At 40.4% G+C, this 72,089-nt stretch overlaps 1 long non-coding RNA gene across 1 annotated transcript; it reads right to left on the minus strand.

Moving 5' to 3' along the window:
• On the minus strand, window positions 12,228-30,906 carry LOC108636462. Its single transcript, XR_001918402.1, has 4 exons — window positions 30,869-30,906; window positions 18,749-18,783; window positions 15,201-15,373; window positions 12,228-12,315 (listed from the first exon to the last, which is right to left on the minus strand). It is a non-coding gene; the product is annotated as an uncharacterized LOC108636462 (long non-coding RNA).

The raw sequence follows: 72,089 nt of genomic DNA on the forward strand, positions 1-72,089 counted from the left end.
GCCCAATTTCTTTGATAGGGACCATTTGAATCCATTCAGGAAATCTTTTACTCCCTTAAACCAACTCAGACTCCAGAACCCTGGGAACCAAGTTTCCTTCCAGCCTATGTAGAAAAGATGGCAACTGCCAGTGACCTCCACGCCTAGGCTGGCTTCAAAGCAAACAGCCTCTTCAGAAACCCAGATACCTTTAATTGACCATCAGGGCCTTTTACAAAGCAAAGCATTCACAGGAAGACATCACTTGCTCTTTATGCCAAAGCAGCATAATGTCCTTCTTGAGTGTTTATTAAACAGGCACTGAGAAAACCCTTGAAGCCCCCAAATCATGTCCATAACCCCAGTTCAAACCTCTTCTCACCCCAGGTCCTCTCTTGTTCCCACCATACTCTTCCCCTGATCCTTCCTGAAGTTAATAAAGGGGTTAGTACCTTATAAGAAATAAAGAATCAAAACAGACCTGAAAATCTTGCCAAATGGCCAGAGAATTAAGCTGGACCTAAGATTCCCAAAAATTGATTAGGATCACTCATGCAGTGGTCAGAGTAAATTCGCACACATTTTTTTTTCTCTTTATAGATCAAATGGAAAGATGCAAACATCACTCAGAGGATACGGGTAAGGGGCAGAATTTTTAAGGTTACTTCCTAAATCCTAACTCATCCACTGTTTGGAAACTTTGTATAATAAGCAGGATTAGCCACAAAGCATCCCTTCTCTGGAATCTGGTGAACAAAAACCTAAACATTTTTAGCCAAGAACATAAAATTTCAAAAACATGTTTCCTTAAAACTAAATGCAATTAACAACTTTAAAGATATTCACCCATTTAATAATCAAAATTGGAAAAACAAAGGCATATATCATGCTTTATTCATTTGTCACTGTGTTCATACTGTGCCATTTTCTTTTCTATTACTACCATTCTCAGATTGTGTTTTCCCAGTACTTTATCATGATTTCTATGAATAAATTATTAATTATTTGCATTGCTGCCTCAGATTTACTGAATGTCACTACAGTAATATCCTCTGGTACTATGCGAAATATGAAGCTAGTAACAAATAATCATGTAAGAAAGGGGTTTAAATTTCCTTCTTTTCTGTAGAAGTCCCTCTATTTCAGGGTCTTATTTTCACTGATCCATAGAACACAGCTCGACCATAGGGCAATGAAAGTGAAACCACTATATTGCCTATTGGTAGCTGGCTATTCTTAATTTTATTTTCAAAATGGGAATTTGAGGTTTCCATTTTACATCTTCAAGAAATACATCAAAAATAGATCTTGTGTAGGGAAAAAATTATAAGATATTTCTCAAAATAAGATCTACTTTAATTATAATAATACCAGATCTATTTGAATTATATTACAGTCCTCTGGTGGGAGATGAAAAAGGTTTTCCCTTCTATATCTATGAGTTCTCTGAGATCAAGGATCATATTTCAGTCACTGACAGCACCCAGCACAGTTCTTGGCACATAGTAAGCAAGTAATAACTGTGTGATAAATGAATAAAATTAAATAAAGGGATGAATTAACATTAAAGATAATGAGAGAACAACATAACCTTCACATATTGCATTCAAAAATGAATAGATTTCTGATAAGACATGGGTATCTGAGCCAATATAATATTTTATGAATCTCTAGTTTATTAATAATTCATTCATTAATTGCTTTATTACAAAAAGGGGCTTCACTGGTGGCTCAGCTGGTAAAAAAAAATCCACCTGCAATGAGGGAGACCTGGGTTCAATCCCTGGGTTGGGAAGATACCTTGGATAAGGGGAAGGCTACCCACTCCAGTATTCTGGCCTGGAGAATTCCATGGACTGTATAGTCCACGGGGTCTCAAAGAGTCGGACACAACTGAGTGACTTTCGCTTATTACAAAAAGATTAAATGTTTTCTGTAGCTTCCACTGCCTTCTATACAGCATGAAATAATTTATATCCATATGAAAATAATCTCTATATTTTCCTTTTGCACTCTTTTGACTGAAAGGGGGAATTCAGAAAATGCTGGCAAACTGCCTCAATATCAGAGAGTAATAATAAGGGGAAAGCTAGCCCCTACCTGCCAGATGGTTATCAGAGACTAGGAAGGATAGAGAGATCCCAATGCATCTGGTGGTGGACAAACCAGTTTCACTGTAATCTCAAAGACATTTTTGGCTGACAAATAACCTTTATATGTGTGTGTGTGTGTGTGTGTGTGTGTGTGTGTGTGTATCACACACAGTCAGACTAATGGTGAGTCAGAAGGCAAGTAAATGCACGGTATCGTAACACTATACACAGAGTGGGCTTCCCTGGTGGCTCAGATGCTGAAAAATCGCCTGCAATGCAGGAGACCCAGGTTTGATCCCTGGGTAGGGAAGATCCCCTGGAGAAGGGAATGGCTACCCATGCCAGTACTCTTGCCTGGAGAATTCCATTAACAGAGGAGCCTGGCACATTCCATGGGGTCGCAAAGAGTCAGACATGACTGAGAGACTAACACAAATACATACAAACTTTTTCCCATTTGGAATAATCTCAATGAAAAATGGAAATTTATTCTCAAATAGCATTGCATTTTTGGTCACCTGCATCCTCATAAAATTTTTATAAAGCAAAAACACATTAAAAGTACTTTAGAAAAAAATTACAAACTACTACAATTAAGATGAAAATACATTAAAATATTCCTCTACACATAATTACACAGAATATATATGTTACATAACAAAAACACATCACACTGAAGCAGTCATAATCCATCCATCATATGTCCAGTAGTTTCAAGAATATGTAATTAGTTGTCTTACAACACACAGAAAGAAAATGTTGGCAATTATTTCAAGCATAGAATTTTTTATGAGTTATTGGAGAACTACTTTACCAAGTAACATAAAACAATAAATAATAATTCAAAAATTATATTGAAGTCTTCTGAACTAGAACACATTCTAACAAGTTGGCAATAGTCTGCTTTTGCAATACGCTTTTCATCTCTCTAAAAAATAAATTGCTCCTGCATAAACAATATTTCAGTAACTGACAGAGCTGGCAGCTAGGCTCAAGACAGCAGGGATATTAGCAACCATGACTGATAGCAAAATTGGGGATTGCACAGAGAGGAGAAAGTATACATTCAAATTTAAGGAGTAGCTGTTGTATTTCACATTCCTTTAAAAAAAAGTGACATGACATATTGAGGTCACCATTGATTAAAAAGATGTATCCACAAGGAAGGCTTTCACCTATTCTGAAATCTTCAGGGAAACCCCTTGGAGATACGCTGCCTACCCCTTCCTGCTATGGGCACACAATGGGTACCTATGGCTAAATTCCTCTAACCTGGCTTCAGCTACTGGGCGGTGTGGCCAATTAGTGAAGGGATTTGAAGACACAGTCTTACTGAATGTAATGCCAGTATGAAACCTCAAACCCACCAGCATAGAGCTTAAAGAACAAGTCCTAATACCTTGATGTAAAACCCCTCATTCAATTTTAAGTTTTCTTCATCAATCTCTTCTCAACTATATTTACCAGGATAACTTTCTGAATACCATCTTTCAGTTAACTCCATAACAAAACCTATTCTGAAAATACAAGAGACACATATTACATTTCCTAGGCTGCTTTCTCAACACATTTTTCTCAGAAATGTTATTATATACCTTGTCTTGAAAAAGAAATGGTCTACTTATTAAATGGAAGTGTGAAAAACAATACATTTTCCCAGTCTCCCAAAGGAAAGCATTCCTCCCTACAAATCTGTAGAAATTTCAAATATCTACTATCTGACTTAAAAGGGCGTGTTCAAATTCAGTATGTGTAGCAGAGACTACTAGCTGTCCCTCAATACCCAGCCTTCCCTCCTTCCCCTACTAATAACCCTTGATTTTAACTGGGAATATGATACAGAGTTAGAGCTTCCCTATGGCTCAGTCAGTAAAGAAATTGCCTGCAATGCAGGAGATCCAGGAAACATGGGTTCAATCCCAGGTCAGGAAGATCCCTTGGAGAAGGAAATAGGATCCTACTCCAGTATTCTTGCCTGAAAAATCACACAGACAGAGGAGCCTGGCAGGTTACAGTCCAAAGAGTCGCAAACAGCCAAACACAACTGAGCAACTAAGCACACGCATGATACCCAGCTACATGTTCTCAGCTGCCATCACAGTTAAGCATGCCTTTGTAACTGCATTCTGCCTTTCAGGATGGAAAGTGACAAGTCAACTCCGAGAAGCTGTCATCATCTTCCTTTCAACCTCTCCCTACTTTTCACTCCTTTACAAAGAACAGTCAATTCATATAGGGTGACCATATATATTGCTGACTTCCCAACATATTATTTGCTCCTGTTCCTGGGTTTTTTGGTCACCCTGATCTGAGACCATTAGATGGAAACTGAATTAAAGGTGGCTGAGTTACAAAACAGAAAGAACATTGCTGGCCTTTGTTGGCGAAAGAGTTGGCCTTTATTGGCCAAAGAGTTGGCCTTTGTTAGAGCAGCTAAAAAGGGAAGCAATATAAAATAAACAGAAAAAAGTCAGAAATCCTTGTTAAGTTTCAGAATAAGACACAGTCGTTTCCTTCTATTGAGATGTTTAGCACAAACAATCTTAACCAAGATAGGGTTTTTTGTTTTTGTTTTTGTTTTTTTTAATGTTTGGAAACTTAAAAAGAAGGGAAAAAAGCCAGTGGTTAAAGGTGGTCCCACAGAAAAACAGCAGTTTTTCTCTGAAGAAAGCCAAGAAGTCTTCTTGGATAAGATAGCATTTAATCTGGTCTTTACATAATAAATATGAATAGGTTTTCAAAAGGCACCAAAATGATTTCAGATAAGGAGATTAGCAGGAGCAAAGATATAAAGGTAGCAATATGACTGACATTTTCAAGAAATGACTTGGTGTACTATCAGGTAGGTAGGATGTGGGAAGAGCTGAAACAAGTGTAACTGGGATGCAATTTCAGATAAATATGAATGCTATTCTGAGAGGTAGGAGTTCACTGTGTAGGAAGTGTGAAGCCAATAAAGGTTTCTCTAAACCTTCACTAGAAATGGCAAAATGAATTCAATATATATGAATTCAAATATTTTCAAAAATATACTACATTGTTCATATCATACAACTGCCCAAAGGGCGGTGGCCAAGAGGTCTTACCCCACATCCAAGGTTGGGGCAGCGGCCAAGAGAGCCAGGCTGCGACGGCACAGGAATGGCCGAGAGGAGCCACCACACATCTGAGGCCAGGAGTGGAAGCCGGGAGGAGCAAATCCACGTCTAAGGAGTGGTGGCTGCGTGGGCGCAGGAGGGCCAGGGCCTAGAGGAGCCATCCCATGTTGAAGGTCAGGAAGGGTGGCGGTGAGGAGATACCCCTCATGCAAGGTAAGGAGCAGCGGCTGTGCTTTGCTGGAGCAGCCGTGAAGAGATACTCCACGTCCAAGGTAAGAGAAACCCAAGTAAGATGGTAGGTGTTGCAAGAGGGCATCAGAGGGCAGACACACCGAAACCAGACTCACAGAAAACTAGTCAATCTAATCACACTAGGACCACATCCATGTCTAACTCCATGAAACTAAGCCATGCCCACAGAGCAATCCAAGACAGGCGGGTCATGGTGGAGAGGTCTGACAGAATGTGGTCCACTGGAGAAGGGAATGGCAAACCACTTCAGTATTCTTGCCTTGAGAACCCCATGAACAGTACAAAAAAGCAAAATGATAGGATACTGAAAGCAGAAGTCCCCAGGTCAGTAGGTGCCCAATATGCTACTGGAGATCAGTGGACAAATAACTCCAGAAAGAATGAAAGGATGGAGCCAAAGCAAAAACAATACCCAGCTGTGGATGTGACTGGTGATAGAAGCAAGGTCTGATGCTGTAAAGAGCAATACTGCATAGAAACCTGGAATGTCAGGTCAATGAATCAAGGCAAATTGTAAGTGGTCAAACAAGAGATGGCAAGAGTGAACGTCAACATTCTAGGAATCAGTGAACTAAAATGGACTGGAATGGGTGAATTTAACTCAGATGACCATTATATCTACTACTGTGGGCAGGAATCCCTCAGAAGAAATGGAGTAGCCATCATGGTCAACAAAAGAGTCCAAAATGCAGTACTTGGATGCAATCTCAAAAACGACAGAATGATCTCTGTTCGTCTCCAAGGCAAACCATTCAATATCACGGTAATCCAAGTCTATGCCCCAACCAGTAACGCTGAAGAAGCTGAAGTTGAATGGTTCTATGAAGACCTACAAGACCTTTTAGAACTAACACCCCAAAAAGATGTCCTTTTCATTCTAGGGGACTGGAATGCAAAAGTAGGAAGTCAAGAAACACCTGGAGTAACAGGCAAATTTGGCCCTGGAATGCAGAATGAAGCAGGGCAAAGACTAATAGAGTTTTGCCAAGAAAATGCACTGGTCATAGCAAACACCCTCTTCCAACAACACAAGAGAAGACTCTACACATGGATATCACCAGATGGTCAACACCAAAATCAGATTGATTATATTCTTTGCAGCCAAAGATGGAGAAGCTCTATACAGTCAACAAAAAAAAGACCAGGAGCTGACTGTGGCTCAGATCTTGAACTCCTTATTGCCAAATTCAGACTTAAACTGAAAAAAAGTAGGGAAAACCGCTAGACCATTCAGGTATGACCTAAATCAAATCCCTTATGATTATACAGTGGAAGTGAGAAATAGATTTAAGGGCCTAGATCTCATAGATAGAGTGCCTGACGAACTATGGAATGAGGTTCGTGACACTGTACAGGAGACAGGGATCAAGACCATCCCCATGGAAAAGAAATGCAAGAAAGCAAAACGGCTGTCTGGGGAGGCCTTACAAATAGCTGTGAAAAGAAGAAAGGCGAAAAGCAAAGGAGAAAATGAAAGATATAAACATCTGAATGCAGAGTTCCAAAGAATAGCAAGGAGAGATAAGAAAGCCTTCTTCAGTGATCAGTGCAAAGAAATAGAGGAAACGAACAGAATGGGAAAGACTAGAGATCTCTTCAAGAAAATGAGAGATACCAAGGGAACATTTCATGCAAAGAAGGGCTCAATAAAGGACAGAAATGGTATGGACCTAACAGAAGCAGAAGATATTAAGAAGAGGTGGCAAGAATACACAGAAGAACTGTACAAAAAAGATCTTCACAACCCAGATAATCACGATGGTGTGATCACTCATCTAGAGCCAGACATCCTGGAATGTGAAGTCAAGTGGGCCTTAGGAAGCATCACTATGAACAAAGCTAGTGGAGGTGATGGAATTCCAGTTGAGGTCTTTCAAATCCTAAATGATGATGCTGTGAAAGTGCTGCACTCAATATGCCAGCAAGTTTGGAAAACTCAGCAGTGGCCACAGGACTGGAAAAGGTCAGTTTTCATTCCAATCCCAAAGAAAGGCAATGCCAAAGAATGCTCAAACTACCGCACGATTGCACTCATCTCACACACTAGTAAAGTAATGCTCAAAATTCTCCAAACCAGGCTTCAGTAATACATGAACCGTGAAATTCCTGATGTTCAGGCTGGTTTTAGAAAAGGCAGAGGAACCAGAGGTCAAATTGCCAACATCCGCTGGATCATGGAAAAAGCAAAAGAGTTCCAGAAAAACATCTATTTCTGCTTTATTGACTATGCCAAAGCCCTTGACTGTGTGGATCACAATAAACTGTGGAAAATTCTTGAAGAGATGGGAATACCAGACCACCTGACCTGCCTGTTGAGAAATCTTTATGCAGGTCAGGAAGCAACAGTTAGAACTGGACATGGAACAACAGACTGGTTCCAAAAAGGAAAAGGAGTACGTCAAGACTATATATTGTCACCCTGTTTATTTAACTTCTATGCAGAGTACATCATGAGAAATGCTGGACTGGAAGAAACACAAGCTGGAATCAAGATTGCTGGGAGAAATATCAATAACCTCAGATATGCAGATGACACCACCCTTATGGCAGAAAGTGAAGAGGAACTAAAAAGCCTCTTGATGAAAGTGAAAGAGGAGAGTGAAAAAGTTGGCTTAAAGCTCAACATTCAGAAAACGAAGATCATGGCATCTGGTCCCATCACTTCATGGGAAATAGATGGGGAAACAGTGGAAACAGTGTCAGACTTTATTTTTTGGGGCTCTAAAATCACTGCAGAGGGTGACTGCAGCCATGAAATTAAAAGACGCTTACTTCTTGGAAGAAAAGTTATGACCAACCTAGATAGCGTATTCAAAAGCAGAGACATTACTTTGCCAACAAAGGTCCGTCTGGTCAAGGCTATAGTTTTTCCTGTGGTCATGTATGAATGTGAGAGTTGGGCTGTGAAGAAGGCTGAGCACCAAAGAATTGATGCTTTTGAGCTGTGGTGTTGGAGAAGACTCTTGAGAGTCCCTTGGACTGCAAGGAGATCCAACCAGTCCATTCTGAAGGAGATCAGCCCTGGGATTTCCTTGGAAGGAATGATGCTAAAGCTGAAACTCCAGTACTTTGGCCACCTCACATGAAGAGTTGACTCATTGGAAAAGACTTTGATGCTGGGAGGGATTGGGGTCAGGAGGAGAAAGGGACGACAGAGGATGAGATAGCTGGATGGCATCAGGGACTCGATGGACGTGAGTCTGAGTGAACCCCGGGAGTTGGTGATGGACAGGGAGGCCTGGTGTGCTGAGATTCATGGGGTCGCAAAGAGTTGGACACGACTGAGCAACTGAACTGAGCTTATTCTTTGCTTCTAAATTTCAAAAGCCAAAACCTTGGGAAATTCAAAGTTGAGGAAGAAAAATAAATAGATTTGGGGGAAAAAAACAGGAAGAGAAGTCGGTCTAGAGCCTTCCTTTACCAAACTACAAACACACCAAGATCCTAGTAGGTCTAGGAGAAGAGAAAGAAAGAATATTCTTCTTTAGAACCAAGATGTGATTGGTCCCTGAGAAACTGACCCTGCACTGTGTCTGTTCCCAGAGTGCCCAGGAAATTCTGTGAGAGCTCAGGGTAGAAGGGCCAGTTGCCCCTTTCCTAAGTAGAAGAAAACAGGAAACCCTCAGATAAGAAACAGCAAATAAAAAAAGAAAAGACCAGAAAAAGTTGGCCAAATTCTCTATGCAGCATCAGTCAGTGAGCACATCAGTTCAGCAAAACCTGCAGCTTCACATGAAGTGAGTAAGAGAAAGGAAAAGTGAAGCAGAGAGGAAGTTGAAAAACTCCACAAAGACACATCACAACCATTGGGTCCTTAAGATCTGACAGAAGCGAGGGTGGAAACACAGACTTCTAACAGATCAATACACGGAGGAGAGTGCAGCCCTGCAGGGGTAGAGGTTTACGAAGTTTCCATTACCTTTGGGAGCAGGTATGCCTTGTTATTGCCTCACTTTTATCACCTAGGAAACACTCTACCATTCCCATCAAAACAATATCAGATTGATTGTGAACACTATTTTTATCTTTGGAAATATAACATTTTAAACCCTGAGTATGTAAAAAGAATCAAAACTAAAAGTAAAATGAATAGATTTCAAATGTTTTATATTTATATTTGCTAGCCTTAAATAAAAACTAGTGGGCAATGAAATCTTTTTTTTTTTTTCCTGAGGGGCTCCTCCATCCATGGAATTCCCCAAGCAAGAATACTGGAGTGGGTTGCCATTTCCTTCTCCAGGGGATCTTTCCCACCCAGGGATCAAACCTGGGTCTCCTGCATTGCAGGCATATGCTTTAACTTCTGAGCCACCAGGGAAGCCCTGAGTATGTAAAAAGAATCAAAACTAAACGTAAAATGCATAGATTTCAAATGTTTTATTTTTATATTTGCTAGCCCTAAATAAAAATTTGTGGGCAATGAAATCTTTTTTTTTTTCCCCCCCAAGGGCTAAAGATTTTTAAGCACCTATTCTCAGTAACTGACATATAAAGTAAACATACATCAAAATTAAAATCTAGTTTCTAGTTATTTTATTTTAAATAATATACTTTTCCCTCTTAATAAGCCATGTGATTTACTTTTAGTGAATTTATGAACATCCTTTTAAATAAAAAAAGAGGTTCTGCCACAAACAGGCAAGAAGATACTTCCTCTGTATTAATTAGGGCTATTTTGTAATGCACTGAAAGTTTATTCTACTAATGTTCCGTACGAATAACATCAAAAATAGATATTTTACTTTTATTATGAGAGTTCATCATGGAATTGCACCATGAATTCTTGGGAAGAAAAAAAAAAACATGTTAAAATGTGCTTCAAAATAGAAGGATAAAAATCACAACAGCTGATTCATTTGCAAGGAAATATTCAATGTGAATGATTGTCCCCAGAAATTTAAAACAAGAAATTCATTTTCAAGTTCTTTCTCCAGTCAGAAAATTTATGAGGAAAGAAGAACTATTTATAAAAGAACTTCATACAAAATTTGTGAATACTTGGGAGGCTGAGAGATTAGAATTAGGGTTAACCATATGAAAGTCCAAGTATTTGACCATATTTGACCCACACAAATTGAAACTTCATATGACTTGCCTAATAATTACCTTCTGAAACACAAAACCAGAAAAAAAAATAATTTAAAAGCAGAATTTCATATTTCAAATTCCCTGAAAATGACATTAACCTAAAAGATTTCTTCCTGAATAATTGAGGCAGAACAAATGATTAAGAAAAGGAGATTCACATAAAGTCTTGTGCCAGAACTATCCAGATCTTCAAGATAAGCTACTTGAGGGAAGAAGCTTGAGTATTTAAGATATAAATTTAAAAGATAAGCTCTGTGTAATCACATTTTAGGGAACTCAACATTTTCCTTAGGGATAAGATGTCAGAATTCCTCCAAACCATAATGTATGATTCTCCCCCAAAATGTGGGTCTGGCCTCTTGGGATAAACTAAGAAAGGAAAAAGAATTAAGTTCATTGGATGTCATCTTAATAAAAGAAAAAGCTTTTCAGGAGAAAAAAAAAAAATGATTCTGGGAAGAAAATTAAAAAACATAGAAAATGCAAACCAAACCATCCTAACCCTTCTTTCCCAGAACCTTATAGAATCTATCTTTTCTCACTCATTTTTAAGAGCAAAGATCAGAAGGAAAGACAGCATTGGGAAAGGATATTATACAATTAATCTCCTTTAAATTCTCCTGCTTCATTATCTTTTCAAAAATCCCAGCAAAATTTGGAGGAGTCCATCAAGCACCAGGGCTCCACCTGTCTTCCCCAGCTTTGTAGTACTGGGCAGCATAAGAGAAGTAAGTGGACTTCCCTGATCTCCAAGCATGAGGGTTTACAGACTTTCATCTGATATCTATCAGATGACTGATTTGTTTGTCAGTCTTGTGACAAGGAAATATTCAAATGTTCAGGGTGCTCTGCTCTTAAGACACTGAAACAATTAGTGCAAATGCTTTAAAACCTTAAGAAATGAGTTATTCTGAAGCTATTTGGAATTAGCAAATGTTCCTTAGAACTGGGAGATACACTTCCTCTTAGATTAGTATTTGATGGGACCCTTTTAAAAATGCATTCTGTACTTTCCTGCCTTCTTAAATTATTAAATCATGCTATAGATGGTGAAGATTTACAAAGCACTGTGGATGGTAGATGAGCTTGAACTGGGATCAGATCATACTAGCTGTGTAATTATGGGAACATTACTTAGCATCTCAGAGTCTCAGGTTTCTATCTCTAGGCATCCATCTCTTTGCTGAGAAGCAAAAAATGTGGTAGTGTATCCAAAGTGAAAATCAGTGCCAATAACGTAAATTCTCAGTACATGTTAGTTACTTTCATTCCTCACTTCCCCTAACCCAAACAGTAACATGCCTACCCTTTCCACATCACAACCTGAGGCACAGCTTTCAGATCAACTGCTGTTAAAGTGCTAGAGAAACAAGGGGCTTTTTCCATCCATTCCCACTTTCCCCTCCTCCCCAGATTATCCTCTATTACTTTTGGCTTTTTAATGCATTGCTTCAGCATCTCTAGTTGGGATGTTAATCATGTGGCACCAATCTGCTACTTTTTCAAACAGATTTATGCCAGATAAATGATGTGGGTAGAAAAACAAACAAACAAAAAATCCTGTCTCAAACTGACTGAAGCAATTGGGACCTGTATTGTCTCACATGACAGTAAGTTCAGAAGTAAAGGAGACTTCAGAACTGTCTGGTTTACCAAGACCCATTTTCTCTCCCTTTTCTGCCACATCTATGATCTGCTTCTCCCCAAAGACTATCTTACCTTAGTCACAAGAAGGCTGTTAGAAGCAGTGGGGTTGCAGGCTTCTCTGGCACATCCAAAAGGAGAGATGTGGGGGACACTCTTTCCTAGGCATGAAATGAAAGAACAATATTTCAGTACCACTAAGGTAGGGTTTTTCCAGTAGTCATGTATGGATGTGAGAGTTGGACAATAAAGAAAGCTGAGCACCGAAGAATAGATGCTTTTGAACTGTGGTGTTGGAGAAGACTCTTGAGAGTCCCTTGGACTTGCAAGGAGATCCAACCAGTCCATCCTAAAGGAAATCAGTCCTGAATATTCACTGGGAAGACTGATGCTGAAGCTGTAACTCTAATACTTTGGCCACCTGATGCAAAAAACTGACTCATTGGAAAAGACCCTGATGCTGGGAAAGACTGAGGGCGGGAGGAGAAGGGGACAACAGAGGATGAGGTGTTTGGATAGAATCATCGACTCAATTGACCTGAGTTTGAGTAAACTCTGGGAGCTGGTGATGGATAGGGAGGACTGGCATGCTGCAGTCCATGGGATTGCAGAGTCACACACGACTGAGCGACTGAATTGAACTGAACTGAACTGAAGCTAGGTTACGCTAATACCCTTTATTAATGAAAGTCATCTGGGGAAATGCACAGACAGCTTAAGTTAGATTATTGAAAAGATTTCACAACTAAAATAGAATTACCATGATTGAATAAAAGTACTTAATATCTATTCTTGGAATGTGACATGGGAGTAAGGCTGGTCTCAGTTTCCTCCTGTGTCACAAGAGCTAGCTTGGAAAGGGAAGATACCTAATAACTGTTAATACCTGTTGTTTCACTAGACTGTGGTTATGTTAGACAAGCACCAAGAACCCACTGTGCTCCTGTTGTACCAATCACTCATCAGGCTGACCAATTAACCTGACTCAGCCTCAAAACCTTCTCCACACCGTGTATTAGGAAAGAATAATCCTGTTAAGACATTAAACAGGTAATATCTTCTTATGATAAATGTGTTTTTACATGTAAATCAGCTTGCCGATTGGGAAAGGAGTATGTTAAGACTGTATATTGTCACTCTACTTAACTTACATACAGAGTACATCATGCAAAATGCTGGGCTGGATGGAGCACAAGCTTGAATCAAGATTGGCAGGAGAAATATTAATAACCTCAGATATGCAGAAGACACAACCGTTATGGCAGGAAGTAAAGAGGAACTAAAGAGCCTCTTGATGAAAGTGAAAGAGGAGAGTGAAACTCTGGTCCCATCACTTCATGGCAAACAGATGTGGAAACAATGGAAACAGTGACAGACTTTATTTTCTTGGGCTCCAAAATCACTCCAGATGGTGATTTCATGGTAGCCATGATATTAAAAGATGCTTGCTCCTTGCAAGAAAAGCTATGAACAACCTAGACAGCATATTAAAAAGCAGAGACATTACTTTGCTGACAAAGGTCCATCTAGTCAAAGCTGTGATTTTTCCAGTAGTCATATATGGATGTGAGACTTGGACTATAAAGAAAGCTGAGCACCAAAGAATTGATGCTTTTGTACTGTGGTGCTGGTGAAGACTCTTGAGAGTCCCTTGGACTGCAAGGAGATCCAACCAGTCCATCCTAAAGGAAATCATCCCTGAATATTCATTGGAAAGACTGAAGCTCAAGCTGCAATTCCAATACTTTGGCCACCTGATGAGAAGAACTGACTCATTAGAAAACACCCTGATGTTGGGAAAGATTGAAGGCAGAAGGAGAAGGGGATGACAGAGGATAAGATGGTTGGATAGCATCACTGACTTGAAGGACAAGAGCTTGAGCATGCTCCAGGAGTTGGTGATGGACAGGGAGGCCTGGCATACTGCAGTCCGTGAGGCTGCAAAGAGGAACATGACTGAGTGACTGAACTGAACAGTGTGCACAACTCCTGATACCCACTGACTCAAGGATGTGAGTCCTCCATACAAAGAGCTGAACCCAGCCTAGAATTTAGAAATCACTACTCAGCTTTGTATTTCCACTTAGACTATTGATAAAGTAACCAGCCTTTGTTGAGAAAGGAAAGTACATCCCCAAAGTTTCACTCCACGCATCAAAAGCAAGGACGTCTGAGCACAAAGCTTCATTGGAAGCCACAGTGCAGGGAGCAGGGAGCAGGAAAAATGGGCAATACCTTCACAGGTGAGTAAACTGTCTTTCTGGGATTGGGGGGAGAAGAGGAAAAGAGAACAGATAAAGATCAAAGTGCTTGTTTGGCTTCCCATATCTACTCCCACATCCTAGGTTGAAAAATTCAGAATGGTAATGTCAAAAACGATCAGAAAATTCTTGCCCAAGCAGAGGGCCCCTATCTTACTTTCCAAAGAAAAATTTATTAAAAAAAATATCAAGTGCCTTAAGAAAGGCTCACAACAAAACAGAATGGCGACGGCAAAGTAGGAATTGCAGGATGACATAGTTAAGCAGAGAGAGGCATATCCCTCTCTCATCCCTATCCCATCCAAGGAGGATGAAGACGATAGAGGAAGAACCTGGCTGTGAGCTCACCAGCAGACTGGCAGTAGGGAGGGTGGGAAGGAAGAGAAGCCACTCTGCAGGACACAGTGACCCTGTAGCAGAAGACCACACGGCAGACTGCACAGACCACTAATAAAATGGGAGCCACAGCCCAGCCCCAGTGACGACAGCAGCATTGCGTTTCTCAAGCCCCACCACTACCCTCCAGGACGATCTAACCCAGTCCACCGGAGTGGGCAGCAACGGGCAATGGAGGCGGCAGACCTGACGGCTAGAAGCAGAGGTGACCAGTGAAGATTTCAATACATCACAAAAGCCACACTGCGCTCTCTGTGTTTACCTTGCCCCTGTGATCTAGAAATCACTACACGGTTGGACATGCCTGCATTTACAACTCCAGCCCATCCACTCTTTCCCAGGGTCACCAAGTTTCACCACACTGGTCTCCTTTCTTTTTCTTGACTTACTGCTAAATGAAATGCTCTTCCCTTGCCTCGTTACGTGGCTGGCTTCTTCCCTTATCCAGATCTCAGTTTGCTATCGTTATTGTTGCTGCTTGTTTTGTTTTGCTTTTGTACAGATGTTTTTCAAACCAAGCCACCATGCTTTCTGCTGAAATCTTTAAAGAATTCCCATAAACCTTTAGGGAGAAGAAATAAAATAACATCCAGTATCAATACTATTTCACATTTTCTAAAAGTACAAGCCATAAGATATAATACACAAATACTGGCAAAATTTAGGCATAATTATGATATGCACTTGATATAATCACATACTTGGAATATCCGAGAAAATTGAAAAACTACTAGAAGTGATAAGAAAATTAAGTAGTTGGCAACAGAACAAATGCATTCATACATACAAGTAGTAATCACGTTGAAAATACAGTGAGAGTTTTTAGACAAGATTACAGATTGAATACACATCACTAATTTTGCTTTGCCCTGAACCTCATCAAAACCATAGTACAGTGAATTTTTTAAGGGCATAAGCTCACTGGGATATGGAACAACAGGGAGAAAACAGCAGTAGAAATATGAAAGCTGTACCACAGGGAGAAAATAGATAACCCACTCAAGAAGGCCAAATCTCAAAACAGTGGGGACACATTGAGAATTTTCCCAATTCATACGATAGACTCCTCAAAAGGTAAATGAAAATACAGGACAGGCTGCTTTGGGTCATATCTCTGTTGGATTTCCATATCTGGTTTTTTAATAACAGTTATATTGATACACAATTTACACACCATAATAGTCATCAGGCCAAATCATACAATTCATGTTTCTTTAGCATATTCAGAGTTGTACAACCATCACCATAATCTAATTTCAGAACATTTTTGTAACTGCAGGTCTCAGTTCAAATGGTCCCATCGTACAGATGTTCTTCCCAATGCCCTTTAATAGATCTACACCCCACTTCCTGCTTCTTTCCCGCGGCACTAATAACGATCAGTAGATATTTTACATAGGTATTTGCTTACTTCTTTACTTTCTTGCTAGAGTAATCTCCGTAAAGAAAGGAGTTTGTTTCTCTTGACATTTTTGTAGTCCAGCTGATAGCACAGCCCAGGGCTTAGCACATAGTAAGTGGTCACTAAAAACAGTTGCTGAATGGATGAATTGGTAAGATACAATTACCGGGTTGGCCAGAAGATTTGTTCAGATTCTCCTACAACATCTTAATGAAAAAATTCGAATGAACTTTTGGCCAACCTAACATATGAGCTGAGCTCTGTATATCATGCAGAACTAGCTATCAAAAGCAACAGCGTGTGGCACTGAGGGGGAACACAAGCAGGAGAGTACTGAGACGATAATCCAACTGTGCAACTGACATTTGAAAGATAAGCCACTGCAATGTGACTGAGAAGACTTCTTAGGTTCTTGGACAATTAGAGAGAGTTAGTGGTATGAGATAGTGCCACTGGCAAGAATGGATGGTTTTATACATTTAATTGAAAAAATAAAACAATATGACGGGGAGTTTGGGATGTACACACTACTATGTATAAAATAGATTCCCAAGAAGGACCTACTGTATAACACGGAATTCTGCTCAATATTCTAGAGGAGAAGGGGACGACAGAAGATGAGATGTTTGGATAGCAACACCAATTCGATGGACATGAGTTTGAGTAAGCTCCAGAAGTTGGTGATGGACAGGGAAGCCTGGTGTGCTATAGCCCATGGGGTCGCAAAGAGTCAGACATGACTGAGCGACTGGACTGAACTGAACTGAACCAGAAAGAGAAACTGAAACCTAGGATACATTTATATGTATAACTGAATCACTTGACTGTATACCTAAAATTAATACAACATTGTTAATCAACTATGCTCCAATGTAAAATAAAATTTTTTTTAATTTTATTTATTTATTTATTTTTTAAATTTTAAAATCTTTAATTCTTACCTGCGTTCCCAAACATGAACCCCCCTCCCACCTCCCTCCCCACAACATCCCTCTGGGTCATCCCCGTGCACCAGCTCCAAGCATGCTGTATCCTGCATCAGACATAGACTGGCGATTCAATTCTTACATGATAGTATACATGTTAGTATTAAAAAAAATAAAGTCATCTTGAAGATAAAAAAGAACAAAAAATATAATTTATATGCAGCTCATGTTGGCAAATCTCTCAGATGGCTTATACTATTAATACATTAAAATATACAAAGTAAATATTCTTTTGATGCATCTACCATCTGATATTGTTAATGAGATGCTGAGTACAGGTAGTACAAAGGTCTGAAATTAGAACTCGTAGCCCCATTCTTCACTACTAGCTATGAGACTTTGAGCAAGTTACTGACTGCTTTGTGCTTTGACTTTTAAATTTATAATAGACATATTAATAGTTCTTACATGATTAGAGCTGTTGTATTAAGTAGAAATGATCCAAAATGTACGTATCACATACTGGGTGCCTTATAAACTTTATGCAGTAGCCACAGAAGCAGCAGTAGTAGTCGTTACAGCGGAGGTACTAGAGGTGGCATAAATAGTAGTAGGTAGCAGTGAAACGATAGAAGTGCAGCCCATCATGCTGTTTTATGCAGCCAGAGAGTCAGCTTTAGCTCAGTGTCAAGTGGTGTCAAATACAAAGCACTAAATTAATATTGAATTGACTTCTGCTCACAATGTTTCCTATCATAGTGCAAGACGATTTGACACAATTGATTTTTCTTCAAGAACTGAGTGAATCAGCAGATTTGTAGACCCTGTGGTTGGCAAACTGACTCCAAGTATATCATTCTCAACTTTGGCCCAGAAAGAGTTTCAGGATAGCTGTGTTCCTGAGGCCATAAACGTGAGTGTCAGAGATGATATGCATGAAACTGTGATTCTGTGTGTTGCAAGAACGCAAGAACATCATACTTTTAGAAGCTAAGTGGGAAATGAGTAGACAGTCCTAAAAAAAATTAGCCTTGGTATTCAGAGATTAAGGGACTCATTTCTTTAGAAGAGATAGCCGCTGGTTTCCTTTATAGACAATATTGTCAATGCTTTTTCTTCAAAGACAAATGAGAGAAGCCTCATTTTAGCTTTTTAGTTAATTTCACAATTGATTTGACCAGTGGAGTCCACAGGTCCTTCACATATATTATCTAAGGAAACTGGAAAGCAGATCTACCTTAACAAGTGGATTTATCTTAAAATCTGCATCAAAATCAGCTGCTGAATCAGGGCAAGCCTCCAGGTCCAAAAAAGCAGTGAACAAGACCAGTTATTTAATTATCCAAAGGGAATCGAGAGAGAGAGTTCTCTAAAAGAAGAGGCTTTCAGCATAAACAAGGGAAGTGAGCTGCCTTCAAATTAAAAGTGAACGTGCTATTTTTAAAAATGCCTAAAGGGTTATTTTCTGTCTGCAAAATCTAGTGACTGTTCTGCAGAATGGTAGGTAGAATAAAGTGAAACACTCGAGAGAAGCATAGGGCAGCATCATAGAGACTCTGCTCTAAAGAGACAGGTATTCAGTGGTAAAGTAATGATAACTAGCACTTACAATAATTTGCCTGATTCTTCCACTTTTAGCTCTTCCTAAAAAAAAAAAAAAAAAAAAAAAACAAAATTTCAGACACACGTAGAAGAGGAAAATCCTTCCAAATCACTCCTCTGCTTATTTATAAGTGAGATCCACAAATAAACAGCATTCTTTGCAATTGAAACATATAAATTAAGTTCCACTAAGTACAAGTATAGTTATTCTCGAAGCAACAACTAATATTAAATTCATTTTAAAAAGTGAAAAATAGGGTTATTTAGGTTTTGAGTACTCATTTACTAATCAATCAAATAGCTGCTGAGTTCCAGTAGAGGCCTAAGGTCTTAGTCGTTATATCCAATGTCGAATTATTTGTGGGAACTCAGTTCCTTTCATTTAAATGCATTCACTCATACATGAAAGTATACATTCACATCTTTGTGGCAATATGATAAAAGTGAAAACTGACCTGACAATTCTAGGAGACAAGAAGCGTAAGAACTCTTAAAAGAGTTAATAGGCTGTGCCAGGGGCACCTGGGAGCAAACGTAAAAGAAAGCAAAGGCAAAATGTCTTTAGGAAGCAATGCGGCAAGAAGGACCTGGAGACTGGATTTGGGACGTGACGCTGGGGAATGTGCCAAGAGTATCCAGGCACACTAGCACCATTAGCATCCACTTTTACTTCTAAGAGGGAGCAGGGAACTTCTCTGGGTTTGTGGTAGGGTTTAAAATTTAGGGTAAGATGGTATGGCATTGAGAAAGGAAGAATGTTCAAGAGCAAGGTTCTAAAACCCAAGAGCCAGGGTTTTCAGGGTTTCAGGGTTTTTAGTCTTTACCACTTAGTAACTGTGACATTGTGTCAGTTTCAATATGCTAATCCCTTAAATGGAATAATGATGAAGCCTACATTATAGAGCTGAAATAGTTACTAAATAATTTATGTGGAGCACTAAGTCCATGGCTCATATAAGTTTGAGTATGAGCCATTGGTAATATTATTATTATTATCCAAGCCATGTTTATTGGCACCTCTTCCTTACAGTCATCACTCTCTATCCTAGGTACTGAGGATACAGAAGATAAAAATAAATACAGAATATGATATTTAGGAAGCGTTGCTGCTGCTGCTGAGTTGCTTCAGTTGTGTCCGACTCTGTGTGACCCCATAGACGGCAGCCCACCAGGCTCCCCAGTCCCTGGGATTCTCCAGGCAAGAACATTGGAGTGGGTTGCCATTTCCTTCTCCAATGCATGAAAGTGAAAAGTGAAAGTGAAGTCACTCAGTCGTGTCTGACTCTTCACAACCCCATGGACTGCAGCCCACCAGGCTCCTCCATCCATGGGATTTTCCAGGCAAGAGTACTGGAGTGGGGTGCCATTGCCTTCTCTCCAGGAAGTGTTAGGTGCTATGACAGAAGAACACAGGTTAGACTCAAGGAGTGAGCCAGGGATAGTGGTTAGAGAAACAGATGAGATTGGAAAGGAGAACAGGTGCTAAATCATGATAGCACTTTGGACAATATTTTATTCATTGGAATACTGATAATGACGGAATAATATGATCCAATTAATGACCTAAAAACCATTGTGGCTACTAGAGAAATAGACTGTAGGGAGGAAAGAACGGACACAGGAAATCTGATTGATAAGTATTGAAATTACTCAGAAAAGAGATTGTAGTAGGCTGGAATGGGGTCAGCTAAAAGTGAATATGGTCAGAGTAATGGGATTCAGGATACCTTTTTTGTTCCAGGATATATTTTACTACTAGATTTGCAAGTTTTGTCAGTGGATTAAATGTGAAGTGTAACATGAGAAGAAGCAAGGATGACTCCAAACAAAAGAGTATGTTATGTGGCCGCATAATGAGATGAGACCGACTGAGGAAGGAAAAGGATCAGTAGTAGAAATCAAGATGTCTGTTTGAGAGATAATAATTTGTGATACTTCAGTTCAGTTCAGTCACACAGTCATCTCTGACTCTTTGCGACCCCATGAATTGCAGCATGTCAGGCCTCTCTGTCCATCACCAACATCCAGAGTTCACCCAAACTCATGTCCATCGAGTCAGTGATGCCATCCAGCCTTCTCATCCTCTGTCTTCCCCTTCTCCTCCTGCCCCCGATCCCTCCCAGCATCAGGGTCTTTTCCAATGAGTCAACACTTCACATGAGGTGGCCAAAGTACTGGAATTTCAGCTTCAGCATCAGTCCTTCCAAAGAACCCCAGGACCGATCTCCTTTAGAATGGACTGGTTGGATCTCCTTGCAGTCCAAGGGACTCTCAAGAGTCTTCTCCAAAACCACAGTTCAAAAGCATCAATTCTTTGACACTCAGCCTTCTTCACAGTCCAACTCTCACATCCATACATGACCACTGGAAAAACCATAGCCTTGACTAGACGGACTTTTGTTGGCAAAGTAACGTCTCTGCTCTTCAATATGCTATCAAGGTTGGTCATAACTTTCCTTCCAAGGAGTAAGCATCTTTTAATTTCATGGCTGCAATCACCATCTGCAGTGATTTTGGAGCCCCAAAAAATAAAGTCTGACACTGTTTCCACTGTTTCCCCATCTATTTCCCATGAAGTGATGGGACCAGATGCCATGATCTTCGTTTTCTGAATGTTGAACTTGAAGCCAACTTTTTCTCTCTCCTCTTTCACTTTCATCGAGAGGCTTTTTAGTTCCTCTTCACTGTTTGCCATAAGGGCGGTGTCATCTGCATAGCTGAGGTTATTGATATTTCTCCTGGCAATCTTGATTCCAGCTTGTGCTTCTTCCAGTCCAGCGTTTCTCATGATGTACTCTGCATATAAGTTAAATAAGCAGGGTGACAATATACAGCCTTGACATACGCCTTTTCCTATTTGGAACCAGTCTGTTGTTCCATGTCCCGTTCTAACTGTTGCTTCCTGACCTGAATATAGGTTTCTCAAGAGTCAGGTCAGGTGGGCTGGTATTCCCACCTCTTTCAGAATTTTCCACAGTTTATTGTGATCCACACAGTCAAAGGCTTTGGCATAGTCAATCAAGCAGAAATAGATGTTTTTCTGGAACTCTTTTGCTTTCTCCATGATCCAGCGGATGTTGGCAATTTGATCTCTGGTTCCTCTGCCTTTTCTAAAACGAGCTTGAACATCAGGGAGTTCACGGTTCACGTATTGCTGAAGCCTGGCTTGGAGAATTTTGAGCATTACTTTACTAGTGTGTGAGATGAGTGCAATTGTGTGGTAGTTTGAGCATTCTTTGGCATTGCCTTTCTTTGGAATTGGAATGAAAACTGACCTTTTCCAGTCCTATGGCCACTGCTGAGTTTTCCAAATTTGCTGGCATATTGAGTACAGCACTTTCATAGCATCATCTTTCAGGATTTGAAACAGCTCAACTGGAATTCCATCACCTCCACTAGCTTAGTTTGTAGTGATGCTTTCTAAGGCCCACTTGACTTCACATTCCAGGATGTCTGGCTCTAGATGAGTGATCACACCATCGTGATTATCTTGGTCATGAAGATCTTTTTTGTACAGTTCTTCTGTGTATTCTTGCCACCTCTTTTTAATACCTTCTGCTTCTGTTAGGTCCATACCATTTCTGTCCTTTATCGATACTTAGCAGAGATCTACACAGAATAAAAAATAGGTAGCCAAAAATAAGCGTTGAGGGTAGAGTTAAGGACCAGAGATAGAAATAAAGGAGTCATCAGCATTGAATGACATACAAAGCCATGGAATGACTGCCATGACCTATGGAGTATATCTGGAGAGAATGGAAGGCTGAGGATCACACCCTAGGGCGTTTCAATATTTAGATGTCGGGAAGAGAGAAGCAGTGAGAGGAGTGGCCAGTGAGGTGGCCAGTGCTCCCAAGCATGTGGTCCAACTGTGAATGTGTAGTTCTCAGAATGTGTGGTTCCCTGAAGTGGAAAGAGGTGTTTCCAAAAGAAGGTAGTAAACAACTTTATCAAAACTGCCAAGAGGGTAAGATAAAGACTGAGAATGGCCAATGGGTTTGACAAGGTAGAGGTGGGTGAGGCCTTTACAAGAGCTGCTTAAATTGAGTCTTGGTGATGAGCCCAATTGGAGCAGACAGTGGAGACCAGCTGAGTCTAGCTCTTTCACAAAGTTTTGTTCTCAAAGGAAGCAGAAAGTCACCAAAAATTTTCAGAGAAATATGAAGACAGGTGAGAACTTTTCAAATAATGGAGCTATGATGGTATATTATATGCTTATGGAAATGATCTATAAATGGAGAGAAACAGTGTTGGGCAAAAGGGATTGGCAGAAGCAAAGGGCACAGCGAGGTGAGTCTGCCCTCAGGGGAGTACAAATAGTCTATCCACTGCTCCAGGAGGGACAGCAAAGGATAAGAGTACAGCTGTGGGAATGTTGGTAGATTTCATAATTGGTAGATTAGAAGATGCTATTCTGTTTCCTTCTTTTTATCAATGAATAAGACACAAGGGCATTGGGTGGAACTAGGATTGTGAGATGAGTAGAGGAGGTTTGCAAAAAGGGGAAGATGTGAAAGAGTGGGAAAATTGATCAATAAGAAAAATGTATAAAACAGGATGGCTCAGCAGTATTGAGTGACCATTTGAGGTTTGCGGTCATAAATTTTAAGTGGTATTAGTCAGCATTTAAGTGTGCTTTTCTCTAGCCATGTTCAGAGGCTCAGCTCAGTAGCAGAGCTAGCCAAGAATCAGATTTAGCCAGGATCATAGTGCTGTACAATGCACTTCACCAATGAAGGACACAAGTATAACCAAGAGCATGTGCAAGAGAGAGATTGTAATGAAAACCTTGCAATGCAAGCCAAATAGGGAACTGAAGCAGTAGGGTGAGTGGATGGGAGGTCCTGTAAGGAGAATTATTGAAGTGGGAATTTTAGACAAAGAGGGCTACTGAACTAAGAAAGATGACACTGTGAAAGTGCTGCACTCAATATGCCAGAAAATTTGGAAAACTCAGCAGTGGCCATAGGACTGGAAAAGGTCAGTTTTCATTCCAATTCCAAAGAAAGGCAATGCCAAAGAATGCTCAAACTACCACACAGTTGCACTTATCTCACATGCTAGTAAAGCAATGCTCAAAATTCTCCAAGCCAGGCTTCAGCAGTACATGAACCATGAACTTCCAGATGTTCAAGCTCGTTTTAGAAAAGGCAGAGGAACCAGAGATCAAATTGCCAACATCTGCTGGATCATAGGAAAAGCAAGAGAGTTCCAGAAAAACACCTATTTCTGCTTGATTGACTATGCCAAAGCCTTTGACTGTGTGGTCCACAATAAACTGTGGAAAATTCTGAAAGAGATGGAAATACCAGACCACTTGACCTGCCTCTTGAGAAACCTATATGCAGGTCAGGAAGCAATAGAACTGGACATGGAACAACAGACTGGTTCCAAATAGGAAAAGGAGTATGTCAAGGCTGCATATTGTCACCCTGCTTATTTAACTGCTATGCATCATGAGAAACGCTGGGCTGGAAGAAGCACAAGCTGGAATCAAGATTGCCAGGAGAAATATCAATAACCTCAGCTATGCAGATGACACTGCCCTTATGGCAGAAAGTGAAGAGGAACTAAAAAGCCTCTTGAAGAAAGTGAAAGATGAGAGTGAAAAAGTTGGCTTAAAGCTCAACATTCAGAAAACGAAGATCATAGCATCCGGTCCCATCACTTCATGGGAAATAGATGGGGAAACAGTGTCAGACTTTATTTTTGGGGGCTCCAAAATTATGGCTGCAGATGGTGATTGCAGCCATGAAATTAAAAGACGCTTACTCCTTGGAAGGAAAGTTATGACCAACCTAGATAGCATATTCAAAAGCAGAGACATTACTTTGCTAACAAACGTTCGTCTAGTCAAGGCTATGTGAGAGTTGGACTGTGAAGAAAGCTGAGCACTGAAGAACTGATGCTTTTGAACTGTGGTGTTGGAGAAGACTCTTGAGAGTCCCTTGGACTGCAAGGAGATCCAACCAGTCCATTCTGAAGGAGATCAGCCCTGGGATTTCTTTGGAAGGAATGATGCTAAAGCTGAAGCTCCATTACTTTGGCCACCTCATGCGAAGAGCTGACTCATTGGAAAAGACCCTGATGCTTGGAGGGATTGGGGGCAGGAGGAGAAGGGGACGACAGAGGATGAGATGGCTGGATGGCATCACCGACTCGATGGACATGAGTTTGAGTGAACTCTGGGACTTGGTGATGGACAGGGAGGCCTGGTGTGCTGTGATTCATGGGGTCGCAAAGAGTGGGACATGACTGAGTGACTGCACTGAATTGAACTGAACTAAGAAATGGAAATCAGAGAGCGGAATGGCTATAATTATGACTATTTCTAATAGTAATGTGTCAGTGTTTTTCTTTTGCCTCTCCAGCATCCAATTACTCCTTCTAATAACCAAAGAAGTCTTTATAAATGAATTCATCCTATTATGAATTTAATTATGGACAACACACAGAGTCCTAACCTCCAGTACCTGAGAATATAACTTTTTTTATTAGGAAATAGAGCCTTTGTGGATAGAATCAAGTAACATGAGATCATCTGGGTAAGCCCAAAGATCAGGAAGATCCCATGGAGAAGGAAATGGCAACCCACTCCAGTATTCTTGCCTGGAAAATCCCATGGACAGAAGGAGCCAGGTGGGCTACAGTCCATGGAGTCACAAAGAGCCAGATTAGCAACTAAACAACTACAAATCTAATATAACTGGTATCTTTAATAAAAGAGGGAAGTTTGGACACAAACACATGAAGAAGAATTCCACGTAGCAACAGAGACAGAGACAAGAGTCGTGCAGCTGCAAACCAAGGAATGCCAAGAGCTGTTGGCAGAAACCAGATGTCAAGAGAAAGGCATGCTACAAATTCTCCCCTAGAGCCTTCAAGAAATCATCGTCCTACCAACACCTTGATTTTGAACTTCTTGCCTACAAAACTGTAAGAGAATAAATTTCTATTAACTCGCACACTTTGTGGCACTTTGTTACAACAGCTCAAGCAAACTGATGGAATCTACCCCTAACTCAAGGAAATCAACTAAGTCTACCTCCCTGGCCATGTGACTGCTTCAGGGATAAACACATGACTCAGCAAGACCCACAAAGGGCTCCAGGAGATATTTGCTAGGCTTCAAGGAAAGGAAAGCTCCTTCTTTTCCTGAGCTGCTGCCAAAACTCCCTTCCTGTCACATGTGGAGAAGAATGTTTTAACCTGGAAACTACTGGCTGACACCTTAAAACTCTAAGGGAGAAGTGCTCATGCTGGTGTCAGTATCAAGGAAACAAAGCAGAGATACTGAGAAAAAGGAACTCTCACCAAACCAGCCTTGGGTCTGCTCACCCTCCCACAGAAAAGCCAATCTACTGACACCAGGTTGTGAGGAAGGAAAAACCAGCACTGCTGCAGGGCACCAAGCAACGAGTCCAGGTAGCTTGTTTTTCAAAGGCCTAACTGTCTGCTGGCTTTCAGGGAAAGGTTTTTGAAGACAGGGTGTTGCAGGGTGTGTGATCAGCTCATGGACATTCTTCTGATTGATTGGTGGTAAGGTAATTGGGAGTCAACATCATCAACTTTCTGGTTCTAACTGGTCTGGGATCTATGTGGTTGTGGGCAATATACAATTAACTTCTTCCACTTGGCAAAGGTTTCAATATCTGCAACACAGCTCAAAGGACATAGCTAAGAATATTACCTTTAGACCTCCAGGGGTAACTCAAGATCCTTGATTTTGTTTAATGGCTAACTATTATTATTTAGACTTGCTTAGCTGTTTTGCTCTCCATCTGCATTTTCTCACTTCTCTGATTACATTTATTCTTTGGAACTTGAAGATGATTTAGGAGGCTAGAATTTTCCTACAAGCAAGAGGCAAGCAGAGGACATGGGAGAGTCTGTCCTAGGAAAGCTGCATAGGATTCTGTTTGGTTACAAGACTTTTTCTGCCCAGAATCAAAACAAACTTTACCTAGAAGTTTCAGTTACATGAACCAATGCCTCCCTTGTGTTATTTAACTTAGTGAGTTGATTTTTAGAGAAGCAACCATTTATTTATTTATTTATTTTGGTTTTCATTTTTTAATTTATTTAACTGTATTATTTCTATAACATTTATAGAACATAGAAGAAAAAATTCTAGGGGAGTTTTACAGAGAGTTTCAGAGAAATTCTAAGAAAATTAATAGTTTATTTTGTTAAAGAGATGGTTTTATAATTAAAATGGACAGTGAAGTGAAGTCGCTCAGTCGTGTCCGACTCTTTGCGACCCCGTGGACTGTAGCCCACTAGGCTTCTCTGTCCATGGGATTCTCCAGGCAAGAATACTGGAGTGGGTTGCCATTTCCTTCTCCAGGGATCTTCCCGACCCAGGGATGGAACCCAGGTCTCCCGCATTGCAGGCAGATGCTTTAACCTCTGAGCCTACCAAGGAAGCCCCATATGACTGTATAGCACCTTGCATTAAGGAAGTTAAAAGCAGTTGCCAGTGTATTTAACAACATGAATATTAGCAAATAAAATGGCAACAATAGTAATGAAGCTTTGGATTTCATATAGATAATTAATTTGTCTTTTCCATCTATCAAAAGTAGAAACTTACAAAGCAACTCCTAACAGGGGAGGGGGGTGGTGAATGGACTGATCGAATCATTTATTCATTTTGTGTTCATTTATTCACTCAACAAAACTGTTTTGAGTGTCTGCAATGCTTTGAGCATTGTGTTAGGTTTCATGATCATTATCAGAGTATACTCAATGTTTGGGGAAGCAACCATTTAGATCTTTACTTGGTCTCACTGGTCTTAAACATTCCATCAGACAACCTAACCCATATTGACCAAGATGGACATAACATACCCCTCAGTTCAGTTCGGTTCAGTTCAGTAGCTCAGTCGTGTCTGACTCTTTGTGACCCCATGAATTGCAGCATGCCAGGCCTCCCTGTCCATCACCAAGTCCCAGAGTTCACTCAAACTCATGTCCATCAAGTCGGTGATGCCATCCAGCCATCTCATCCTGGGTTGTCCCCTTCTCCTCCTGCCCCAAATCCCTTCCAGCATCAGAGTCTTTTCCAAAGAGTCAACTCTTTGCATGAGGTGGCCAAAGTACTAGAGTTTCAGCTTTAGCATCAGTCCTTCCAATGAACACCCAGGACTGATCTCTTTTAGGATGGACTGGTTGGATCTCCTTGCAGTCCAAGGGACTATCAAGAGTCTTCTCCAATACCACAGTTCAAAAGCATCAATTCTTCAGCACTCAGCTTTCTTCACAGTCCAACTCCCACATCCATACATGACCACTGAAAAAACCGTAGCCTTACCTAGACAGACCTTTGTTGGCAAAGTGATATCTCTGCTTTTGAATATGCTATCTAAGTTGGTCATAACTTTCCTTCCAAGGAGTAAGCATCTTTTAATTTCATGGCTGCAATCACCATCTGCAGTGATTCTGGAGCCCAAAAAATAAAGTCTGACACTCCTCTCAGCCGCCGCCCCTGACCTCGGATGTGGGGTAGCTCCTCTTGACCACCGCCCGTGACCTCGGACGTGGGAACATACCCCTCAGGTTTACTAAAAGGATAGGTTAAAAGGGCTTCTGTGGTGGCTTGGAGGATAAAGAATCTGCCTGCAATTCAGGAGACCCAGGTTTGATCCCTAAGTTGGGAAGATCCCATGGAGAAGGGAATGGCTACCCACTCCAGTATTCTTTCCTGGAAAGTTCCATGGACTGAGGAGCCTGGAAGGCTATAGTCCACGGGATTGCAAAGAGTCAGACATAATTGAGCAACTAACTCGTTTTTACTAAACTTTAGATAGGCTTCCTCCTGACTTTAGGTCCCTGAACTCTCTTTACTTAGAGCATTTACTTTATAAAACTTTCCATCATAAATTATTTCTCTGTCCCTTTGAATAAATCTTTCTAAAAGCTTCTTGCCCTATTATAACCCAAGGATGTCTTTCTCAAGGCTCTGAAAGTCCTTTGAAACATAATCATCAAGGAGACAGTATGCCTATCTCCCAGTCTTTGTGGAAGTACAGGAACTTAACTTCAATAAGCACCAATCAGCAAACACATGTGGCCTAAACACATTGACCCGCCTAAGCCCTGATGTCTCCCAGGAATTACCACTGGTTCATCTCAGCACTTAAAATATTCCTGCCTTTCTTGCCAGGAGACCAGAGTTCAATCTGTCTACCCTGTTGTGTGCATGCATGCTTAGTCACTTCAGTTGTGTCTGACTCTCTGCGACCCCATGGACCATGGCCTGCCAGGTTCCTCTGTCCATGGGACTCTCCAGGCAAGAATACTGGAGTGGTTGCCATTTCCTTCTCTATCCTATTGCGATGGTCTTAAATAAAGTCTCTCTGGCCTGTCTAGCGACATCCAGCACATTTTTTCTTTGATATCTCAGGATTTCCTCCACTCTACATCCTGCTTTAGTTACTACACAAAATAATCAAAACATTCACAATAAAATGCTTTGCTAGTGTACTCAAAGTCTGACATTTTCTTGACTAGCTTGTTTTGATGAGATGAGCAGCTTCACTCCTTCACCCACAGAAGGGGCCCAGCATTCCCAGAATGAGGATGCCAACAGCACTTTCCCACTGCACTTTGTTTGGATCTTTTCCAGTTCATTTTATGCACTAAATTTCCTTTTTCTGGCTTCCTTCATGCTTTTTTCTCTTTACCCCGAAGCTTCCTCTCTCTCCCACAGCCAGGTTTTTCTTCCAAGTCAGACCACCTGAAGGCCTTTTCCTTGTTTACGGGAGGATAATCAGCTACATCCTCTCACACTGAGTGGGCAGGCTACTTCAAACAGGAAATGTCTTTGAAATGGCTGGCAGAGGCAGCCCGATTTAATTGTTAGGAAAGCACGCCAGGGGCCAAACACTCCGGTCTATTTCATTCTGAAATATTTATCTTGAGTGGACACAAGGTTGTAGGTAAAATTCTCAACTAAAAAATCTTTTTTCCTTTTTGTTTTGGTTTTATAGTACTAACATTTAAACAGCAAATGGTGAAAATTAGAAATTAGTCTTTCAATTAAAATTTTGCTCTGGTAACACCAGTAAGTCCTACCATTCAGTAAGAATGCTACAAAGAGATAATATAATTAGCCTTTCAATTTTCTTGCTTACCCAGGTCACATCTTCCCCCACCTGACTGATTATCTGAATGTTCTGTTCCTATCTGTGTGTGCAGGCTCAGGCACTCAGTAGTGTCCCACTCTTTGCAACCCCATGGACTGTAACCCATCCAGCTCCTCTGTCCATGGGATCCTCCAGGCAAGAAAACTGGAGTGGGTTGTCACTTACTCCTCCAGGGGATCTTCCTGACTTAGGGATCAACCTGGGTCTCCTGCATTGACAGGTAGATTCTTTACCACTGAGCCACCAGGAAAGTCCCTCTTTTGTCTAGATTCCCCTTATTCCAGGCTCAGAGTTTTTGAATTTCCTTGAAAGAATCATTAGGAGAAAAAGAATATAGGACAGATCCTCCTCCTCAGATCTTAAGAGCCTCATGCTGGGTTGTGGGTAGAATCTGATGCTTTCTCTAGTCTCTCCATGGAAGAGAACTGCAGCCAACAGCTCAGCATCCAATGCCTCTCTTCTCATTGTCCCAATGCTGGGAGAGCTTAACCCCACTACTAACACTAATGAGGGAGCCATTATTGAGTCTTATGAATGACAGTGAAGCAATCAAGTTGTTGGTAACAGATTTGGCTACATTGTGGAGACTGCCAAGAGGGAGCCAGGAATAGATGAGAAAAATTAATTACTGAGTTCTATCCAGATATGGGATAAAGACTGTCATATAAGGACACCCAGGTTTCATGTTGGTACATCAGGGTAAAAAGTAATAGTTGACATTCACTGATATTTTCTACATGTCTAACACCATTCTCAGCCTTCTACATGTAGCCTTATTAACAAATTTTGAGGTATGTACAACTGATATTCATATCATACAAATTAAGAAATGGGAACATAGAAGATAAATAGTTTGTTATAAATCACACAGCCAGTAAGTGTTGGAGCCAGGATTTGGTCTGCCCATACTGTTTCAGAGTCAATGCTTCTAATTTCTATGACATTCACTGAGGGCAGTGTTTAAAACATACGATGTTTACCTGAGTTCAGAGTAGGCTGAGCTTCAGGAACTTTGGAGACAGCCTAGGAAAAAAGTTGCAAAAATCATTAACATAAAGAGTACTCAAACTCAGGGGTAAGGATCAGATAAAAAGTAGAGATTTGAGTCATTAGCATATAGGCAGGAATTGAAAACAAAGGGTAAATATAATTGATAGCCCAAGGAGAGGGCAGAAACAGAGGAGCAAAACTCCAGTATTGAGTCCCGAGGAACATCAATATTTAAGGGGAAGTTAGACGAGGAGGGACAGAGGAGCCTGGTGGGCTGCCGCCTATGGGGTCGCACAGAGTCGGACACGACTGAAGCGACTTAGCAGCAGCAGCAGACAAGGAAGAGTTTAAAAAGGAGGTAAAAGAAGTTTTCCAAGAAGTAGGAAGAAAATCAGGATAGTGTGATGTCAAGAAAACAAGAGAAAATGGTTGTCAATGATGGCAAATACTGTTGGAAGAAAGGCAGGAATTTCAAAGTGTCTAGTGTTTTGACATGAGAGAACTAAACTTGTGTAACAGTTGGTAAGGATGAAGCCAACACAGAAGGATAGATCAAGGTAAAGGAGAGAGGAGATGAGCAACGGACTGGGCCCATTGCAGTCTATTGTAAATGCTGTGTAAAGGCTGGTAAGCATTTTCCTAGACTTGCCAGAATATTGTGAATATTATTTTTTTATATAACCCAAAGTGGACAAGTGGTGGTTTCTCAAAGGCTGGTTGCAGTGAAGAATCTGAAATCATATTAATGCCCTTTTCATATCCTGTTACATTAAAATCCATTGATTTATCTTGCATCTAGTTCTATTAGATTATGTAAGAACAGGAATAAATTTAACTAAGTGGTTATACTTGGATCAACACTGTCCAATTCAATTGTGAAATAGGAGACGCTGGCAAAGAGACACAAACAAGATATCCATCAATCATAGAGCACAAATATGAGATTTAGAACAAAGTAAATGGTTTGCAATGAGGGTGACAGGTAGAGGGAGAGAGAGGACCTCAATATAAGAAGTGGGGGACTTCCCTGGTTATCAAGTCATTGAGAGTATACCTTCCAATGCAGGGAATGCATGTTCGATCCCTGGTTGGGAACTAAGATCTCACATGCCACAGGGCAACTAAACCCACATGCTGCAACTAGAGAAACCCATGTGCCACAACTAAAGAGCCCACACACAGCAACGGCTGAGGCTATGCACCACAATGAAGACCCAGTGCAGCCAAAATTAAAAAAAAAAAAAAAAAAACCCAAGCCAGGAAATAAGCTTAGGGCAGTGTATCGGTTGAATTGTGTGCCTCCAAAAGATATGTTAAAGTCCTAAACCTGGTATCTGTGAATGTGACCTTATTTGGAAACAGACTCTTTGCAGGGAGAATCAAGTTGAATACAATGGACCCCTAATCCACTGTAACCGATGTCCATATGAAAAAGGGGAAGATGCCACACAAACAGAAAGACACACAGGGAGAATGCCAAGTGACAGCAGCTGGAAAAGAGAGTGGCGAAGCTGCAATCCAAGGGATGCCAAGGCTGAACGGCTACCACAGAAGCCAAGAGAGGCAAGGAAGGGTTCTACCCTGAGTCTCAGAGGACCATGGACCTGTTAAGTCCTCAATTTCTGATTTCTAGCCTCCAGAACTGGGAGTGTTAAGCCCCTAGATTGTGCTCCTTTGTTATGGCGACTCTGGGAAGCTAATACAGATAGACTAGCACAATGTGGCCTGTCTCTAATTTCTTATTCCTCCTTCCCACAAGAGGAATCCTACATCAACATCATCATGCATTGCCATGTGACTTTAAGTACCTTTTATGGGAATAAATACACCTCCTTGCACCACTGGAGTTGAGCCTGACCTCTGCTTTGGCCAGCAGAAGTAAAACTTGCCACACTGGAGCAAAAGATGTAAGAACCGCCAGGTATTTCTATTGGCCCTATTGCTCCTTGCCTTGTGCAGTAGTATGGTAGAGCCCAGGAACGGATTGTGCCTTTAGCCTGGGGCTCTTTCTTTTCCCTTTATATCAGAGATACAGGCACTCCACGTGGCATATCAACATGGTTGAAACCTATAGAGAATTGGAGTCATTTGTCACTGCGATGGAATTTTAAAGTATCTAGAGCCTCAAAAATATCAGATAATTTAATTAATCTTCATCAGACCTAGTGTTTTTAACATCAGATTGTCATAATAATCATTAAATGATTCCATGAGAGCTAGTTAAATATTGGCATATAATGTCTTTTCGTGGTGTTCTAACACTGTACTGCTTACTGCAAGTAAATTACCTCAGTTTCTTCACTGTAAAACATTTCTCCAATACAAACCTAGCTTAGTTTCATTAAACTTATTAGTTACCCACAGATAGATATTATATTCTGATTCTATTTTTTACACAGATGGAGTCCTGACATTGTTATCTCCTTCAGCAGTGAGTGGGCATGTTTCACACAGAGGTCAAATCTAAAAGTATGAAACCAGGGGACAGCTATGTTGTTTCATAGCCATACTACTGCAGCCAGATTTCCTCACTTCTTAGAACCTAGTTTCTCAAGTTTTTAACAGGGAACTTATCACTATTTAATATTTGAGGAGAGGCACTCAGCATTTTTAACGTATAATTCAAGTTTAATCCTAATAAGCTAAGACAGTAAGTAGTTTGGAAATTGCCATAGAATGAATATTGTGTCCTCCCAATATACATAAATTGAAACTTCTTCCACAATGTGATGTTATTTGGAGGTACGTCTTCAGGAGGTGCTTAGGGCAAAGCCCTAGTGAATGGGATTGTTGTTTTGTCCCTGAGTCATGTCTAACTCTTTGGTGACCCCATGGACTGTAGGCAGCCAGGCTCCTCTGTCCACGGGATTGCCCAAACAAGAATACTGGAGTGGGTTGCCGTTTCCTTCTCCAGGGGATCTTCCTGACCCAGGGATCAAACCTGCATTAGCAGGCAGAGTCTTTACCACTGAGCCAGCAGGGAAGCCATGAATGGGATTCAGTTCAGTTTAGTCACTCAGTCATGTCCAACTCTTTGCGACCCCATGAATCGCACGCAGCACACAAGGCCTCCCTGTCTATCACCAACTCCCAGAGTTTACTCAAACTTGTGTCTATCGAGTCAGTGATGCCATTCAGCCATCTCATCCTCTGTCATCCCCTTCTCCTCCTGCCCCCAATCGCTCCCAGCATCAGAGTCTTTTCCAATGAGTCAACTCTTTGCATGAGGTGGCCAAAGTATTGGAGTTTCAGCTTTAACATCAGTCCTTCCAAAGAATACACAGGACTGATCTCCCTTAGGATGGAGTGGTTGGATCTCCTTGCAGTCCAAGGGATTCTCCAGAGTCTTCTCCAACACCACAGTTCAAAAGCATCAATTCTTTGGTGCTCAGCTTTCTTCACAGTCCAACTCTCACATCCATACATGAAGACTGGAAAAACCATAGCCTTGACTAGATGGACCTTTGTTGGCAAAGTAATGTCTCTGCTTTTCAATATGCTGTTTAGGTTGGTCATAACTTTCCTTCCAAGGAGTAAGCATCTTTTAATTTAGTGCCTTACAAAAGAGACCCTTCATCCCTCAGTGAGCTCCCTCTGCTTACCCTTTCTGCCATGTAAGATTACAGCAAAAGGATAGCCATCTGTGAGCCAGGAAGCAATCTCTCATCGGACACCGAATCTACTGGCATCTTGATCTTGGACTTCCAGCCTACAGAACTGTGTGAAATGAACTTTTGTTATTAAAGCCACTCAGTCTTTGGTATTTGTGTCTTGGAAGACCAAATGGACTGAGACATAAATAAACCTTAACTATTCATGAGAAGAAGGATCATAGGATGCTATATATGACTTCAATATTCAACAAATATTTATTGATAATGTACTATGTAACAGGCATTCTTTTTAGTGCTGGAGACATAGCTAATTAACAAAGCAAACATTACTTATGAAGCTCACATTACTAAATGATTTTATTTATTTTAATGTCTATTTTGTCCTGAGGTCTTGAATACAGATTTCAGTTGTTAATTGGTACTGCCAGTTTTTAAAAAGTACATATACACTATCTCTTCTAATGTAATTCTAAGGCTCCCATATTGCCTGATTTTTCAACAGTATAATCACCATAACTGGTATCAATACCCATTTAGAATTACATTAGCAGCAATGATTTTACAGTCCCTGAATGGATACAATCAACAAAGGAAAAATATTTACTAAACATTAGTTAGTCTGGAGACATAGAGGATACTTTATTATTCATATAATGACAGACTTTACTTACAGACAATTTGAAAGAAATGCCACTTTCTTTATTCAAATGGTACAATAGTGCTATTAAAACAAGACATTTGTCTTCGAATGTGCCTTCTTTATCACTACTAATGCACAGGGTCATTAGTTCCAACACTGAATAGATTTTCACTAACCCATTCAATTTAATTAGTACACCAGATAATATATAAGAGTATACTTTGTACTGCAGCTAATAGTAGATAATGGTTCTTAAAAAGAGAGAGTAATTGCTTACACTTTGATGGCTATACAGAAGAAAAATATATATATATATACACACATTATGTAAATAGATAATACATATTTTAATATACACACATTTAAAGTCATTGAAAAATGTCAAAACATAGCTCTCTTACAAGAAGCAAAGCCCATGATCATCCTCTAGAAATTAAGGACAGTCACAGATTAGGATAAATCATTGCCATACACAAAGAGCAAACATGTCCAAAGAAGTCTAACCCTTTTTCTGCCTCAATCACAATAAATAGAGCCTGGCATTAGCTGGCCTGAGGATCATTTCATACTTCTTAATGAAGTGTTCAACTCCAAATATTTAAGCAATATGCTATGACATTTCCTTGTAATGTAGGCTGATATTCTGTCAATTTACTTTGAAATATGAAATTAAATCAATATTGAAATCATATTCCTAACAGAAAAGGAAGTATGTTTCTTGCTATGGTAGTGTACATTATACACATTAAAGGATTTAAGTTAACTCCTCTGCTAAATTCACTAACTCATTAAATCTACTCTCAATCAGCATCTATAGGCAATTACAGAAATCACCAGGATATACTGGCAATAGAGAATCCTCACATTCACTGAACCTCAACTAAGTAGCAGCTGCATGCCAGGATACCAGGTCTTGGCATTAAGACTCCACCCAGGCCTCAAGCTGCTGATGACTTTAGCAGAAAAAAAAACAGATAAGGGGGCTTGTGAAGAACAAGGAAATAGTTTGGCTGTCAAAGAATTAGGCTTTGAAATCAACAGAGGGCCACATATTTGAACAATTTCCTGTAGTACCACATGAATACTGAAGCAACAGCTAAGTGATCAGATCAGAAATATGTAAAATCCTCTTAAAATGGTCCAAAGGCTCCTAGGCTTTAAATATATGATTGATTTAAGATACAGTGAGAGAATCAAAATCTTAAATGAACATCTGGAATTAGACTGTTAACATTAAATTAATGGTTCTAACAAATCAGTGTCTGAAGCATTTCAGGAAGAGACTGATTTTGAGTGTACCATCTACCATCCCAGAACAGGTTTATAGAGGGCCTCACTGAATTTGGATTAGGTATGAACATATGTGGGCTTCCCTGGTGGCTCAACTAGTAAAGAATCTGCCTCCTATGCGGGAGACCTGGGTTTGATTCCTGGGCTGGGAAGATCCCCTGGAGAAGAGAATGGCTACTCATTTCAGTATTCTGGCCTGGAGAATTCCATGGACTGTATAGTCCATGGGGTCTCAAAGAGTTGGACAAAACTGAGTGACTTACATTTCACTTCCATTCATTAACATATGTAAAGCTACAACACCTAGGATGGAAGAAGGACAAAGGATGCTTGTACCCCCAGAATAAGAAAGACAGAGAAAATTCAGAGGCAAATGCTTTCTGTCTTGTACTTTGAGGAACCATGAGATCTCAGAGTTTGGGGCTCTATCTCTCAGTCAAAAATGTAACGTGGTTGTTTATTTTGGAAAAGAACTCATAGAAATAGATTATTACTGACAAGGACTGATCTTTATTTTCACCAAAAGGTATAATTGAGAACTTTCACATTCAATAAATCTCTACTAAGTAGTAACCTATCGAATCAGAAGTAGAACCAATTTCCATTTGGCTGGTTTTGGTAAGAGTCACATGTGGAAATCCAAAACTGTTTAGACAAATGTATACCTTGCAAACCTGGCAAGTTGTCTAGCTAACTTGCCTACGGTTTAGCTCTGCCTACAGGGAGAATAAAAAAATTGGCCAGGCAGTTGCAATAATCTGATCTGCATAATAACCAGATTTGTCATTTTCAATAAGAATGTCAATATTCCAGCTTTTAGATTAGTCTTGTGAGTTTCTCAGCATGAAGCTGCAGCATCCCCACATCTAGCTATTCTGAGACTCTGATGAAACAGAGTCTTTAATCCTGTAGAGCCAACTCTAGCCTAGGATAAAATTATCAGTCAGATGAGTCCTGGTAACAGCCTGCTTTGAACAACACAACTCTTCAAACTCTGACCATATGAACTGGACCAAGGTTTGGTGTCCAAACTCTAGCAGGCTGTAAATGGCCTTGTCTCATGAAGTGGGTGAAAAAATATAGGGTCTGTTAGGTTTTTTTAGTCGTTGTTTTTTTTAAGGAAATTTAGACATAACTTGAAGGAGTCAGTGGATATATGGATGGATAACAGTGGAGGAGTACAGAGATTCCAGAGGCAACAGAGATTACAAGACAGCAGAATTCATAACTGGAATCCATAAGGTAATGAGGAGAGCAGAGAGGTCATGGGTAGTGACTGGCAGAGAGAGAGTTGCTAAGGCGCCCTGACACTGGACAGGATGCCTGTGGCTGTGGTGTCCTGCACAGTTCCTGGGTCTCCTCAGGGCCTGTCTGTAGCGGTGGAAACAGTTCCTTGCTTCATTTCCTTCTGTATCTCCCAGAAACACCCACTAAACAAGATTGCTAATAATGTTTTATTCCTTGCAACATGGAAGAGTCTAACATAATTTTTTAAGAAATATTAAAATATAGACCTCCTCACTCAAACAGCTTTTTGATTTGCACAAGGCTATTTTTAAAAGATGGTAAAGTGGTTTCCTATGTTCCTGAGTTAATGTATTATTAAAAGAAACCCTTTCTTGAATGAAAAATTCTTCAGTATTTTCTTAGCTGAGCCAATAAACATATTTTTTACAAATATATGACTGAATAAATATAAAAGTTCAGAATTATTTCTCATAAATAGAAAATCATTACTTGTTAGATGTTCTGAAAACAAAAAAATAATCCAACTGAATCATTTTCTAGTCTATGACATAGAAGATATTTGATAGGTAGTGTTGCTGCTGATTCAATACAGTTTATATCTTTTCTCAGGTTTAGTAATTTGATACAAGTATAATCATTAGGCGCAATTTATTCCTATTCTTACATAAAACTTCTATTCTCATTTCTGTCTCCAATTGAAGAAATACATATTCCTTGAAACATTAAATAAAAGTCTAATCTGTACATGCTGCACTATCCGCTAGTCCACAGCTAAGAAAATTGGCTTAATCAGTACTAACTTTAGAGACTATACTGCATAGTAGCATAGACTGTCTATGAAAGTATTTTTTTCAAATTGGTGAAGCTCCGTGGCAATGCAGATTATGTATGACAAAATAGGAAACTGACAGAAAGAGGAAACGTGGCCTAGAGTTCAACTGGAAAAACTTCCCAGCGAATATGAGTGTTGAGTTGGGCTTGGCCTAGAGGCAGAATGAGAATGGCAGAGCAGAGGAGCGACCATCTCAGGCCATGTGAAGTGGGGTCAGGAAAAGGCTGTACCCATGTACAGGGGTCAGGATGAAGGGAGAAGGGAAACAACACAAGCCAAGAGGTGGGATTCATTGGTGAAACATCTAGCACATATGCAGAAGTGCCTGAACCATTAAGAACTGTGGACCTTAAGGAGGAAGTCATCCTAAAATAACTGGTTTCAGGAGGAGAGAGACTTTCAGGAGGAGAGATATTGCCAGCAGCAGGACCTACTAGGAGATAACTGAAAAAGTCTAAGTTCAACATGACAGTTACCAGACTACAGTCAGTTGGAATATTACTGTTCAGTCGCCAAGTCATGTCCAACTCTGCAACCCCATGGACTGCAGCATGCAGGGCTTCCCTGTCCTCCACTGTCTCCCATAGTTTGCTCAACTCTCGTCCATTGAATTGGTGATGCCATCCAACAATCTCATTCTCTGTTGCCCCCTTCTCTTCCTGCCCTCAAACTTTCCCAGCATCGGGGTCTTTTCCAATGAGTTCGCTCTTAGCATCAGTTGGAATATGGCAAAGGGCACATAAGCAACTGGGTATTAATGGAATACAAGATAGATGGGGACAAAATTGAAGATAAAGATTAACCACCCTCTTAGACCTATGTCATAATGCTTGGAAGTAAGGGTGGAAAGTGAGGGAGATGAAGTGTTGGGGTGAGGATATTATAATTTTTAAATCATCAGAAAGTTTTCCTGGGGGCACTGGACAGAAGAGAGAACAGTGTGTCGTTTGTCCTTCCTACCCAGCAATCACATGAATTCAGAGTCATTTTGAGATGCTCACTGACTGGCTATATATAAGCAATAATCTGCATTATTTGGTAATTTAGTAAGGCACAAGCTCTCATCCATGTGACCAATAAGCAGCATATAGAACAGGTCTAGAAAATATCAGAAAAGTCATGTGCCAAAGCACGGTAAGGAAATGTATTAATAAGAGAAGCGTGGACACATGCATCCCCTTAAATAACCGAGGGGACATGACTCAAATAACAACAATGAATTTCTAAAGACACTAGAACATTGTGCTCAAAATATTACCCCAACCTCTCCTTAAAGAAACTTTGACTAGCATTTACCATTATTTTTGGCAGTTAGCTTCTCTGAGCCAAATTTCACAATCAGTCTCCATAGTGCTTGCCCCAGGTTCTCCCATCTTCTCCAACACCTGCTTGGCCTCATGCTCTGACACCTCCTTAGTCTTTAAAACTGGGATCACTGTGTTCCCCCATGTTTGGTCTTGTCCCAGACTCTGAATCTAGTGCTATCTTAAAAGTAGGTAGAATTTAAAGAGTTCTACACTAATCCTTCTGTGGCTCAGCACTATATCTCAACTGTACTGCTCATATTGTTTTGACATCATACACAGAGGATAGTTCAATAAGAGGATATTTGCCTTTCTCTGGGGGACCAGTCACCCAAGCCAGGTCACTTAGTCTGAGGTTTTGTCCTCTCCTCCCCTTTGAAATTCTTCAGAGTTCTAAGTTCTGCTCTGACCACAGATTATTATATCTGAGTCTCCAGTTATTTGTGTGGTGTTCTGATAAGCTTGTCACTCCCAAATATGTGATCCATACAGATAGATGGGTGAAACGGCTCGCTTTGTGAAGGTACTATTCAAACAGGACTGCCCTAACTTTCAGTGAAAGAAAGTGAAAGTGAAGTCGCTCAGTCGTGTCCAACTCTTTGCGACCCCATGGACTGTAGCCCACCAGGCTCCTCCGTCCATGGGATTCTCCAGGCAAGAATACTGGAGTGGGTTGCCATTTCCTTCTCCAGGGGATCTTCCAGACCCAGGGATCGAACCCAGGTCTCCCGCATTGCAGGCAGATGCTTTAACCTCTGAGCCACCAGGGAAGCCCTAACTTTCAGTAGCATCATCTAAATTAAACTTGATTTAATCTAGAATCAAAACTACTTGAGTCAGAAAACAGTATGACTTAATAAAATCCATACTCACATCATGGAAGGACTATATAAATTTATAACTCTATTTTGGCAGAATTAAAAGTATAAACACAAATCTTCAAATATCTGAAGAACTGGTTTCTTTTTATAATTCAATGTACCCTACTCTAAATGACTTAAGTTTAATCCTCAGAAATCTTCTTTTGATTAAGTAAATCAAATCTGAATGTTTTTCACCATGAAAAAGATCATTCTAAAAAATCTATTTATAAGTTTGGTGCCTTGGATATTATGGCCACTTTCTTTAAAAGAAGTTTCTCTTTTTTTAACCAGTAAAAATAATATCCAGCAAAGAAAACCTACCCATAAAAAGTAAACAAATCTGGCTCAGTTTTGTTTCAACTCCTATATCAAAGCCAGAGTAGAGACATTATGTATTTGGGTAATCTGTACTCAAACAAGGGCTGAGTTATAATTTAGGGAAGTTTTATCTTTAGTCTAGCTTCAATTTTGTTCTGTTTTGTTTTTATGTTGTTGTGAGGGGGCAGTAGTATTTAAAATTGCCCAAGTGGTTCTGGGCTTACCCCTTCTTTGCCAAGGAGCCTGAGAATAAGATCAGAGAAAAGGCAGGGCAATAGAAAGAAAAACAAAAATAAGCAAATGGGACCTAGTCAAACTTAAAAGCTTTTGCACAGCAAAGGAAACCATACACAAAATGAAAAAACATATGGAATAGGAGAAAATATTTGCAAACGATGTAACCGACAAGAGCTTAATTTCCAAAATATACAAGCAGCTCATACAACTCAACAACAACAATAACAAAAACCCAAACAACCCACTTGAAAAATGGTCAGAAAACCTAAATAGACATCTATCCAAGAAGAAATACAGATAGCCAAAAGACATGAAAAGATGTTCAACATCACTAATTGTCAGAGAAATGCAAATCATAACTACAATGAGGTATCATTTCACACCAGTCAGAATGGCTTTAAAAAGTCTACAAATAAAAACTGTGGAGAGGGAGTGGAGAAAATACAGCACTCTTACACGCTCAGTTCAGTTCAGTCCCTCAGTCGTGACTGACTCTTTGAGACCCCACGGTCTGCAACATGCCAGGGTTCCCTATCCATCATCAATTCCCGGAGCTTGCTCAAACTCATGTCCATTGACTCAGTGATGCCATCCAACCATATCATCCTCTGTCATCCCCTTCTCCTCCCGCCTTCAATATTTCCCAGCATCAGGGTCTTTTCCAATGAGTCAGTTCTTCACATCAGTTGGTCAAAGAATTGGAGTTTCAGCTTCAACATCAGTCTTTCCAGTGAATATTCGAGACTGATTTCCTTTAGGATGGACTGGTTGGATTTCCTGCAAGTCCAAGGGATTCTCAAGAGTCTTCTCCAACACCACAGTTCAAAAGCATCAATTCTTTGGCGATCAACTTTCTTTATAGTCCAACTCTCAAATCCATACATGACACCGGAAAAACCATAGCTTTGACTAGATGGACATTTGTTGGCAAATTACTCTTCAGTTCAGTTCAGTTCAGTCCATTTCAGTTGCTCAGTCATGTCCGACTCTTTGCGACCCCATGAATCGCAGCACACCAGGCCTCCCTGTCCATCACCATCTCCCGGAGTTCACTCAGATTCACGTCCACCGAGTCAGTGATGCCATCCAGCCATCTTATCCTCTGTCGTCCCCTTCTCCTCCTGCCCCTAATCCCTCCCAGCATCAGAGTCATTTCCAATGAGTCAACTCTTTGCATGAGGTGGCCAAAGTATTGGAGTTTCAGCTTTAGCATCAGTCCTTCCAAAGAAATCCCAGGGTTGATCTCCTTCAGAATGGACTGGTTGGATCTCCTTGCACTCCAAAGGACTCTCAAGAGTTTTCTCCAACACCACAGTTCAAAAGCATCAATTCTTCAGTGCTCAGCCTTCTTCACAGTCCAACTCTCACATCCGTACATGACCACTGGAAAAACCATAGCCTTGACTAGACGGACCTTAGTCGGCAAAGTAATGTCTCTGCTTTTGAATATACTATCTACGTTGGTCATAACTTTTCTTCCAAGGAGTAAGCATCTTTTAATTTCATGGCTGCAGTCACCATCTGCAGTGATTTTGGAGGCTAAAAAATAAAGTCTGACACTGTTTCTACTGTTTCCCCATCTATTTCCCATGAAGTGATGGGACCAGATGCCATGATCTTCGTTTTCTGAATGTTGAGCTTTAAGGCAACTTTTTCACTCTCCTCTTTCACTTTCATCGAGAGGCTTTTTAGCTCCTCCTCACTTTCTGCCATAAGGGTGGTGTCATCTGCACATCTGAGGTTATTGATATTTCTCCCGGCAATCTTGATTCCAGCTTGTGTTTCTTCCAACCCAGCATTTCTCATGATGTACTCTGCATATAAGTTAAATAAACAGGGTGACAATATACAGCCTTGATGTACTCCTTTTCCTATTTGGAACCAGTCTGTTGTTCCATGTCCAGTTCTAACTGTTGCTTCCTGACCTGCATACAGATTTCTCAAGAGGCATGTCAGGTGGTCTGGTATTCCCATCTCTTTCAGAATTTTCCACAGTTTATTGTGATGCACACAGTCAAAGGCTTTGGCATAGTCAATAAAGCAGAAATAGATGTTTTTCTGGAACTCTCTTCCTTTTTCCATGATCCAGCAGATGTTGGCAATTTGATCTCAGGTTCCTCTGCCTTTTCTAAAACCAGCTTGAACATCAGGAAGTTCATGGTTCACGTATTGCTGAAGCCTGGCTTGCAGAATTTTGAGCATTATTTTACTAGCATGTGAGATGAGTGCAATTGTGTGGTAGTTTGAGCATTCTTTGGCATTGCCTTTCTTTGGGATTGGAATGAAACCTGACCTTTTCCAGTCCTGTGGCCCCTGCTGAGTTTTCCAAATTTTCTGGCATATTGAGTGCAGCACTTTCACAGCATCATCTTTCAGGATTTGAAATAGCTCAACTGGAATTCCATCACCTCCACTAGCTTTGTTTGTAGTAATACTTTTTTAAAAAACTTTTTATTTTTACTTTATTTTACTTTATAATACTGTATTGGTTTTGCCATACATTGACATGAATCCACCACGGGTATACATGCGATCCCAAACATGAACCCCTCTCCCACCTCCCTTCCCACAACATCCCTCTGAGTCATCCCCGTGCACCAGCCCCAAGCATGCTGTATCCTGCATCAGACATGGACTGGTGACTCGATTCTTACATGATAGTATACATGTTTCAATGCCATTCCCCCAAATCATCCCACCCTCTCCCTCTCCCTCTGAGTCCAAAAGTCTGCTATACACATCTGTGTCTTTTTTGCTGTCTTGCATACAGGGTCATCATTGCCATCTTTCTAAATTCCATATATACGTGTTAGTATACTGTATTGGTGTTTTTCTTTCTGGCTTACTTCACTCTGTATAATCGGCTCCAGTTCCATCCATCTCATTAGAACTGATTCAAATGTATTCTTTTTGATGGCTGAGTAATACTCCATTGTCTATATGTACCACAGCTTTCTTATCCATTCATCTGCTGATGGACATCTAGGTTGTTTCCATGTCCTGGCTATTATAAACAGTGCCGCGATGAACATTGGGGTACATGTGTCTCTTTCAATTCTGGTTTCCTCGGTGTGTATGCCCAGCAGTGGGATTGCTGGGTCATAAGGCAGCTCTATTTGCAATTTTTTAAGGAATCTCCACACTGTTTTCCATAGTGGTTGTACTGGTTTGCATTCCCACCAACAGTGTAGGAGGGTTCCCTTTTCTCCACACCCTCTCCAGCATTTATTGCTTGCAGATTTTTGGATCGCAGCCATTCTGACTGGTGTGAAGTGGTACCTCATTGTGGTTTTGATTTGCATTTCTCTAATAATGAGTGATGTTGAGCATCTTTTCCTTTGTTTGTTAGCCATCCGTATGTCTTCTTTGGAGAAATGTCTATTTAGTTCTTTGGCCCATTTTTTGATTGGGTCATTTATTTTTCTGGAATTGAGCTGCATAAGTTGCTTGTATATTTTTGAGATTAGTTGCTATAAAACTCCTAGAGGAGAACATAGGCAAAAGACTCTCCGACATAAATCACAGCAGGATCCTCTATGATCCACCTCCCAGAATTCTGGAAATAAAAGCAAAAATAAACAAATGGGATCTAATTAAAATTAAAAGCTTCTGCACAACAAAGGGAAATATAAGCAAGGTGAAAAGACAGCCTTCTGAATGGGAGAAAATAATAGCAAATGAAACAACTGACAAACAACTAATCTCAAAAATATGTAGTAATGCTTTCTAAGGCCCACTTGACTTCACATTCCAAGATGTATGGCTCTAGATTAGTGATCACATCATCATGATTATCTTGGTCATGAAGATATTTTTTGTACAGTTCTTCTGTGTATTCTTGCCACCTCCTCTTAATATCTTTTGCTTCTGTTAGGTCCAGACCATTTCTGTCCTTTATCGAGCCCATTAGTGAGTTATAAATTGGTGCGGCTACTATGGAGAAGACTATGGAGGTTCCTTACAAAACTAAAAATAGAGTTGCCATATGATCCAGGAATCCTACTCCTGGGCATACACCCAGAAAAACTATAATTCAAAAAGATACATGTACCCCTATGTTCATAGCATAACTATTTACAATAGCCATAACATGGAAACAACCTAAATTTCCATCCACAGATGAATAGAGAAAAAAGATATAGCATATACATGTGATCAAATATTAATCAGCCATAAAAAAGAAGGAAATAATGCCATTTGTAGCAACATGAATTGACCTAGAGAAGGAAATCAAAGAAAGACAAATATCATATGATATCACTTATATATGAATGGAATCTAAATTATTACACAAATAAATATATCTACAAAACAAAAACAAACTCACAGATATAAAAACAGACTTCTTGTCAAGGGGGAGGCTGGGTAAGGGAATGGAAGATTGGGCATTTGGGATTAGCAGGGATGAACTACTATACACAGAATGGATAAACAACAAAACTATACTGTGTGGCACAGGGAAGTGTATTCAATATTCTGTGACAACCCATAATAGAAAAGAATATGAAAAATATATATATATCATGTGTAACTGGGTCACTTTGCTTACAGAAGACATTAACACAACATTATAAATCTACAATACTTCAATAAAACTAAAAAAAAAAAAAAAAGACGAGGGAAAGTGGCTTTGCTGCCCCTACTCAAGGGAGGTGCCTGATTGCCTATGAACCTTTCCAGCTAAGAGTCTTCATTGACTGGCATGCTGAGAGGAGCACTCAAGGGAGCACTCAGCCTTTCTCATCCAAGGCCCAGCCAGCTGATGTGGCTTGTGCCCACCTCCAGCACCGCCATGCATCCTAGCCTACTGAAGCTACACTGAGGAGAGGTATAAGTGCTTCTTTCACTGAGGAATCAGACAAGCATCTCAAAGCAAACCAGAGAAAGAAGACTGGGAACTGGGGCTCTATTTTTAGCCCATTTCCTCAGAGAAACTCAAGGAAAATCCAAGAGGTGAGAATTTAGGCTTTGGGCAGTTGCCATACATCGATATTCCCTTCTGACTAATTCTTTCATCATCCCAACTCTCCCATGGCATCTCCTCTAAGCCTATCTGGAAGCCACTGTCTCTTAGCCAGCATTCCACCTCCCTCCTCCAAAGAGCCCCTCCTTCAACCATTTAAGCAAGACTAACCCTCTATTCCAATTGGTTTCTGAAAATTCTTACGGTTTCTTTATCAGCTGAAGTTCATGAAGTTTTTGTCTTGCTGATAGCTCCTGCAGGCTTCAAAAGGAGAGATGAGCTCAGAGCTGTAATTGTGTGAAGAAAAATAGTATAGAGCTTGATTTTGGTTGGCTCTCCAGAAGTGAAATGAGAGGTTGAATATAAAAACATATCATAAGCAGCTCAGATACAAAAAGAGAACTATGTCCCACCATCTGCAGCAACCACCAACACAAGGTCTACAGCAACCAGCCCTGGAAGCCAGACTTGCAAGAGGTCAGATCACTAGCTCCAGCCACCAATCCAAGAAACCAAATAGCAACTCCTGCAACAATTAGCCCAAATAGCCACAATTTGATTAATAACTGATGTATCCCTTAATTTTTGTCCCCCTTCTAACTTGGGACCAACCACAAAAAGCCAAACATGTAACCCAAACCAATCACATAGGCTGCCCTGCTTCTAGTCAGCCCACCCAAGCTTCCCCAGGCCTACAGTCTCAATTCAGGGGATATTGGGTATATTTGAAGCTTTCTTTTTTATCACTGTAAAGTTTTCCCACTCCTCTGCCTACCTTTGACTTTCTGCCAAAACGGAAGAGATGGTAGCTGACTTCCATAAGCTCTGAATAAATAGCCTTTGCTTGTTCCCATTTGGTTGGTCTTCATTTATTTCCACAGAAGCCTGGTGCTAAGTTCCTCCCTGACTAAGGGCAAGCACATCTCATCACAGCAGGAATTAATTCATTACTAGTTAATCAATTAATTAATTATCCTAGGGAGGCTCAGTCCACTATTCTCACATGAAGGAAACATGTTTCTCATAGTAAATGCTTTTAAAGCTACTTCTTGAGAACCTTGAGAAATAACTGACATTATTTGCTAAAGAAACATTGACTCCTACTTGTTCCTGCTTTTACCACCAGGAGCCCACACATTAGCTGAGAATGGCTCTGTCTGAGTCAACCAGGATAGATGTGCAATCTTCCAATAGATTATTTATGATCTTAGTTGGGGGAGGGTCATTTTGTACCATCTCACTACATTTAATTTACTTTTCCCCAATTTGAAAGCAAAAGATTTCTTGAAAGTCATACAAACCAACATAACAAAGGGCAAGCCACATAAGATACTGTCTTTAGAAAGAGTCCAAGGAGAAGAAAAATCTGAAAGACAAGTCTTTGCCTAAAAGAAAATCTCACACACAGAGATGGTTTTATCAGTTATTTCCATTATCATGAAACGGGAGTAATGGGGACAGGATTCAAATATTTTAAGGGTTTCTTTAATTTGTTGAAACCATGTGGCAAACCATAAAATAAAAAACCAAAACATTTATAAGGGAATGCTTTTTATATTTATTGATTTAAACAGAGATGTGTAAATCTTTAATTTATTTAAATTATATGTGGAGATAGAAGCCTCAGATTAAGCATAAATTTTACAACCACTGTGATCCAGTATTTGGAAAACAGAAGAGCCTACAGATTATGTATTTGCATGAAAAATTGAAGAAGTGTCCAAAGACCAAACAAACAAAAATATTCTGAAAGAGGAAATTATATCAGGCTTGACCCAATAGCAACATCCCAGTCAGCAAAAGGGAGAAGCGAGGAACACGGTTAGATTTGCTGTGCATAGAACTGACTGGCAAGTGAATACTAAAAGAGCTTTTTATCCTTGTAAATCCCCAAAACTTTAAGTACTAGTACACCAGGAGGACAGAGACCACTTCATCATGGCCCTGCGGGGGGAGGGCTCTTCACTCTGAGTGCCGCCAGCGCAAGGCAGGAAGCAACCAAGAGGCATGGTCTTCCCCACTGGCAGCAGCAGCAGCACAACCACAGCAGTCAGCTCCCCAATGACCCTGCACTAAGCATTAGAGAAGCGGAAGACACTGTTTACAGATGACTGGAAACAGCATCCTTGGCTAGTCAGCTCAGCTCCATCATCAGTGTCGGACACCCATGGAAGGGATAAGCAGGGCTTCCCAGAGAGCAGAGGCCATGGAGGAGGACAATTTGCACTACACAGAGAAACATGTGAGAAAGAAGCATAGAAATAAATGCAGAAAATTTTGAGTGGGGCTAGAGTCCCCTAATAAGAGGGGAAGATGAGAAGCAGAAGAATGTTATTTATCATCATTCATATGATCCCATTTTTCTTCAGAATGACGTATGGTTTGCAGAAACACTAGTTTACAGGTATGTAATTTTCTTTTCAGAGATGCTATTCCGAAAATTTTTAAATGATGTGCTTTCTATTTCTCTCATTCCATTCATCATCACTTTGAACCATGATTTCTCTGCCATCATGACCCCACAGAAAATGCCTTCAGACTGGAAGAGGACATAAAGGAAAAACCTCTATGGCAGAAGAAAAGCAGAGAAGAGTGAGTTAAGGACGATGAGGCAGGTAGGCGCAAATGTCCTACTTCCAGGTCCAGCTAAAAATCCTAAAGGACAGTAGTGGCGGTGAGATGGGGAGAACCCAGGGACATCCAGGCAGCAGCTGGCCTCCTCAGGGATGCCCCAGGAGAAGCTGCCCACTTCTAGGAGCAGCCTGACATGTGACTCAGCGCCACATCCAGAGTGCGCAGGAAGGCACTGGCTAATGGAGAGGGCGTGGCAGATGAGCCTGAGGCTCTGCTCTGGGTTTTCCACTGCCTTAGCACGGCTTCAGGGACTTGTGGAGGCCTGCATGTCTGACAGGGAGCAGGCAGAGAGGCAGGGGCACTAAAAGAACTGCCAAGAAAAGCGCCAGAGTCACAGACTTCAGTGGTGTTAGCACACATTTCCAAGAGTCCAGGGGTCAGATGCACCTCAGTGCTCACCAGGCCGATCAGAACAGAGGAAATGCAGCGGATGCCTGGCAGAAAATGAGCCTCTCCACCCTGACAGCACAAGAAGGCATTAAGGCCCTCCTCCTACATAAGGCAAGATGCCATCTCAGAAGATACAGAGCAAGAGAAAAGCTGAAAACCAAGCACTTACCTGAAAGAGAATGCCAGGCCAGAGAGATGATTAAGGAGTCAGAGGAATTATCTTGCAACTTCAGGATTCTTTCCTACTAGTCCCGCGCCGCACCTCATTGAGAAACCTAAGAGAGAAGCCTCATGAGGAAATTATATCAATTGCAGAAAAGACAAAGTTCCATCTCATTTTCACATCCCAGTTAACCCCATATATTTCTATGCTATAATAGGATTCCCTCAAAATGTTTCAGTATTTTAAAACAGGTCTTCAATCATCGAGTTTATGAGAGGAAATGCAATTGACATGGAGTGAGGAAAAGAAAGCTCATGCGACAAATGGCTGAAGACTGTTTGGGAAAATTTCCCACTTGGTAGAGAATAGCCAAGGGACTTGATAGGAGGTGAGGCCACACAGAACACTGAAGAGAACTCCACACCGAGGCGGGTGAACACACAGCAGAGGACAGCTTGTCAAAGAGAGGATTCATGACAGCCATGAAGAATATATCGGGACAGCAGGGGGTGTCAGCGTTAATTACGACAAATCTGTAACTGACGGAGATATCAGCATTTTCAAAATGTGTTTCCAAAGTCTGATGAATCGACACCTTTACCTTCAAATGCCAGCGAGAAAAATGGTGAGGCATTTTTTTTTCCGTATGCTGAATGCTAAACTTTAAAATTCAGTATTATTCTTGAATCATATTTTATTGATTCCTATGGAGTTGAAGGTAAATCAGTTGTCTAAAAAACAGAATCATGACAGAAAGATCATTCTGATTCTAACTTATTACAGGTAGTGTATGGAGTTATTTACAATAAAGAAGGTGCATGTTTCCAGGAAGAGCCTGGAATTTTGTCAATGCAATTTTTCACAATACTGCACTAGCTTTGATGTAGGACAGAGTAGAATTACCAAGATTTTGTCTCTGGAGGGGCACACAGAGATCTGGAAGAGCTCTCCAAAATATCTCCTAAAAATATACCTAATCTCCAAACATCACCCCATTATCTACATTATTCTTAAATAGTAAGGGTCTTAACATTTCTAGTTTAAATCTACACTGGGTTCATTCCTCATTAGGCAGCAATTCTGAGCACTCCTGATAAAGTGGGGAACAGACCCCTGGAATGGGGGTTTACACGAGAAGCTCCCAAAGGGAGAGTGAGTCAGGCAAACACCACTGAGCCAGAGACAAACCCCAATCAAGGCAGACAACTGAGGATCCTGTGTACATGCTAGGTCACTTGGTTTTTCCTTTCAGCCTAAGTAGGGAGGAAGTGGAAATAAAAGTTAAAGATCTATCCTGCTAAAGACCATTAAAGAACTCAGTGGAAACCATCTGATTGGAACAATAATTACACAAAAGAGAGAAAAGCATTCTCCCTGACACAGGAACTGGAATCATTAGAAATCTGGAGAAGACGAGCATGCCTAGCCCCTGAAAAGCCCCAATGCCTTAGCAGAAGCAGAACATCATGGCCCCAGCAGAAGTGGCAGTGATGTGCAGGTGGGGCCTCAGTGCCACACAGGGGAGACAGTGATGCGGGGAATACGAGCTATCCAACAGAGGGCATTAGCAAAGGCATCGGGACCAGAAGACGCCACATGACCACTGTCTGGCCTTGATCATGATCACAGCTGCAACATCTCAAGGACTTCCAGATATAACCGCTTTGGGGAGGGAAAAGAACTTTGCAGGAGACAGAACTCCTGAATGGGCAGACAGACACAAAAGATACACGGCACGGGTTATGACTGTTAACATCACCCTGAATGTAAGGTTAGGCGAGTCTAGCTGGGTAACACAAATTACATAAATGTCCAAGTAAGTTTTCCCACAATCATCCTCAGACTTCCAGGAATTCATAACCCGGGGCCAAGGACCCTGGAACAATGCATTTTTAAAAATAAAACCATAATTTTTCAAAATTCTATGTATGTATCTTTATGGATATTTTTCTGGTGAAAATATTCATAACTTTTGTCTGCTTGTCAAAGGGCTATGTGACATTCCCCACCCTCCAAATTGAGAACCTGGAGTCTTTCTTGCTGTATCACATTTCCTAGGATGCAGCAGAGATGGGAAAGGCCTCTTTACTGTCCACTTTGAGAGCTTTGGAGTGGACAGAAAACAGCTTTCAAAGCTCTGTGATTAAGGGTACCTTTGATCTTCAGGATCTTTGCCCCTGCAATGTCAGAAACTCCCATCCAAGTGATGGTGTCATTCTTTCTTTCCTCCATCCTACAGACTTGGAGCACACAGCTGAGCCATCTACGAGCCCCTGTACTGGGTTGACTCTACTCAAAAGACTCTCATAAGATCCAGGGTGACAATGCAAGTTGCAAAAATATAGCCCATTTGCACATCATTTATAAACCTTTCATAAGAATTTCCCCCCAACGGCCCACTGAAAATTATAAAAGCCAGAGTTGAGTGAAGACTGTAAAATCAGGCTCTGTATATTTAGCAACAAGCACTGTCTGGATAGAGAGATAAGATACTGGACCTGCTCTGGTGGACATTCTTTATAGGCAAGGAGACAAAAATGTAATTTTTTAGTTTTATGGTCACAGCAGCTTTAGCTGATAGCAGAGAAGAATCCCATTTTCTTGTTGAGATCTGTAGGCATTTTATATGTGTCTTGGAACTAAAAGGAAAAGAAAAAAAAAGCCTAAAGTCATGATTAAACATCAGAAGATTAACAGACATTTTTCTCTTTTTAGTGACTACATTCCAGCACTGTTAAGCTGGGGCATTGTAATGACAAATCCAATCAAATATGAAAAAGTTGCCAGTCTATAAACTTAGTCCAGCACCACTGACCTTGTAGGTAATTCAGTTCTGTTGACATAATTGCCAGGAGAACAAATTATAAATATAGGCCATTGCTACTATAAGCAGAATCCACTACAAAAGCAGTTAGTTCTGAAATAAATTGCCTGTGGAATATACCAGATCCCCAAGGGCTTTCCATTGTATTCAATAGTTAAGATTCTAACATGAGCAGTAAATCAAAAATTCTAGTTTCCAGGGATTCTTTCCTAAGAACTTTAAAAAGTGTCTTAAATGTATTTTACTATGCATATGAAAGCCTAAAATAGAATTGGTCACTTCAAAAATTCTTTCCCTGTGATCTATAGCATTGAGATAATCCAGCAAATTATGGTGACACATAAGGACATATTTATACTAAAAAGGGAATTTTTCAAAGGACATTTCTTCTGATAAATTTGTCTTTTAGTGACAATAATTACTTATTTCAGAGATACTTAACCACTAATGGTGGGATAATCTCAAGATACAACTGCACATTTTTAGAAATTTAAGCCAAAATTAATCAATCTATCTAATTTAACTAAGGGGAGAAGAAATATTCTCTCAAGACCACACTTTCTTATGAGCCTATAAGTTTAAGGTGGCAGTATAATTGGAAAGAAATTTATTAAAGGGCTGGAAAGTACCCTCAAATTAAAACATTTACAGCCTAAAGCTGTAATTAGAGCGAAGGTAGAGGCAAGAGATTCACAAAGAAATCTTGGCTGCTCCTGACTGCTCCTTGGATGCCATCTTTGCTAATTCGTTATCTGGTTTCCATGGTTAATTACGGGGGCTCCCCAAGGTGTGATAATTACTTTTCTGCTTCTTTTTCCTTTTCCTCTATTTTATTCATTAACTTTCATGACTTGAACAATTCACATAGAAATTGAGCTAACACTGATAGATAACCCTGACTGTTAAGCACCATGCTAGGCACTTTTAGAGTTAACTGTAAGCCTACATGAAATGCCTAATTCCTCTGATTATTCCTTTCCACCAAACAGTTCCATGTGACTTCCTTAGCTCTTTCAAGAGGAAGACAATGGGAAGTCAAGAGGCAGGAGTCTATTACTGATGAGGGCAAGTTATTAGATCTCTCCCAGTCTCAGTAAAATAAAGATGTTGTACTAGATCAAAGGTTGCAAAACTGATCCATTGGCAAACCCAGCCTTCAGACATATTTTTTTTGGCCTGCACCATTATTTATCATCTGAAAGGTTATATAAAAATCTGGATTTCTATCTTCTCTTGAAAAAGTAGAAGACCTAAGCCTGATTTCTTTGATGGCAATAACTGGCTGCAGTCAAGAAGTAGCTGCCCCTTTAGATTATTCCCTACAATTTCCAAAATCCCTTGTTGTATTACAAGTGTTCCCCTTTATTTATTTACTTTATATGACTTGCCTCTCAACCAGATGGTCAACCTCAACACTAAAATGCACTGGTTTTACTTCTAAATATCACTCATTGTTGACTTTATTTCAGGCTTTCTTCCCACCCTGAAAATACCTCCCAAGTCCAGTACCATAAGTGTACATTTGAAACCTAAAAATTTTCAGTTATTATAAATAAATTCATATCTTTTATTGTGGGCAACTCATCCCTTTGTAAAATCTGTTTGACCACTTTTGTCATATCTAAACCCCCAACACTTTAAAATATCTTTACATTCTTCCCTACTTTACTCATAACCCCTTCTAAGAAATGACAGTTTCCATCTTCTTATACCCAGTTCATTACACTCAAGGCCAATATTCTTATTAAGACTCTTTCTCACCAATTCCTAAATTGAAAATAAAAACAATCATATTCCTTAAAACTCTATAAAGCTGCGAATAACTTAGTGCATCTCCTAATAAGCAACCATAGGTTTCAAGGATTTTTGTAGCAGAATGCAAGTTGCTATCCTAGAGCCATTCTCTCCTCTTTCCTTAGTTACCTGGGATGGCAATGCAAACAGTTAAAAGACCACGTTGCATAGAAACTCTTAGAGCAAAGTATGGCCATGTGATTAAGCTCTGGCCAATGAGACAAGCAAAAGTCCTACATGGAAATTCTGGGAAAACTGCTTAAAACCAACTTGATTGGAAGAAAAGTTTCCCGTTTTGCCTCTTTTCCTACTTCTAGACTGCAAAACAGATTTGATGACCAGAGTTTCAGAAGCCATTTTGGACCAAGAGGTAATATTTTTGAGAATGAAAGCTATGACACCAGATGAGAAGAATGGTAGGAGCTTGGATTCCTGATGACCATAAAGCACTGTACTAGTGTTTAGTGTGTCACATTAACATACTAATACATTAATGTTTCATAAACTTTTTGTTTAATATTATTAAGTCTAATCTTTCTGACTAGCAGCTGAATCTAATTCTAAAAAACAAAGGTGGACTACCTTTCCCAGCTGACTCATTTTCCTCGTAATCCCTTATATTTTCTCTACTTAAATCGTGATGATACTTTTTGCAAAACTGTTCATATTTCAGCTCTTCCATGAATACCATCCAATTTGAAAGTATCAAGCCCTTGTCACCCCTCTTATCCCAGAACACTCTTTGTCCCTCATATTTCAAGTTTCTTTCCTAGCTATTTCCTCAGCACTGAGGCCAAAATGTTTTACATAAACAGATCAGAATCAAAGAATAGGGAGAACCTCAGTAGAAAGGAAGAGAAGAGCTGGAATCAATCTGGGAAAGAAAGGGCCAAGAAAGGAGAAAACGTCCGTTGTTTCCCAGTTAGCTGTGGAGCATTTGGTTTGGTTTTCACTCATGAAGTGTCTGCTTCCCCTCAGCACAGAGTGAGTCATTAAAAAAAAAAAAAAAAAGACGACGACTTTGGGGAAAGCTCCAAATAAGAAGGTATATGTGAAAGTGTTAGTCACTCAGTCAGTCTTTGCAACCCTATGGACTGTAGCCCACCAGGCTTCTCTGTCCATGGGATTCTCCAGGCGACAATACTGGAGAAGGTGGCCATTCCCTTCTCCAGGGGATCTTCCCAACCCAGAGATTGAATGCCAGGTCTCCTGTATTGCAGGCAGATTGCTTACTATCTGAGCCACCAGGGGTAAAAGAGGTACTGAATACCACAAGTAAAAGTTAGTTACTATTGCTAAATGGCTGAAGGTTAGCCCTGAGCTTGAAACACAGATTGGGCTTCAACACAACACCCAGAACCAACCACCATTCTCGCACAGTTCATAGTCTATGGGAGAAGATCCTAGGCCTATTACTGATCTCAAAATGTGTTATTTGAACCCTGCTTCTCAGGTCATCTTTAATTTCTCAGAAAACCACAAGATGCATGGTAGTAAGAATATTGGGCTCTCTTACCTCTAACTACCTCTTCACTTTGCCTGCCATTCTGATCCCATTATAGTAAAATCTATTACAGAAATCTCTTTCATCATCTCTTCCCTTTATGAGCAGTTATCTTGTTACTTGCCAGCCAAGAAGAATGTCACAAAGATCACAATCAGAGAAAATAAAATGATATAGCAGTATCCACAATAGAAAAAGAAAAACTAACGAGCAACTGACCTTAATATATTTGTGCACCCAGGGGTCATATATGTGAAATTCCTTGAAGCCTCCCCACTTTTAAAGTTATTGAAGAGATCACTTATTTGTTGAATCATTAAGCTTTCCTAAAATAGTCAAGGGGAAAAGCACAGTTATTATATCTTAGAACTGCATTCAGACTATAAAAAAGCATCAGGACTGAACATGAAACATGAGGATGTTCCAACAGGGTATGAACCCAGCACAGAAGGCATGAAGGTGGGTGAAGTCAACCAAAGACCCAGGCAACAGGTGATATCAAGAAGGATGTGTTACCAAGTAGCCAAGTCCAAGCACTAGATTGAAATGCTCAGTTACTTTTCTTTTTTAATTCAAGATACTAAAAATCTAAGACAAACTTGTTAAAACAAAGCAGAGAATAAACTGACTCAGATTAGGCTTAAGACATAGATGGTTCAGATAGCGACATATAACAGAATCACTTTGCTGCATACCAGAAACTAATACAGCTTTGTAAACCAACTATACTTCCATAAAGTAATAGTAATAAAGACATGGATTCCTGGAAGGAGTCAAAGGAATCCTTGTTGTGAATTCAAATTCACAAGATGGTCTGCATCTGTCACCTCTACCTAGCTCTCCTCTTCTCTGTATATATTAGCTACATTTTTAACACAGTCACCTTCAAACACCCATAAATGGTTGCTGCAGCTCCATACCACACAATTCCTTAGAACTTAGCTTGCAAGAACTAAAACCTAGGTTTCTTGATAGAGTCTACAAAAGAGCTTTTATTCTCACTCTGATGGAACCTGCTTGAGTCACATGTCTAGCCTTGAACCCATGTAAAGGGCTAGCAAACATGAATGACTTAAGACAAGGTTATGCCACAGAAACTGTGAAGTGATAAATATGTGTTGTTTGAAGTCAGAAGAAAAACTGGGTCATCTACACCACCTCTGCGATTGGGGATGTGGTTACCAAAGAAGGCATAATAGATAAATTATACCTATAAATACTCACTGTACAGGCATGTTGGCTCTGATTCTGGAAGTATGGATATGTAAGAAACAAAGATAGAGGCACCAAGAAAAAAACAGGAGAGAAAAATCATTTTATCAAAACTGTTAACAAATTGGAATCCTAGTTATTATAAAAGGTGTACAGGTCAATAGAAAAGTAACAGAAAGCAAAAATCTGGGTAAAACTCCCTAACTCCCACAGGCTAAGGTCATTTGTCTTAGATTCTAGTCAGAGTATGGCTGTCTCACATAATTCACCTCAGAGGCAGCTGCTGCTACTGCTGCTAAGTCACTTCAGTTGTGTCCAACTCTGTGCGACCCCAGATAGCAGCCCACCAGGCTCCCCCATCCCTGGGATTCTCCAGGCAAGAACACTGGAGTGGGTTGTCATTTCCTTCTCCAATGCATGAAAGAGAAAAGTGAAAGTGAAGTCGCTCAGTTATGTCCGACTCTTAGCAACCCCATGGCCTGCAGCCTACCAGGCTCCTCCACCCATGGGATTTTCCAGGCCAGAGTACTGGAGTGGGGTGCCATTGCCTGATATTTTTCTGCTGAAGAATGAAAGGGGGCTTGAGCTGGATCCAGAGTAAGAAAAATTAGCTTCACCTAATTTATTTAAACTCATGGTCTTTTCATTTCCTTGGCAATGATAAGGATGAGAAGAAAGTGCCTAGCTGCTTAGTTTTCATGACCCACAGATCCGTCCTTCTGAAGAAATCAATGGTTGCATCTAAGGTCTTGAAATTGTCAAAACTATGCAAACTTGGCCCAAACTGCAAAAAAGTGCCTAAAGAAATTAGGCCAAGTGGCTAGGAAAGCAACTGAAGGCCTTGATTTGGATTCTGAACTTGCTTCTTATCTCAACTCCTATCAAAAGATGCAATTCAAAAGCCTGAGAGAGAAGGGCACTCAGTGAAAGCCCTTGTGTGTCAGCTGGGGGCTGCCTAATAGATGATGACAGCCTGATGCCTCTCCTGGAGAGCATCGTGACAGGTCTGGATACTTGAAATCATCAGCTGCCAGAGGCGAGGTTCCAAGCAGCTATTGCCAGGCATGGACAAAACGGAGACTCACGTGAGCAGGCAGCCTGCAAAACCCCAAGAACAGCAACTGAATGGGCAAGGAAAGCGGGGTGTTATGTTCTGATCCTGATTGCTACACAAAGCTCAAATCTAGCATAAGCAAGCACATGCCCACTACCAGAGCAGCTTGAAAGGGAAGTTGTTTTCCGGGGCTCTTCTAACTGCCCTTCTGTCCTTGCTGGGTCAGACTTTCCCGCTCTCCCTCCATCAAGCCAGGTCCTTGATCTGCCAGGTCACTGCTGACTATACTTCCACAGTTCTACATGGACGGTCTGAATTCCATCCTAATACAGAAATTTTCAATTTAATATTCTCATTCTAACAAGTTTGGTTTTATATCCCTAGATTGGTTTGAGAAATAGAGTAGGCTTATTCTAAATCTTGTGGCTTAGCTGGTAAAGAATCCGCCTGCAATGCAGGAGACCAGGGTTCGATCCCTGGGTTGGGAAGGTGCCCTGGAGAAGGGAAAGGTTACCCATTCCACTATTCTGGCCTGGACAATTACATGGACTATACAGTCCATGCGGTCTCAAAGAGTCAGGCATGACTGAGTAACTTTCACATTCTAAATCTGAGCATATGTCATAGTAGAATGCTCCAGAACTCCCTGTCCAAATATTCATTTCCTGTCAAGCTTAATGTTGGATTCTGTTCCCAAAATTCCTTTGCCAATTCAAATTATTTAGTATGTACCTTGATTAAAGCATGAGTATGTATTGACACTTAATATGAATGTGTTTGTGTCTTATGCCACCAAATAGGTAACATATCCTTTCAAGAAGGAAACAGAAAATTAATATCTGCCCTTGCATAACAACTGGAGAGGTGCCAGATACTTTTCTTTCTCATTGTGGTTGTTGTTCAGTCACTAAGTCGTGTTCAACTCTTTACAACCCCATGGGCTGCAGCTTGCCAGGCATCCCTGTCCATCACTAACTCCTGGAGCTTGCTCAAACTCATGTTCATTGAGTTGGTTATCCTCACTCCTTCAGTCAGTTCAGTTGCTCAGTCGTGTCTGACTCTTTGCGACCCCATGGACTACAACACACCAGGCTTCCCTGTCCATTACTAACTCCTGGAGCTTGTTCAAACTTATGCTCATTGAGTCAGTGATGCCATCCAACCATATCATCCTCTGTCATCCCCTTCTCCTCCTGCCTTCAATCTTTCCCAGAATTAGGGTCTTTTCCAATGAGTCAGTTCTTTGCATGAGGTGGCCAAAGTACTGGAGCTTCAGCTTCAGCATCAGTCCTTCCAAAGAATATTCAGGACTGATTTCCTTTAGGATTGACTGGATGGATTTCCTTGCAGTCCAAGGGACTCTCAAGAGTCTTCTCAACACCACAGTTCAAAAGCATCAATTCTTTGGCGCTAAGCTTTCTTTATAGTCCAACTCTCACATCCATACATAACTACTGGAAAAACCATAGCTTTGACTAGACGACCTTTGTTGGCAAAATAATGTCTCTGCTTTTTAATATGCTGTCTAGGTTGGTCATAGCTCCTTACCTAAAGCTATATTCATGACCACTGTGTGTATTTCCTTTCCTATTCTGAACTCTGGAATTAGTCCCCTTTTCTGACAAGATAACTGTCATGAGCTTGTGCATCAAATCACTTTTGCCATCAGCCCCACCCCAATCTCACTCAAGAAAGCAGGCTTCTGAGAACCATAAACAAGCTTCTCTTTGGACATTTCATTATTTTGTTCCACCTGCCTGTCAATATATTTTTTACCTCCTTTAGACTAGCATGAGGCCTATGACTTGCTAAGAAACCACCTGTTCCCACTTGCCAATTTCTATATGTTATGGGACATTATGTTCCATCTACCTGGCTAGACCTTTCCTGCTTCCCTGAAGCTTGGTCAGGGCCTGCTTGACCATGGCCATGAACACTGTCTGTGTTGGCCACTTCACTATGTACAGTTCTGGCCTGTATACAACACATAATCAATAATGGTATTTGTTTTGTTTTTATATCCTCAAATAATTGAAAATAAGGAAATGATCACCTTACTATAAGCCTGGATCTATGCAGTACCGCTGAATACCTGAAAGCAAGTTTTCCTTTTTAGACCATCTAAAATATATTATTATTATTTATTCTTATCCAAACACTAATTGTTCCAGCATGAGGATCAGTTTCTCAAGCTTTGCCACTGAAAACACCCTAACTTCAGAGAAGAATCAATTCATACTTCATGGGGCAGTTTTACCCACTCCAGTATTCTTACCTGGATAATCCCCATGGACAGAAGAGCCAGGTGGGCTACAGTCCATGGGGTCACAAAGAGTCAGACATGACTGAGTGACTAAGCACATAAGCTGTAATGTCTTTTAATTCTGTTTTGTTTTGTTTTCATTTATCTTTGGCCATGCCGTGCAGCCTGTAGGATCTTAGTTCCTTAATCAGAGATTGAACCTGAGCCCTGGGAAGCACCATGTCCTAACCACTGCATCACCAGGGAATTCCTAAACTCGATCTAACGTTTTAGCTCCTAAGTAAATAAAAGTTTAGCTTACGCCTCCTTATAAAAATAATATATATAGTACATAATATGCTTCATATACATTCTACTTTTACATACATCCATATTCTGTCAGCATGTACTCACAACCTAGTCTGATAATGCATGTAGACCAAGATTAATATTCTTTTCAGAAGAAAATGTTAAGGTCTATTGCTGCTACTGCTGCTAAGTCGCTTCAGTGGTATCTGACTGTGAGATCCCATAGACGGCAGCCCACCAGGCTCCTCCATCCCTGGGACTCTCCAGGCAAGAATGCTGGAGCGGGTTGCCATTTCCTTCTCCATCGCATGCATACATGCTAAGTTGCTTCAGTCGTGTCCGACTCTCTGCGACCCTATGGACAGCAGCCCACCAGGCTCCTGTGTCCACGGGATTCTCTAAGCAAGAATACTGGAGTGGGTTGCCCTTCCCTTCTCCATAAGATCTATTGGACTGAGTACAAATATGACTGAGAAAGTCCACCACCTTTCTACCTTATTTTCTCTTTCTCCATGTCCCCCATGAAACAGGATAGCTATGCTTCCCAAAGAATGTCATGAAGTTACAAAGTTTCTATTTTTCCTTCAAAAGGAAAGTATCACTTCCCAGCTACTCATATAAGATGAAACAGGAGGTGATTTTTATTCCCGACTCTACTGAAAATACATTTAATCTAGGTACTGACTTTGCCTGTACATTCATATCTATAATTAGTAATATTAGTACATGCTTTTTTCGACCTTTTTTTGTTTTTACTGTTTCTCTACCTTTCAGAGGAAAAAAAAAATTTAGTATAACCTATTTGAAAGAAAAGTCAACTTTTTGGACTCAGATTAAGATATCGCTGTGCCCATTAATAAAGAAAACTATATATCAATTAAGATCTTCAAGTAGATAATATAGTCCAAAAATGTTACTTTAATGAGAGGTTGATGGCCTGTTACCCAGAAGACTTAAAACAAGACAAACACAAATTGGCCTGGGAGCACAGTCCTTTAAAAATGAAACAGTAAAGTTCACAAAACAATAGTACTTGTTACAATGTGGTAGAGAGGGAAGAAAGGATAGGGATCAGAATAGTAGATTTCACTATCTGAAGATCATAGTCCTGGAGGAATCCTCAGGTCCTTGTTGATCTCACCGTGTCTTCAAGTATTAGACACAATTCCCTTTGCTGAAAACAGGGAAAGAGAGGAACAAAGGCTTCTTTGAAAAGCAGTGATAAAGGGGTCCCTGGAGGATTTCTGAGCTCTTGAAACAATCTTCATGGCAACAGCTTGACTCTGCCTCCTGCTACAGTGAAGGCTGCTGGAATATGAATCAGGGGCAAAGCTTTGGGGCTATTTGCAAGTTCATGTTAGAATTTGACTTCCCAAACTCAGGAATACAGTTGGTTCAGAATTAAATCTAAGCAGCGCTTTAAAATTGCCCTACAAAGAACCTCAGCACATTAAATAAGCACCAACTAACTTTGCTCTTATAAGCGGTCTCAGGGGGAAAACTTGGAGAAGATTCCATCATTCTCATGTTAAAGACCCAAAAATGTCTGCAGAAAACTGCATCTCACCAATAGTCATAATATCTCACAATGTCATAAAAAATTATGTATGGAAATTGTTTCTCAGGCCAATATACAACCATCCATATTATACCTCTTCACATTTATTTTTAAACTGTAATAAATCTAGTTACTATTTACTAGTAATAAATCTATTTACTATTATAACATCTCTTTCCCATGCCAAATCATTGCATGTCTTTCTTCAACAAAAGTATATACTCTAAAACAAATAAAAAACCAACAAGCCTGAAATATAGACAATGGGGAGGGGAATGTATAAAACAGAAAATGACTAAAATAGGCACCTTGCATAAAATATGTAACATAGATGCTTATTACCTGTATCTGTTAGAGCACTTTTGATATGTGTGTTCACAATCTCTTATTTCCTCAGTTTCCATCAACTGTAACATTAACTTAACATTTTTGAGGATCAAATACTAAATCATAATCCCTTTATTCTCCTGTATAAAAATGAGTTTGATTTTCTTATTTAGCAAATTTAAGATTGATGGTATTAAGTTCAAATGGTTCATCTGTACTTCCCATTTAATTAAATTTGCTGGGTTATTGAAATTCTTTATTGAATTAGTGACTGAAAGTTAAATAGCTTCTCTTGCATGTCACCTGTAAGTTGGTGATAGGGGCATGTTTACAGTGATAGCCCTTCGTGGCCTGAATTGTTCCTATAAGCATTTTTTAGCTTGGGGGGAAAAAAAAGTAAAGGAAGCTTTATCTCAAAGAGTAGTAGTTTCCACTATACAATCTTACTACCTAAAATTTGACAGTGATCAGCATTCATGTTCTGATCCAATGCTGTACCACGATATGATATTTTCAAAGGCATTTACATAACACACGGTGCTACCAGCACCCGCAATGCAGCTGAGCAAACCTAAGATGAGCTGACACTTTCTGTGCACAGGCAAATATCTACATGGACATGAAACATGTCCTAAATTTCTATCCTCTTATTGTTGGTTATCTGGTTTCTTTTGTTATTAATCTAATAGAATGTCTCTGTTTCAGAAACTATGCTCAAAAATAGACCTAAAAGGAGCTCATGTTATGTGCAAAGGACAGTGCTTTGTTTATGGACTGTTGCCCATAGATACCCTTTATAGAAAGCCTCCTTTTTGACAGTTGTGATAAACAAAATTTCTAAAATGAACTCTTAAAAAAAGTACTTTGCCCTAGTTCCCAGAAACTGTGGCACTAAGATATCACGCACATGTATATGTTGTGTTACATGACAAAAAGGACATTGTAGATGGAATTATGTCTCCTAGCCTGCTGACCTTAACATGGGGAGATTACCCTGGACTGTCTGATTAGCCCAATGTGATCACATGCATCCTTAAAAACAGAAGATGTGTTCTGGCTGGTGGCTAAACAGCAAATAAAGGGGAAGTATGACAGATTCAAAGCAGGAGAAGGATTCAGTGGAGGGGGCCACAAGGAAAGAAAGGCACAAAGAGTGGGCCCTGACTGATGGCCAGTAAAAAATGAGGATCTCAGTCCCAAAGCAGCAAAAAAATCACCTGCTTCTGCCAACAATAAGAATGAGCTTAGAAAGGGAATTTCCCCCAGAGCTTCTAGGCAAGAGTCTAGCCATAGAAGAGAACCTAAAAGAAAGGGACAAATTCTTAGAAGGCTATAATCTCCCCAAATTGAACCAAGAAGAAATAGGAAATATGAACAAACAAATTATCAGTAATTAAACTGAATCAGTACTTTAAAAACTCCCAGCAAACAAAAGTATGGAACCAGATGGCTACACAGGTAAATTATATCAAGCATTTAGAGATGAGTTAACACTTCTCTTCTGTAACTATTCAAAAAAATTGCAGAGGAAGGAATACTTTCAAACCTGTTTTATGAGGCCAGCATCACCCTGATACCAAAACCAAAGATATCACACACAAAAAAGAAAATTACAGACCCGTATCATGAACAAACACAGACACAAAAATCTTCAACAAAATACTAGCAAATAGAGTTCAACAATACGTTAAAAGGATATACATCATGGTCAAGTGGGATTTATCCCTGTGATGCAAGGATTTTTCAGTATCTCCAAATCTATCAATGTGATACACCACATTAACAAGAATGAAGTTGTTAGAAAAATAAAACCCATAAAATCACATCAATAGATGCAGAAAAAAGCTTTTGATAACATTCAACATCCACTCATGATAAAAGCTGTCGTCAAAATTGGTATAGAGGGAACATGTATACTCAGTTACTTCAGTCGTGTCTGACTCTTTATGACCCTATGCACTGTAGCCCACCAGGCTCCTCTGTCCATGGGGTTCTCCAGGCAGGAACACTGGAATGGATTGCCATTTCCTTCTCCAGGGGATCTTCCCAATCCAAGGATCAAACCCATAGAGGGAACATGTCCCAATATAATAATGGCCATTTATAGCAAATCCACAGCTAACATCATACACAATGGTGAGAAGCTGAAAGTATTTCTTCTAAGACGAGAGGATGGAGAATCATGTCCAATGAGTGTGAAGAGGCAGAATGACCCAGGTGACTGTGGAAGCGGCCTGCTAGAGGTAGAGACAACAATGTAATCACTGGAGCTGTGCAGGCAGGTTTTCAGGGTTTCACTATCTGCATATCTGACTAAGATTTTGTAGAATTTAACTTTTCAGGAGAGAAGTTCCTAAAGACTAGATCTTCAAAATCTGAAATTTTAAGTGGATGCTATTGTTAAAAAATAATTGTTCCTAGTTCTGAGCTTAAGTCAAAAATCCTCAAGATCATGACTTCCAGCCAGCCATGTTGGAGCCTGTGGAGGCCTGCTAGGAACAGGACTTCTAAACCTACAGACAGGCCTGGAAGCCTGTGGTCCAAGGCCAGTTTTTTCTGGCTCTCCTGGGGGTGTTTTGAACTAGAGGGAGCACACAGTTCTTCTTAAAATTAAAGGTGTTTATGCTTGAGATAAAGCTGAAGTCTATGTAGGCAGGAGGTGTGATTATGTGCACAAAGCAAAGAACAACACAGTAATTCCTGTTGGAAAACCAAACAAAACCAGACTAGTCTGGGGAAATGTAACTTGCATTCATGGAAGCAGTGGTATGGTTCATGCCACACTCGGAAACAGTCTTCCCACTCAGTCCACTGGACACAGAATCCAAGTGATGCTATACCCTTCAAGGTAAACTTACTGAAAAGTAAATGAATAAAAATATGGACTTATTCTCTTGTTAAAGATAAAGAAGATCACCCCAAAATGCTTTTGTTTAAAGTGATTATTTTGGTGAACTCAGCCTACATAAAATTGGACATATCCTAAGTCATGCCAGGGATTTTCCTTCCATCTCAATGATATCTAGAGACTTGGTTTAGTAGTATCTCCTTCTTTCACCCAATTTCACCTCCCCCCCCAAAAAAAATATTCCCTGTGCCAGAAGGATATACATTTAGCATCGACGAAATGACAACTGTTAGGTGCCAAGACATTTTATTAGGTACTGAAGATGATCAAAGATAAATAAGATAGGACACTCTTTTCTTAAGAAGATTCGAGAGATGAAGTAGTACAGAAGACCCAAAGCAAGGAAACATTCAATTACTAAGTTGTCAAAGATCTTGAGAAGAAACCTAGAAATTGGAACCCAGAAGGCAAACAGCTTCCTGAAGTTGAAAGTGGCACTGTACACAGGATGGGAAACTCTGCCAGAGCCCTCATAAGAGATGCTGTGCATTTGTTTAATTTTTTGGCTCACCTTTAAAACAGACCTCTATATATAGAAATGGTAGAGAAATGTGATGAATAGCTTCAATAAATGAAAAACACAGGTGAGAAAAATACTGTTAAAATTTCATCTGTACACATCTTAGTCTAATCAAAAGGAAAAATCAATCAGAAGACACTGGATCTGTGTTTTCCTGATACTGTTAGTTTTATAGCTAAGCCAGCATCCTAGGAACTGGGGTTTGTTTTTCTTACTTGTGTTATTAATTTATTAGTATAAATTTACATGTGTTGACACATATTTATATCAGTGGAACAACCCACCACAAATATTATAGACTTTAAGGACACATAACAAAGAAATTGAGACACTTAAATTGCTTTAACACTTGCTAATATGAAACGTTGGGCTGGAAGAAGCACAAGCTAGAATCAAGATTGCCAGGAGAAATATCAATAACCTCAGATATGCAGATGACACTACCCTTATGGCAGAAAGTGAAGAGGAACTAAAAAGCCTCTTGATGAAAATGAAAGAGGAGAGTGAAAAGGTTGGCTTAAAGCTCAACATTCAGAAAACGAAGATCATGGCATCTGGTCCCATCAGTTCATGGGAAATAGATGGGGAAACAGTGGAAACAGTGTCAGACTTTATTTGGGGGGGCTTCAAAATCATTGCAGATGGTGACTGCAGCCATGAAATTAAAAGACGCTTACTCCTTGGAAGGAAAGTTATGACCTACCTAGAGAGCATATTCAAAAGCAGAGACATTACTTTGCCAACAAAGATCCATCTAGTCAAGCCTATGGTTTTCCCTGTGGTCATGTATGGATGTGAGAGTTGGACTGCGAAGAAAGCTGAGTGCTGAAGAATTGATGCTTTTGAACTGTGGTGTTGGAGAAGACTCTTCAGAGTCCCTTGGACTGCAAGGAGATCCAACCAGTCCATCCTAAAGGAGATCAGTCCTGGGTGTTCTTTGGAAGGAATGATGCTAAAGCTGAAACTCCAGTACTTTGGCCACCTCATGTGAAGAGTTGACTCATTGGAAAAGACTCTGATGCTGGGAGGGATTGAGGGCAGGAGGAAAAGGGGACAACAGAGAATGAGATGGTTGGATGGCATCACCAACTTGATGCACATGAGTTTGAGTGATCTCTGGGAGTTGGTGATGGACAGGGAGGCCTGGCGTGCTGAGATTCATGGGGTCACAAACAGTCAGACACGACTGAGTGACTGAACTGAACTGAACTGAACTGAATATAATTCAGCTTCACTTATATGAGAATATAAATAGCCAGATTCGTGTTAGAAAAATTATTTTGGTAAACATCCTGATTTTTCCTCCTGACTTTTCTTAAAAAGTTATTTTTAATTCTAAAGTGATTTTCATCTATGATTCACTGCTTCTAATACCAACTAATGAGGATGATAATTTTGTCCACATGGGAAAGTGAAAGTGAAGTTGTTCAGTCATGTCCAGCTCTTTGCGACCCCATGGACTGTAGCCTATCAGGCTCCTCTCTCCATGGGATTTTCCAGGCAAGAATACTGGAGTGGGTTGCCATTTCCTTCTCCAGGAGATCTTCGCAACCCAGGGATCGAACCCAGGTCTCCCGCATTGTAGGCAAACGCTTTACTGTCTGAGCCACCAGGGAAGTCCATCCACATGGGGACATTACAGAAAGAAGGGCAAAGTTGTACTTCCTGTCTGGGGGCAGTTCAGATGCTAAAGAATTCTCATGCTTTGTAGTTATCTTCACTCCAATTCATTGTTTTATAGCAAATGCAGCTTTTAGCACTGCAGGTATAAGAAACAGGGAATCCACACGTGCGGGATTGTACTATAAAGGCTAACAGAGTATGAGATGACCCCAGCCCACAATAAGCATTCCAGGAAGTCCACAGAAGCAAGTTAGACTTCCTGAGTCTCCATGACTTCCTCCCACCCACACCACTCCTCACTAGTCCTGCTCCTCATCATCTCCTGCCAGGATCACTTCAATAGTCTGCCCTCCTGTCTACTATTCAAATACCTTTCAAATAATTGCCCTACCACGTATGTATACCAAAGACATTCTATGTGGGATTATACTACACCCCTGCTTAAAATCTTTCTACGGCACAAGAAGCACTGAATAAAATTCAAACTAATGAAACCCATGTCGTGGCCCCTGTTTTCCTTTCCCTCTAGCCTGTTCTTTGGATGTACCATTGTCCTGCTCTCTTGATGCATGATCCATTGAGACTGAGCTGTTTACCACTCTGCAGCACACCTGTGGTGCCCAGCCCCTGGGCTTCTTATTGCTGGGAGGTTTTCCCCTTTGAGCCTCTCTCAGTTCCCCTTCCCCTGAATCAAGTCTTCCTGGTTCCTGACAAATACCTGCTCATCCAAAGAACTAAAGGGTCATTCCTCTACAAAATCTTTTCTGTTTCCATAGACCATTACCCCAACGTCCACAGGTAGATGAAAGAGATCGTTTTATCCTTCGTGTCTCTTCAGTATTTTCTCTAGACTTCCATCATACTCCCTATAATGGGTTACAAAATATCTTTCTCTTCATATCTGCAAACCCTGCCAAACAATAATGAGGTAGAAGCTATGTCTTCTAGGAACCGCCTTCAAGGACACGCAACCATTGCTGGTAGTAGAAAGCCCACACATGAGACCACTGCAAACACCAAGTAACAGTACCCACGACAGTGCTAAGGCGTGTATACCTTGCCCTAAGCACTCTGAAAGCTCTAAGAAGTCACACAGCATCGGAGAACGAGTTTTACTCTCAAACAGCCTGGAATTCGCATCTTGACTGTCCTACCTTCTACTTATGTGACTGTGGATATGTCGGTTCATTTCCTTATGCCAAATCTGAATAATAGTACCTATCTCACAAAGGCCTTGTGTGGAAATCAGATGAGACAGGTGAGGATCCAACACAGAAGTTGCTAAGAAAATATCCATTCTTGTCGCTTTTCCCTGAGAAAGGGGAGTGATTACATACAAGTGCTAAATGACTCAAGTACAACTTCTTAGCGGAGGTGAAATTTAAGCTTGACCTTTAAGCAAGGATTTGGACAAGTACATATTGATAGAAAATTAGGCAAAGGCAGCTGATTTGCTTAAAACTCTTCCCAGATTCAGCCTTTGGATGCTCTATCATTCCCACAATTCAACCCCTCATGGCAATATGAGAGCAATTATACATGAACATAATCCAGCTTCAAAACCCAAGAATATTGCAAATTAGAAAGAAGACATAAAATCACTGTAATATATTTAATAGAGACTAGTTCTTTAGTGGAGGAATGTTTCCAAAAAATGATGTTGAAGGGTACTGGGCTGCTCACTCATTTGCACAGAAGTAAGCGTTATACTAACAAACAACAGAGCTAGCACAACATCAACCAGCGTTTAAATAAATACAAGGAAGGTAATAATCTCCACGTGTGGATGGTTTGAGTGTTAACAGAGCAGTCTAAAGCAATCTCATTTACTTTTATGGTTAAGTGTTCAGGAAACGTCTTTTACTTTTTTAACATCTGAATGTTTTCATGGCTGAAGGGATGCCAGCATAGCCTGGAAAGCAATTTACAATGATGTGTAAAGTAGTTACATCTTCCAACATAAGTCTGCCTGTTCAATTATTCCACCTATATTAATAGCTCTTAGTGTCATGTGATGTGTAATAGTCTTGATCCAATCAATCACCCACTTCAATGGGAAAACACCGAGTGCTACTCAAATGGAAGGGTCCAGTTTGAAGTTGACTAGAAACTCAAGCCTTCGTCCCAAGCGCTTCCTGTCATTAGCTTGCTGTCATTGAGAAAGGACGCTGTCTCAGACTGCAGGCTGGCCTGCCATCCGTCTCATGCTACCTCATTTCATTTCAGATCTGCAGCTAGGTGTGTGTTATCAAAAAAATAAAAATAAAAAAGAAAGCTATTAATTTCTTTCTACCTCTGTTGAAATAAGCAGAAAAATGTGTAATTTGGTTTGCAAAAAAAAAAAAATCTGGATGGCAGGAAAAGGTTTAAAGAAAGGGATAAAGACACAAAGGGCAATTTTCACAGTACCTTGAACGTAGGATGAATTTAAGAAATTTAAAGAGATTTACAAAGAATGGAAATTTTTAAAAATCTAAAGATAAGAACAGAAAGTGAAAGAATGAAGTGTTTGTTTTTGATACCATTCCTCTTGGGTTTTCTCATGTGTAGTTGAATGCAATGGACTCTGAACTGGGCTCCTTGCTCCTGAAAAATCTAATCTATACCCAGTATCTACCATAATTCTTTCTAAATGTTAAGTCAGATCCTATCACTTCTCTGATCAAAATTCTCTAATGGCATCTAACCTCACTCAGAACAAAGTCTAGACTACACAGACCACCCACATGTCTCTCCTGAACGTTCGAGCTTCATACCTACCACCCTCCCTGGCTTACTCCAATCCAGAGGCTCTCTCAGCTCACAAAACACTAAACCAGCTCCCGCCTCGGCTCTCACACATGCTGCTCTCTTCCCCACCCTACCTCCTTGAAAACTTTCTCTTCATTCAGGTCTCAGCTCAGATGTCACCAGCTCAGGTGTCATCTATTCAAATGTCACCTTCCCTGACCACCTCATCAAATACAGAAGCTTGAGTGCTATTTACTTCTTGCCCTATTTCATTGATCTTCTTAGTATTTATCATTTATGTACATTAGATTATTTGTCTAGTTGTTTATCTGCTTATGTCTTGCCTATTAGACTGATCCCTACAAGATGGGGGGTGCAGTAGTGCAGAGCCTGGAATTCCAGGTGCCACATAATAGATAATAAATGTAGCAAGAGGGAAGGAGAGGGGGAGGATAAGAGGAAAGATCCCTGGTCCAACTCACATGTTTGTATCTTTGCTCCCCAAATAACTGGACATGAGACTGTTTGTACAGCAACTACTTAAGTCCCTTGACCCATTTTCCAGACACATTAACACCAAGAAAAAATCATAGGCTTTGGGAATAAAGAGATGACAATTTAAACCTCATCTCCATCACCAAGTAACTTTTTGACTAAACAGATTTTTTTAACTCTCTATGGAATTTTACAGTTAAGAAAACTTTAGACACTCATGAGCACTGGGCTAGGTACTTGGGATACCTCAGAAAAATTATTGAGAGTGAAATTAGCTAACTTCCATTAAAACTAACTTGGCAGAAAATGCATAATTGATGAATATTAGATCTCTGTCCCCTACACCCTACACCTCATTCTCTCAGCAGCTTTACATGGTATTATGCCCAATAACTGCACCTAGGACAAGGAAAAGAACTGTGAGTTTTTCATAGCTGTGAGTCCATGAAAACCAAGAGTGAGCAAACAAAACACCTGAGATGAAAATACACACTTTTCACTGAGGCAAAAGTCCAAAGCAGGTACATGGTAAATCAGGGAACCAGGTACATGGTAATTCAGAACCCCTGCACCCAAGCCAAAGGAGATGATATGACCCACATCATTTTAGCTCCTTTCCACTGGGAGAACTAGTCAGGCCACTTGTGGAGTCGAGTGAGCCAAGGGGTCTGTGGCTAGGCAGCAACTCTGTGTCACATGGAAAGGACAGTGTGAATTGTCAGCGGACACCCAGTCATCTTCACCGCACCCCACCATCTCAATCAACGATGGAACAATAAGTGGCTATGAGAATATACTGTTGATTGTTTGACATAGCCACAGCAAGAATCCTATTTTTAATTTGCTGCCACTGCGATATGTTCTTTTGAAGTACACAACTCACAACAAATGAATGTACACTTACCCCCTAGGATAGCGGATTCTTATCCATCAGGGAGGATGAGATTACCAGTATGCATGCTTAAAAAATAAATGTAGATTCCCAGGAAACACACCCAGAGATATTTTTACGAGTGAATCTGTTGCTTCAGGCCCAGAGACTACACTTTTGTGAAATACAAGGCATAAAACCACAGCTATTTCATGACTGGTGATTACAGTGACTGCTTAATATTAGATTGGAGACTGCCCCTCACAAAACCCCAGCAGAGGGGGTTTTCCTACTCCAGGAAGGAGCAGGAAATCTATGGTTTCCGATTTTTCCCCATTCAAGCAACACCCACTCCCACAAAGAACTTGTTTTGCTAACCAGGTTCTATTTTTTGGTCTCCTTGGCAATGCAGAAAAACAACTTGGCCTTTTACAGAAACTCAGCTGACTTCAAAAATGCCAGGAGTTGCCTCGCAAGGACAAAGGAGACAAAGATGGATGGGGCAGATCTAAGACCCAGAAAAAGTAGTGTGTGTATTTAATAACTTTAATTTTACCTACAACACTACGGCTCTCTCCAGAGCAGGGAGAAACTAGGGTAGGCAGCCTGGGCCTCGCTCAAGCCATGAAGCAGTTGTTACTCATTAACCTTGTAGAACATGACATCTGATTCTTCCCTAACACAGGTAACAAATCACTTCTGATATCAGGTGGTTGCCCCAGAAGCCTTCACACTATTTCAAGC

The sequence above is a fragment of the Capra hircus genome, chromosome 7 (genome assembly GCF_001704415.2).
Source record: "Capra hircus breed San Clemente chromosome 7, ASM170441v1, whole genome shotgun sequence".
NCBI classification, from domain to species: Eukaryota; Metazoa; Chordata; class Mammalia; order Artiodactyla; family Bovidae; genus Capra; species Capra hircus.